The following is a 72,089-nucleotide window of genomic DNA, read 5'->3' as shown; positions in this document are numbered from 1 at the left end:
ATTAACTGCTGCTTGCTCCTAGACAGAAGAGGTTGTGATAAGCTTAGTACTCCTTCCAATCGACAAGATGATCTTCATACATTTATAACCAAAGTTGCAAGTGCACTTATATTTCCTGGAAAGACCCCAAATAAAAAAGAAGCCAGTCCTCAATCAAATAGAAATCTGGAAATTCAATTTACAAATCGAAAAAAACGACTTGGTTACGTTAGAAAAGCTCAGAATAAATATTCAAAGCTAAATTGCTGCAGTTTCAGCTAATTCAGAGGTTGGACCAGGGGAAAGCCTTGAAGACAAGCTTCGAAGTAGGAGACCTGTCTTAAAGACCACCAAGGCTACTAAGAAGAAGATCAGGGCTTAGATCAAGATAAACCCTCTTCTGAGCATCAGAACAATTTCCAAGAAGAACAGCATGGGTAAGACTACTGCTGCCAACATTGTCAAGGACATTGGGGGCAAGTCCTTGGTCTGCACCACCCGTCCCATTTTGTCCACGGTCAATATGGAGGCCAGAAACATCCGATGCAAGAAAATTTTGAAAAACATGAATAGCAATGGGGACAGAATTCTCATTTTTTCCAATGAGAAAACTTTTAAAGTGGATCCAGTCTTCAACTGCAAAAATGATCGCTACATTAGCCTTAATGGTTATGTCGGATCTGAGAAATATGTGTCCATGACCAAGCACCCAGCCAGCATCATGATGCTTGGAGTTGTTGGCTCAGATGGTAAAGCCATGCCTCCAGTCTTCTTCCAAGAGGGCTACAGGCTCACCTCGGAGAACTACATCAAGGTGCTCAAGACCACGGTGGTCCCATGTATGAGGAAGGAGTATCCTGGCAAGAGGGTGTGTTTCCAGCAGGATGGGGCACCAGCAAACACAGCCAAGAACACCCAGAAGTCATCCTCCTACCTGAACCCCTTGGATTTCAACATCTGGGCGCACATTGAGAGGCAGGCTTGCGAAAAACGCCACAGCAGTACCAAAGCTCTCAAAGCCAGTATCACAAAGGCCTGGGCCAAGATGGACCCCACCTACATCAAGAACACCTACTCCTCCTTCCGTCCCCGGGTTAGGCCTGTTATGGAAGCTAAAGGCCAAATTGTTAAAAACATATGTTATTTTATAACCAAGCGATGTTTTTTTATTAAAAAACATTTCTCTGTATCTGTTATGTATTTCATATTTCCTTTCTTGTTCTTATTTTCTTGTATGTTCTTTAATGTATTAAAGTACTGTTTTTTACGTAGTATAAATAGTCTCGTATTGTGTAAATAAAATAAAGTATGGTTTTGTATTATAAAGAATACATATGATCTTATAAACAGTGTAGTCTTATTCCTCCACGCCATTTCTTCTTCTCATTTGTCTCTCGGTCATCCTGGATCTCTCCTTTTATAAATAAGTTTGTGTCTCTACTCTCGTCAAGACGCAACAGTATCTCTACTTTTAGTCCTTGTAGATCTTAATGAAATTGGAAGTTAGAAATCAGTCAGGACTTTCCGGACACCCGGTATATATGTATTGTGTGAATAGTAGAGTGTGTGCTATGAAAACAATTTAAAATATCTATTAATGAAATTTTACATGATGCATCCAACGCAATCTGTGAGGCTCTTGACGTAATTTTTATTTGTATGGATGAATATGTTAAAGCTCCTTCTAGCAAAGATGATTGCCTATAAATTAGTAAACAATGTATTGAGCAGTTGAACTTTCCTAATGGTACTAATAAGGTGCAAAACATGGAAAGCATACACGGATACAAGCGCCCATTAATTGTGGATCCAAATATTTTAATTTTAAGGGGTTTCATTCCATTGTGTTATTGGGCATTGGTGATGCAAACTATAGATATTGCAATAACTATTTATAAATTTTTAAATATTAAAACAATTAACAGTTTTTTCAAATCATAATTGGAAAGAAGTCATACTACATATCAATCTTTTCTGTGTCCTTCCCGTTTGAATGGGATAATTAATATTTATTATAGTTGACGTAAGAGAAAAATATTATCTCGGTCCATGACTCGTTTTTGGACAATAGTTACTCAAAAGGAAAGATACTTTATGATTTTAAAATGATTTTATGGATAGAATAACCACAACCAGTTTAGCTGTTGAAATAATTGTGTAATTATAAGCACAAAAACACTCGTATATAATATACTCATAATGTCCTTCCACAACGATTATCTCAATATAATTGATTTAGTACCTCTTCCTTCACAATATCGTGACCCTCCTCTCCTAGAAGACCCCACAGCTCTTGTTCTTCATGATACTATACGCCTATAGAATTCACGACTGGGAAGAAAAGATCCATGAACGTATGAAATAAATATATTTATTTACTTCAGAATTTGTATTGTGTTACTATTTCATTTAATATATATATACATAATCCGTATTAATAAAAAGGTAGCATTTAAAAATCCGGGTTAAGTAAATCAACTTTAACAAGAAAAAATCAACTTATTACTCACGGGGAAACCTTGTGGACACCTGAGGATATGGGAAGGTCCCTTTTAGGACAAGTACAAAATGATTTGATTGGTTCTCCCATATAGTCCACTCAGGGACTTAATGAAGAAAGTGATTTGATTGGTTGTCTCCATAAAGTCAGGCTACCACTATCGACTAGTCGTTTTGTAGTGTATGTTAAAAGATTCTCCTTCCCAATTAATATCTCTCTTATTCATATTATTAAGATATTATATAATTTACTTATATCTACTACCTTATAGATATTCTGCTTGAAGATCTACAAGAGAAAATAAAATCAGTTCTTCACCAACACTCAAACAGAGCACAGTGTTTTAATTCTCCTTGCCCTATTCCATCACCCTATAATATTGATGGCTCCAAAGCAAAGTACATTCCATGCAAGACCAAAATTTTATAAAGAGTCGGTTCAACCACCAACCTCCACAGGCTCCTCAGAACTGATCCAACCAACAGTTCCACTGGAGAAGCAACCTGTTGAACTTGGAATTAATGAAGGCACCAGTGTACATTACGTAATTGTTGTGCCCCTCCTCCTGCGGTGCAGTGTCAACAGCATTATTCAGCAGCACACACCCACCCCTGTTTAAAACATCATCCCAGAGCTCAATTAAACAATTTTTTGAGTAGTCTTTGACCCTCCAAGACACAAAAAAAAAGCAGGAAAAGCTGGATAAAATGATTGCAACAGATTTTCAGCCATTTACAGTTGAAGATGACAATGGTTTCAGAAAGTTTATACATGCACACAATCAATTGTTTGCCATTTTAAAGAGGAAAACACTCTCTCAAAAAATGACCGCACATCTGCATCACAGAGAACTTGCTTCACTATTCACTATAAGGGATGTTTAATAAGCCCACAGCAGTATTTCTATCAACAGACAGCTGAGCACCCAAAGCAAATACATCCTTCTTGTCAGTTACATCTCACTTTATTGAAGACTACAAAATGGTATCATGTCTTCTGGATTGTTTTGAGTTCAGTGACAGATATACATCAAAGACCTTAACAGAGGACCTCCTAAGAGTAACAAAAGAGTGGAATGAGGAAAACAAAGTAATTGGTTGTGTTACTTACAATACAATACACATAACCAAAGAAGTTAAAACCCTGAAAGGATCCACTACACACACAATTAACCTTATTGTAAGAGACACTCCGAACTTGTTGTAGACAAAGTCAAGGCAATAATGGAATTTTTTTGCAGGAGCAAAACAGCCACACACAGGCTCAAATCAACACAAGAACAAATGTGCTTGTCTGAGCTGAAGATACAAACAAGATTGTGTGATATGATGGCATTCCACCTTTCATATACTTAAACGGATTCTTGAGTTCAAGGACGCAGTCAGTTATACCCTCCCTGTTAATGAAAGGAATATAATACTGTTTTGTCGGAAACTACCATTCTTGATCCACAATTCAAAAAGATATTCCTTAATGACACTTAAGTATTTGGAGCGAAAAAAAGATATTCGTCGTAGAGCTGACCTATAACAGCCACAACGACCGGGTTCTGGGGCGGAGCTTCGAGGACATTCTCGATATGATCTTCATTCATGAGGATCTGTAGGTCAAACAACTCATTTATCTAGACTTGTTACAGTCTTAAGTGCTTCCTTGATCCAGAAATAGCACGGTCTTACTGCATCCTGCAGGACGAAGTACTTTCACATACTGCAAAGTATGTGCAAGAGTGCACTTTTGAAACAAAGACATGTGGATTCTTCTTCCACAGATCACAACGTAATGGAGCGAGGTTAGTGTGACTTCCTACCACAGCGTCGACCACTTCTTCAAGAGCGTCATAGTCTCTACATGAGACAAATTTTCGTTACAGCATGTCTGAGAACTGTAGTTGCCGCCAATGCTGGCCTAATCGAATTAACTGTCACTCATTTTGCTGGAAATTTCAAACTATTGGAATGGTGTATAAAGATGTTTCGAGAAATAATATTTGTTTACTTTCTTGGCTGTTGAAGTCGTCCAAATATTTATGGGTCACCCTGCATGTAGTTATTTATATGGAAGTTATATATTGTGCAACAAGAGCCAAGAAAGATTGTGTGGACAGAGTTGTTTCCAATTTGTTCATATTTTTTTATTTATAATTTGTCTCTTGCTCCACAATCTCATACGGACTCATATTTGAACCTTAAATAGGTAAACTAAACTTTTGTATTGTTGTGACTGTTCTTCATCATTATTGGCTGTAATAGGTTAATTAAAATTATATTAAACCTTGTCTAGATCGCCTAAATAAAAAAAGTTAAATGCGTGAACAATTGGTCATCTGAGGAGCTAAAGAAGTTCGCCAAATTAGAGGTCCGCTTTACAGTGACACAAAGTACAATATTTTGACCTGCGTTGAAATTCTGATATATCTAATTTATAGTCATTTGGAAGGAGCTTTCGTACAAAGCATTGAATATATGCATACTTTGCGTTCCTAGGAATTCATATTGCATTTGGATATCCAATACGTCTTTTGATCCTCTCTACAACTTCCTATTGAAGGTATCTCGCTTCTTTCTTCGCCTAAATAAAAAAAGTTAAATGCATGAACAATTGGTCATCTGAGGAGCTAAAGAAGTTCGCCAAATTAGAGGTACGCTTTACAGTGACTTCTCTCATAATATTCGAATCCATGGATTTAATCTCACAAAATCTCTTGGATGCAATTAAAACAATAAAAAAATCCCTTAAACCATAACTCCCATCAGCTGAGGCTAATCTAGCTGAATTTAGGACATGGCTCTCCAATTTTAAACTCTATTGATCCACCAACCCCATAGTAAGTTCACATTTAAGAGAAATAAGATCATTTACAGACATGTCTTGGTATAAAATGCTAACATCACATACAACAAGCAAAATTTAATTTGTTTGTGTTAAAGAACGAACCCACATTTTTCAAAGTATCACTATATTATGAACAAGGCAGTCCAATTTCTTTAGATACAACTAATAATAAAGAGAGATTCAGCGATTGTATCGTCGGATATACAACTATTCGATGAATTTTCCAGACAAGACCACCCAACTCGGGATAGACTTTTTAAGATAGGAATGACATTGGAATTTACTATTGTAGTTTAAGCTTCATTCGATTCTAAATTTGCATCAGTATCTTCAATATAAAAAAAAAAGACCTCAATTAAATTCTTATCAATATCAAAGACAAGCAATAAGCACCAAAATCACCTTAAGAATAAGTGCTGGGCATCCAAAAAGTCAAAAAAGGCGCATACACGAGATAATTGTGCAGCAAAAGATAAGGACCGTGTCTCGTGCCATGAAAGATGACATTGTACTTAAAAATAAATGTGTCGAAAAATTCGATGTTTAGCTAATAAAATTCACAAGCATCTAAGGCATCAATCATTTACATGATTTTTTTTTCTTCTAATCATGAGACTAATCTAGTCCATTTATGCATATTTTCACAAATTTAGAGCTTGTAGAATCCGTGAATTGTCCAATATAGAAGCTATGGAAACAGACATTTCATAGAATCTTTTTTACATTATACAATATCCCTTATGTCTATAATTCACAGCCAAAAATACAAGTAGTAATCAATTCAGCAGGTGTAAAGCATACAGTCGTAAAACTATACAAGAAGGCAGTTCATTGCACAGATCACAAATTTTTCACAATGTGTAATTTATTTGTAATTTATATGATATTATATATAAATCAAATCAATAATCATGTTAATAAAGATAATAATTAATTAAATTATAAGATGAATAAATATTTAATCATAGTTATTTACTTGATAGTTTCAGTTCAATTTTAGTTAATTTATGAAAAATGTCCATTGATCTCACCTTCCTAACTCAAACTTGTGTTATTCATTAATATAAATACTTAAGTATCAGTTTGAAATACACATAAAGTAGCGATGATAGTTGATAATAATGTTCTTCTTGACTGAATTGGAACTACTGTAATCTTCATCCAGATCCATAATGTGGATATTCGGGGTTAAATCATACTAATATAAAAGGTTGTGTGAACAATACACTATAACTTCCACCTCAATTGTTTCGACAACAAACAATAGTCATCATGGAATAAGCAAGGAGAGACGCCATCCTCGAATTGGCTCGCGCGGGACACAAGCCCTCTGCTATCTACAAGCTTCTTAACTACCCCAAAACCACGGTGTACTGGGTCTTCAATGCCTAAGAGTTTGAGGGGAAGGTCTACCACAAGGCCCACAACATGAGAAGTGACCGAATCCTCACTCCCCGCTTCCTTGGAGGCCTTTGAAAGTCCATCAAGGCTTCGCCGGGAACTTCCTTGTCCAGGTTGGCCAAGAACCGTGGAGTGAGCAAGCAGATGGTATCCAAGGCTGTGAATGAGGACCTCGGATACAAGTCATACCGAAGGGCCAAACAACACATCCTCACGGCATCCATGAAGGCCACCAGGCTCACCAACGCTATGCGTCTCCTCAATGACCTGAAGAGCCATGGAGGAAGAATCATCTTCGACGAGAAGAACTGGACTGTCCACAGAAGCTACAACGTCCAGAATGACAGGTGGCGTGCTAAGGAGAGAGAAGAGGTCCCTGCGGTCTTCACCACAAAGTTCCCGACCTCCGTGATGACCCTGTGTGTCATCTGCAGCACCGGTGAGGTGATGTCTCCTTTTTTCTTCAATCCCAAGGAAAGAGTTAACGCAATAAGGTACTGCAAAGTCATGGAGGAGTTCGTCATCCCCTAGATGAAGGATACGGCCACTGGGAGGGAGTTCATATTCAAACAAGACTCAGCGCCCGCACACATCGCCATGAGGACCACTAACCTCTTCAACTCCCACGACATCACTTTCTGGGATCGCAACACCTGGCCCTCCAACTCACCCGACCTCAATCCGTGTGATTACTACTGGTAGGGGAAGTTGGAGAGGGAGGTGTGCAAGGTGAGCCACAAGAGTATCGCGGCCCTGAAGGGCTCCATTACGAGGGAGTGGAATGCTGTCGATTCTGCGGAAGTCATCAGGGCATACAAATCCTTTAGGGGCAGGATTGAGAAGATGGTGGCTGCTGAGGGAAGACATGTTGAATAAATTTATTGTTTAATATCATGTCTAACTTTTTCATATTAACAAATACACTCCAAATTCCATTTCTATCAAGCAGGTTGAATTTTAAGATAGTTCCAATTTATCGTAGACACCCTGTACACACAAATCCTTAGATTACCCAATCACTTATAACTGAATATTCTTTTGAATATAACATCCTTTACTGTAGTCGAGTCCACCTTTTCAGAGTTCAAGTTATATTTAGGAACTCCGAGACTACTCATAGTGATCATGCCTCCATGACATCATGCTATCTTGTCCGAGTTTAGTCTGATTCATCATGCTCAGAGTTCAAGTATATGATACAATTATTCGAGTACCACAACTCTGGCACTAACCAACTTGATCGCAAATTATCAATACATCCAAGGTTAATAGAAATAAGTACTTTTTCGTCGACGATGACAATCACCACGTTAATGTGAATAAAAATTGTTACCATGCCATGATAACCAATTTTTTTGCCTTTAATTGGAAGATATGGACTTGGACGATATGTGGTTTCAACAAGACACTTCACACACAGCAAATGTTAAACTCGATTTATTGAAGAGTAAGTTTGGTGAGTGTCTTATCTCCAGAGATGGACCAGTCAATTGCCCACATCGCTCGTGCGATTTAACGCCTCTAAACTATTTTATTTGGGGTCAAGTGAAAGCCTTGGTCTACACTAATAATCCGTCGACGTTAGAAGAGCTCAGAACAAATATTCAAAGCGAAATTGCTCCAGTTTCAGCCAATTTATGCGGAAAAGTAGTCGAAAAATTGGGTTCAACGATTGGACTTCGTAAAACGTGCTCGTGGTGGTCATTCAAACGACATTGAATTTCATTCATAAATTAACTTGAATGTATTTTAACGGCAAATAAAGAAATCGTCGATATCTCAAACCGTTTTCGTTTCATTTAAAAAAAAATGTGAGCGCTGTTAATGAAACCCCCATTACAAGGTGCGGAAACAACATTTTCCTGTCGATTAAATCGCATTTTAAAGAAATAAACCTTTGTTTAGATGCAGTTTTGGTTTTAATCGGCAATCAATTGACTGAAGAGGAGGCAAAAAGGCTTGATGTATCTGACATGCTTGACGCATATACAGCCCAAAAGACATCCTTGTCATCGTTTGAGTCAATGTGAGGACTGTCATCAATATCCAGCATGGCAAAAAAGTTTGTAAAGGGCCGTCCAGAGCTCCAGGAAATGGAGCTTTGCAGTAAAAACTTTGCTGATGTTCGGACAAGTGGCCTTGGTCATCCCCCAGCTTGAACCCCTTTGATTACTTTTGGTGGGTGCCATCGAAGGCATCACAAATGCAATCTCACAACGAACTGTAAATGTCCTGAAGTCTATCATCTCCAAGGTCTGGGCCAACTATCATGATAAAAAATTATCAAAGCCTGTACACGCTTCAAGCACCGTATTGAGGCTGTGATCCCTTCTAATGGATGCAGCCTCTGGGATTTTCCAAGAATGTTTGTAAATATATTTTTTTAAATCAGTTCATAAAGTTTTGAGTTGTTTTTTTTTCAAAATGTTTAATTTTTGTGCACTGTAAAAATTAGATTTCGCACATTGTATGTAGAAATATATATACATTATACAAGATAAAACAACGAAATTCGGTGCTTTTGAGCTTTCTGCCTTAAATGAATATAAAATCATCAATTTTTAAGACTGATTATAAAACCAAAATTGAACAACGGATACAATCATGCCAAATACATTTATCTCACTCAATAACAGCCTCAATTAAGTCTGGAACCGCGTACAAGCCCTTTCAACATGATCTCAATCTAAATTATTGCATTTATCGACGATAGCGTCGATCAGGGACTTTTTGGTCGTGTGATGACCCCTTCTGACTTTTGACTCAAGGTAGCTCTAGACCGAATAAGCCATCTGATTCAAACCAGTGCATTTAGTAGGCCATTATGATTGGACACCCAGTTATAGCAGTAATCCTTAAAACAATCCCGAGTCCTTGGTCTCCAAAAGGCCCATCCTCACCTCATTGAGAACGGCGCGTAAGAGACAAATTTGGGTCATCTTGAATTTATGCGCTTGCGGCAGCAATATTTTTTACACTTCGTGCATTTCTTTGTCTCGCTGGCACAGGAACATTATGTAGCGTGTATGTGGACTCAAATTTTTTCACCAAACGTTGAATTGTTGATTTTGCAGGTCGATTACGTTGACCATAAATTGGTGTTAACGCATCTTAAAGTTTGGATCAAAGACTCACCACTTATGTAATAAAGTTTAATAATTTACCAGCGTTGCTCGAGTGTGTACTGCTCCATGATGAAACTACAATTACTTCTGAGCACAGCTGTCAAAGAAACAATAACAAATATGACGAACGTTTTCGAAACCTATCAACGTAAAATGTGAGCGTCCCTATTGAAAAACCCTTTACAAGGTTATACCATAACGCGTTTATGATTGATGTTTGACTTCCACTACGCTTTTAATATTGACGTCTTAATAGATGAGTGGTTGCGTGTTTTGTCAAAATCTGTTTTTCTTGCTAAGCCTTCCGTACGATACATTAAATTCAAAATTATAGCAATAGTGGCGTTATAGACTATGAGTGGTTGCGTTTTTTGACAAAATCTGCCTGTCTCACCCAGCAGTCGGTACAATACATCAGATTGAAAATTCTACCAAGCCCGATAACATGATGGTCTAACCTTGGATTTATATTAACCTTGAATACATCGAGATGATATCTACCACTTTGCACAAAAAAATATATCACATCATTTTTACCATCGGAGTCGCACAGACATCATTAGATGACCATGGCAACTACTTATTCTGTGTCAAGTACCCATGCCTCTGAGTCCTAATGCTCCGAGTTCAAGTCCTCATGCTCAGAGACAATTAAAAAAATGAATTTAGAGACAAATAAAGTGATGAAGGTGGTCATAACTTTAAACCATCAACGGAATGACTACGTCATGGTCCTCCCATCATACAAACAAATGACTCATTGTTTTATTTATAGAGGAAGAGCATAATGATTAACGACTCAATTCACTTCAGATTATGGATCCATCATAATAGTGATAAAACAATGAGAAAAATACAAGGATCAAGAGATTTTTACAAGTTAACATTAAACAGTAAAAGCTAAAATATTAATTAAAAATAGTAAATAATAATAGCTATAACGTATAAGAATCAAGAGCTGACTTTCTTCTAGACACTTGTTTGTGGACAGCTGAAATGTATTTCAAGATATTTCCCGGATTGTCGCCTCTATATATTTCTTTCTCTATGAGTTCGCCCACAACTAGCAAATCAGAATTTATCACTCAAATTCACCACAACCAGCAATCAACATCAGATGATCCGGCAATGCTACAAGAAGCTGTGATGGAGAAGAAATTGGGTAGGTTCAGCAATAACTCCTATACCATTCGTGAGGATGTAAGGGTGGGAACCGTTGATTGGGTCAAGCTAACTGATATTGAAATGAGAACGCTGAGGTCCATGTGGTTGGATAACTGCTGGGAAGGGTTGATATCCCTTGCTACTCAGTGATTCTCTGTGATTTCTTGGGAGTACTCCCCACTGGGTGGAGAGCAATTGACAAGGTATTGTCTTTGAACCTACTGGCAGCCAAAGTGGACACTGCTGATTTATTCAATACAACATCAACAATGCTAATGGACTTGGTTGAAACTCAGCCTCTTGTATACAATGTATTTCCGAAATAGACAACAGCTTTGCTGACTACAATGGCATCAGCCAAAAAAAAAACATGCGCTTCTATATCGGCAAAAGAAAAGCCAAGCCTTGGATATAAGGTTGCAAAAGATCGTCTGACACTTTTATTGGGTGGAAATGTGGGAGGGGATTTTGAATTAAAACCGATGCTAGAGTACTGCACAGAAAATCCTCGTGCTCTCAAAGGACATTCAAAAATATTATCCCGCTATTATGGCATGGAAATAACAAAATATTGGGTCACATAAGTTGTATTTGAAGATTGGTTCACCAACTATTTTTCTCCTCTAATAGAGAAATATTGCGCAGATAATGGTCTAGATTTTATGATTTAGTTACAATAAGATAATGCAGCAAGTCCTCCTATAAGCGTTTCAGATTTAAATGAATATGCAAAAAGTTATTTTTCTCCACCAAATACAACATCATTAATTCAGCCAATGAACCAAGGCGTCATTGCAACTTTTAATGCTATTCATTATGCCGAATATTCACACAAGCTATAAACCCTACAGCGGGAGAAAATGCACCATCCATTAACTGAATTTTGTAAGACTTATAACACGTCATTAACTTTATTGTATCACGCAATCTTTCATCCGAAAAGATGAAAACTGAAGAAAAGAAAGCCCCAAAATCATCTGATAGTTAGCCAAATAAGTCAATCATACCAACTGTCATTTGTACTGTACTCCCAGACTATCACTGTCCTATTAATTCTTCACCATTATTAAAATGAATTGCATATCATTATGTAATGTATTCGGGTCTCCTTCCCTCTGATTCTCTTTTATTGTATTTTCTTGTATGTATATATATTTTTAAAGTACTGTTTTTACCATTCTTATAAGTATAAATAATTGGTACCTCGCCACCTTCGTCAAGACACAACAAAAAATATTCTTATAGACCAATTGACGAATTTTATATGTATTAAATGCTCTCCAACAACGCGGATTCACACAGCACGGCATGTCCGTGAGAACCAATTACCCCCGTTATGTAATTCATTGATGTATATATAAAATAAACCTATTTATATAAAAAATTATATAACAGTGTTGATAATTTTTTTGTCTAAGCCCCCTCCCCGAATGATGACAACAACAACGCCCCTGTTGTTCACTATAGTTAAGGTGGTGTGCTGTCAAATTTAGTGAACATCTTATGCCACTTTTCTGGAACAAATCTTCCCGAGAAAGTCGTGCTTTTTCAATTACAGATAAAATAAAGCAAGAAGGGTGATTGAAAACGCTTTTAGCATATAGGTAGTGAGGTATGTGTTTATTATCAGTGTACTTTCGTCTGAATACCCTTTGATTATATTACAGAAGATGGAAAATAACTAATAGCCCTATAATTGGTGTTATGACTTTGAGTTAAGTTACAAGGTATTTCACGTTCAATAACTATTTTAAGACTGTATGTATTTAGTATTTACCGGGTGTCCCGAAAGTCTTGACCGGTACCTTCGATAGCTTTTTTCGAGGTTTCAGATACTTTTTACGTAAATGTTGCGTAAATAAAAGTTAAAGACCGTTTTCAGATTAACAAGTTTTTTTTTCAATAACATTTCGAAATTCATAATTGTTTTTTACATGGAGGCTAAGAGACATGAAGTAGATGCTCTGCTTCGTGCAGGAATCAGCCACAAGGATATCTCTGAGGCCACCAGCATGTCCGCCAGCACCATTGGCAGGATCAAGAGGAGGTTGGACAAGGGAGAAGGCCTTGAAGAAAAGCCTCGAAGTAGGAGACCAGTCTTAAAGGCCAATATGGAGGCCAGATACATCCGATACAAGAAGATTTTGAACAACATGCAAAGCAATGGGGACAGAATTCTCATTTTTTCCGATGAGAAAACTTTTACAGTGGATCCAGTCTTCAACCACAAAAATGATCACTACATTAGCCTTAATGGTTATGTGGGATCTGAGAAATATGTGTCCATGACCAAGCACCCAGCCAGCATCATGATGCTTGGAGTTGTTAGCTCAGATGGTAAAGCCATGCCTCCAGTCTTCTTCCGAGAGGGCTACAGGCTCACCTCAGAGGACTACATCAAGGTGCTCAAGACCAAGGTGGTCCCATGGATCAGGAAGGAGTATCCTGGCAAGAGGGTGTGTTTCCAGCAGGATGGGGCTCCTGCAAACACAGCCAAGAACACCCAGAAGTGGTTGAAGGAGAATGTGGAATTCTGGCCTAAGTACTTTTGCGACCTGAACCCCTTGGATTTCAGCATCTCCACATTGAGAGGCAGGCTTCAAAAACGCCACAGCAGTACCAATGCTCTCAAGGCCAGAGGCCTGGGCCAAGATGGACCCCACCTACATCAAGAACACCTGCTCCTCCTTCAATCCCCGTGTTGTGGCTGTTATGGAAGCTAAAGGCCAAATTGTTAAAAACATATTATAGATTATAACCCAGCGAAGTTTTTTTTATTAAAAACAGTTCTCTGTATCTCTACTTTTAGTCCTTGTAGATCTTAATGAAGTTGGAAGTTAGAAATCAGTCAGGACTTTCCGGACACCCGGTATATACAAATAATATGAAGGGAAGAGGGAAGGTTTCGTTGATGTCAATATGTTCCGCTCTAAGCGTGTATATAATAATTAATATGTATATACAACAATTGATACTCCAGATAGATTAGTATCTTAATTAAAAGTAGCCAAAACTATGGGCAATTACCTTTTTTCAACAGATGTTAGGAATATAGGCCGGAATAATGGGGTTTTCCATAATTATTGCTATAAATATTACGATGTACCTCATTTCAGATACTCCAGATCTGCTATAAGTATTCCCAACACTTTTCAAACTATCGGCTGAGGCTAATCTAGCTGAATTTTGGACATGTCTCTTCACTTTTAAACTAAATGTATCCACCAACCCAATGGCTAGGTTTCTGATCAAAGAGCAAGAAAGTCATTTACGCACATGTCTTGGTATAAAATACCTTCAACATGTGTTGATGAACTAAGCAACATTTTCAACAGAGTATTACTATATTAACAAGGTGGTTCAATTTCTTTACATACAAATATAATAATGAAGAGAAGTTCAGCGATTGGTATCGTTTGATATAGTCAAAAAGTCAAGAGGCTGAACTACACAGTTTGTCGAAAAACCACTTGTAAACTCTACGTATGGTAACTAGAGTCAATGTCAGACGACTGCAAGAGGAATTTCTAAGACAAGATCAACCAACTTGCAATAGCCTTATAAGGATAGAAATGGCATGGGAAATTTCTTATGCGTTTTAAGCTTAATCTGATCCCAACATTGCTTCAGTATCTCTAATAAAATAATACAGACGTCAATTAAATCCTTTTTCAGATTATTTCGCCGAACAATGTGGATTATCTTGTAAGCTTTCTCTTTAATCAAAAGTGGAGGGATCATAATTGAGAATCACATTGTGTATCTAAATAAAACATCCACATTTTTACCATATACTAAAGGCTCTTTTGCTTCACACTCTTTCAAAAATTATTGAGCTAACGACGATTGTCATTACCTCGGAGTAAGAAAAAGGGATGTGGTTCATTTAGTGCATCGTTTCCCAAAGTGGGGCGGTGCTTTGATCTAGGGGGGCGGTAATGGGAAAAGGGGTGATTGGGGGCGGTAGAGCAAAAAAAACCGGTGATTACATATTATTACATAAAACAAACAAATTGATCTACAAAAATAAAGAAATATGACTACAAAATAGCAGGAATTAATATCTTGAATATTATCCGGTTAATACCATAAAAATATGGTATATCGAGATTGTACAAATGTACTTCATTATTGGCGCCTATATATTTTGCGCTAAACTCAGTTTACTCTTACTCTCAAATGCAAACAGACTACTTAGAATAAATACTTATAATTTTGTTAAAAACGTGAAACTACGGAAAAGTAAGATCCAAAAACTACAACCCAAATTCCACATTCTAAAACTTCAAGCAAGGACGTCAAGTAATTATAAAACTGTATTAAGAATTTTTTTTTTTTTGCATCAATTAGCCTTTATTTCTTTAACTATTTGGACCATAGACAAATCTTGATCTACATTTCTGCTGTTAAGCACATGCTTGTAGTTGAGAATAGTTAGACAAGAAAATACAGTTATAGTATTTACCAGCCCCCCTAGACAACCCAGTAGGGAGGTTGTTTTTTTTTCTTCCTTTTTGGATATTGTTTTGCTCAATACTAAACTGCCATCAAAAATAACTTGCCTCTATATATTTATTTCTCAATTATTTGGACCATAAGACCTTGAGATTAATCCATCTTCTTACTGCAGCAACATTTCAAACTCACATAACTTACTCATTTGAAAATTCCCAAAGCGATGTTTCCGTAAAAACTTTCTAAATTTTTTCACCCATTTCCAACCCTAAATGACAATAGTTATAGTCACATCTTATATATTTTTCCAAAATAAAGAATGACAACCCATCAACAAGCAAAAAAGAAGTGTAGGCAGTATAGCGTAGAATATTTGAAATATGGATTTGTATCAGCACGACTGAATCAACATCAACCTATGTGTCTGCTCTGTGAGAAAGTGTTTTCAAACGAAGCCATGGAACCCTCCAGACTTTCGGAACATTTGAGAACAATGCACTCTGATAAAACAGAAAAAAATATAGCATATTTCCAGTCGCTTCGAGAAAAATTCAAGGCACAAAAAACAATTAAAAATATGTTTTCGAGCACTTCAGAACAATCCACTGACGGTTTGCGTGCTTCAGACAACATATCTTTGATGATTTATAGATCAGGTAAGCCTCACACAATTGGGGAGGAGCTTATTCTGCCTGCAGTAAGAGAGGTTATGCACACTGTTGTACATAAGTCACCGGACCAAATTATGAAATCTATATCTCTCAGTAATAATTCAGTTCAAAGAAGAATAGATGAAATGGCTGAAAACGTAGAAGATAAATTGTGCAACATTCTGCCGCACCCGAATTTAGTTTGCAATTAGATGAGTCCACTTTACCAGGAAATGAATCCTTGCTTCTTGCTTATGTTCGTTTCGTCAAAGATGAAAAATTGGTAAAAGAACTGTTATTTGCTAGACAACTTATAACAAACACTAAAGGAGAGTCGGTATTTGATATCGTTGATAATTTTTTCAAAGAGAAAAAAATCCCACTTACTAATATTCTGGCGTGTGCAACAGATGGTGCACCATCCATGATAGGTCGTTATTGTGGCTTCATCAGTTCCTTGAAGAAAGCTGTACCTGGTGTACTTACAGTGCACTGTGTAATTCACAGGCAGCATCTGGTAGCAAAACACCTTAGTGGTCGTCTTCACAAATCAATTAATTCTGTTATGACATCAGTAAATAAGATCAAGGCACATTCCCTCAATTCCAGACTGTTTCGACAGCTTTGCATTGATAATGATAAAGAGTTTGATCGTTTATTGCAACACACAGAAGTTAGATGGCTATCAAAGGGAAACTGCATCAAACGATTCTATTCTTTGTTTGATACAGTTGTTGAATTTTTCCAAGAATCTAATATTGGCCTATGTCATGATTTAAAAAAAAATCAAGAATGATATTGCCTATTTGTCAGATATATTCCTAAAATTCAATGAAATTAATTTGCAATAGCAAGGAAATGATGCCAATCTTATAAAAGTCAAATCTGTTATCTCCACTTTCCTGTCTAAGTGTAAATTATTCAAACGAAATTTAGCACGTCATGAACTTTACCAATTTCCAAGCTTTTGTGAATTGGATAAGGAAAAGAAAATATCTGATGATGACCTTCAAGTGTATTGTGCTCATATAGAAGAGTTGCAAAGAGACATGACTGAAAGATATCAGGATATATTAGGGCTAAAAATACCAGACTGGGTTATCAACCCATTACTAGAAGTCAGTAGTGAGGAATCAAGAGAGGTAGAAGAAGAATTAGTTTCAATCAAAAACGACATTGAGCTAAGTCCAAAGTTCAAGATATCCTATCAAGATTTTTGGCTACAAAAAAAATATCTTACCTATATCCAGTATTATGGAACAAGGTCAAGATATATTTGATTGTTTTTCCAACGTCATATCTGGTAGAACAGGCCTTCAGTGTAGTTACTATGCTTCTTTCCAAACAAAGGAACAAACTTAGAATTACCGAGCGTGGGGATCTACGTCTTCTTCTTAGTGAGTTTCAACCTGATGTGGATAAACTAATATCCTTACACCAAGTACACCCATCCCATTAGAAGGAATTGTGAAAAACTAAAGTTAATTTTTTTTTATAATATATTTGGTGCTTAATTCATAAATTTGTTATATTAATTTTTGAAGAAAAGGTTATATGTGCAGAGGCGTCCGCAGGGGGGTAGCTGAAGTGGAAAATCGGGGAATTTAAAAAAAAAAAACAGTAATAAGAAATGAAAATTCAATGGATTTAAAAAAAAAAAGAATAATATATAATTAAGAGAAATTTTTATAGTAAAAAAGGTTTATAGGAATAATCAAGCCCCCAAAAAAAAAAAAAAAAAAAAATGTATAGGGAGGGGGTGCTACAAGTTTATTTGGAACCCAAGGGGGTGCCAGCATGAAAAAGTTTGGGAAACCCTGATTTAGTGTTTTAGATTGTAAAGTCTACTAACATTTCAGGAATTGTTGTAGACGGAGATTTGCTAGAGAAAATTGATTGTTATTATGATATATCTGTTGTGGATGAAATTCCCTCCTATTTTGATAAGATTTCAGGTGATGAACTCTTAGAATGGATTTTTATTGAGAAAGATGTTTCGAAGATTTCTCGGTTGGAGTTCGCTAATGCTCCAATCGATATAGCTTTACGATTGGTCAGTTTAATGAGAGAACTTAGAATGGTTATAATGGATGATAAGAAGGTAGTCAGTAACGGCTTCACCTGCTTGCAGTTGTCTGCTACTGGATTTTCTGAATTCATGGTGCAGTCGTTGGAAAATAAGAACAGGATTATGGATGCTTTGTATTCTGACAGAGTAATAAATTCGACGCGACGAACGTCGAGGAAAACGTTAGTTACGGCTTCGCGCATTGTGAGTTTCATATTGAATGAAAACTTCCGTGCGCTAGCTAATTATAATGGATTTGATGAACGCTTGGAGAGGCTAGTACGATACGGTTCTCCAAACGTGGATGTTTACGCAAGGAAGCATGAGAGAGGAGTGGCGTTCTATCCGTTCGCCAATCCTCTTAATCTAACTGAGCTGCTCAGTGACGTAGGTCCATTGATCAGTCTCAGGTTGGAAGGTTTAGTTAAATGTGTCATACCGCGTATTAGATATACGCCGTGGGCCAGGGCTAAGTGAAGGAGTTTGAACAAGCTATCTCCAACCCCCCTTGTGAAAAGAGAAGAACAGGGGCGACTTGGTCACAAATAATTCTCGTTAACATGGCAGCATGGTCATGTGTAGTGCTGTGAATTGAAAAAATCGGTCAGCCACCGACACAAAATCAGATAAGATTATCTTTGGTGAGAATGTTAAGTTTCCCTAAGGAGACAAAGATGAATAATTTATGGATCAATGCTGGTAAACGGGGACATTGGACTCCCACGCCTAAATCAAGGCTTTGTAAAGTAAGTTATAATTATTAGATTAGCGTAGCCAGGTCTTTCAATTAGAGAGTGACTAATATATTAAATATAAAGGGATGCTATTATGTACATCTGCATTAGGGGCTCAATACGTGGGATCTATGACACCATTCGGGGCCGAGGGAGTTAAAATCGCTAAAGGACTTTTTCGACCAGAGACACGTTTCGATGGGAGGTGGATTGTGTAGTGTATATGTTCCGACACTGGATTCTGTCACGGCCTCTGCGCTGATAGGAGAAGAGGTGAGCGAGGCAGACATAGTGCAGACAAAAAGGTCGGTAAGTGAAAGACTAACCTTCAAGGAGCTTGTTGACGTACTACACGCTGACGGGATACAGGTGGTCAAGGGACACAAAAAACTCAATGAGGTAGGAGGAAAAGTGAGACCAATATACGGTTCACTCTATATCCACTATATATTAAGTGAGTATATCGCAAAGGACGTCGATGGGCGAAGCGGTGACCACTACATCAACACAAACAAGAAGGGAAGTGAGGTAATCAGATCACAGAGCGAAAGGGCACATTGGGCGAAAAGTGGCTATGCTATAAACTCATACGACTTTCCCGATTTCAACGCCTTGCACCAAAGTAAACATATGACCATGATCTAAGAACAGATGGAACAGTGGTACATTGATAACTATAGGGGATAGAAAGCTTTGAAGTTCAAGATATGTCCACTGCAATGGCAGAGTTGCTCGTCAGTTGGACAAAGATAAAAAAGAGGGGTCTTGATTAGGACAAGGTGCCTTAGCTTGCAGAGATGTTGCAGCTAACTGAGCAATAGAAGGCTGGTGGTTGGTGCTTACCAGACCCAAACCGAGTAAATTGGGCAAAGTTGCAGTGTGGTGAATCAACCTTGCTGAGGCCAACTGGAAACAATGATCAACAGGCGTGCCCAAAACCCAGGGGCGCGGGGTACCTCGGATGTGCTGGAGAACTGCCGCGCTGTGTATTGAATATGGTAATGTGGAGCACAAAGGACAAGCTATGGGCTGAGTTGATTGTGCTAGAGAGGAATCAGGTAATACACAAACAAGTATTACGTTTCTGGCACATGTCACTTATTCCAGGAAAACAGGCACCAAGTGCGCGACGGCAGGAGCTAACACATGGATCTGAGGCAGGCGATGCAGCAGATTATCCTTGTAGAGAGTCCAGCTCAGTGTGAGGAACCTGTCAAGATAATATACAGCTACTACCCTTTTTTGGAAGTACCTGAGGCTAGGAGGCACATGACGATCTGGAATGTACTAGCGGCAGTCGTGGAATCTGAGTGGCTATGCTATAAGCAGTGGGCTTGCCTGGGTACGTTGGCTGTAAGACGGATAGGACAACCCAACGGCCTTCTCGATCTTTATGGGTTACCGAAATGAAGCGCATATACGTTGTCCCCAATTCCATAAGTTGAGACACTATCTGGATTCAACTTTGTAACCTCTCTACATTGTTGGCCTTGTGCTTTGTGTGCTGGAGAGGGAAGAAATGCATCAATTCTTGTTCTTATCTGTCTAGAATTCAACAATTCACTCGAAGACAAACCACTCGAATTCGGTGTTCGTCTAAATTACAATAAAAACTCCTTAAGAGCTTTGCTCGTAGGGAGATGAGATTTTCTAAGAGTTTGCTTGAAAGTATGTACTAAACATTCTGCAGATCCATTAGGAGCAGGATGATAAGGTGCTCCTGTTAGGTGTACAATGCCACGTCCCTTACACCAAATTTTGAAATTTTCCGATATGAACGAAGCAGCATTATCGGTTATCTAGGTGTGAGGATAACCAAATCGAGCAAAGTCTTGTTCGAAAAGATCAATGTTTGATTGAGTTGTAATTGATGAAGTAGAATGTATGCAAGGATACTTTGAATAAACATCTGTAAGAAGTAACCAATTATTAACCATAAAGTGTATAGCATGTAGTCGGCTCCATAGTTTTTCTGATAGCATTCAAGGTTGTACTGGGGGTTTAGAAGCTTTATTCTGATGCTCTCCACAAGGAACACATCAGCGACACACAGATTCAATTTTTTTATCAATTTTTGGCCCATAAAGTGATGGGCGAGCTAATTGCTTCATCCACTTCATTCCAAAATGTCCTCCCAGTGATGCTTTGAAAGGAAATTGCCTGTAGTGGCTGTATACAACTCTATCTCGAATTTGTGTCCTTGGATATTTAGAGTTATCTCCAGTCTTGCCGATACTTCTCCGTTATAAACAGAATTCCCATTTTGAATCAAATGCACAGTAACCATGACCTTCTTCTTACATGATTTTTCCAAATGGCCGGCAAGGCCACAATAATTGCACTTCAATCCTTGTGATCGGTTTTTATTTGCTTTATGTCCAAGACCTCCACATCTAAAATACGAATAAGAAGATTTACTTGTATATTCTTATTTACAATGTACAATAGGTCCTTCTTTTTTCGTCTTGTAGATGATCTTGTTAACCGGGTTGGATTTAGCCCCGTATACCGTATCCTTGGCAACCCTTGCCGCATCTTCAGTTTCTACTGCTATTTTAATTGCCAGTGCAAAATCCAACTCGAATTTTACTCGAAGATTGCGTTCAGGGTCGCTTCATCATTTAGAGAGCACACAAACTTAGATCGAAGGGTTTTATCAAGAGGTTCCTTTATTGATGTGAAGTAGCACGTGACTTCCTCTTGGCGGCGAGCGCTGCCAACTCCTGAATTGTCTCTCCGAGTTTCTCTTCATATTTTTAGAATACTTGAAACGCTCATGAACAGTACAAAATTTTGTGTCAAATTGAGTACTCATGAAAGCTGTAATTTCTTCCAGAGTAAGAGCAATAATATCTTTCAGGGAGGGTTCTGCTGCTTCGCTAAACCCTATAAACATCCCTCAATTGATTAGTTGAAAATAGAGACGGCATTTTATCTTTAAGGGCTGCATAAACAACTTGATCTTCTCCATCTCAGTCATAGTTCTTGAGGAAATTTTCTTCAATCCGACCCGTGTAACTCCGTAAAATACAAAAAAAAAAAAAAAAAATAGTGAGGACTTTCGAGTTCTGAAGAAGATCCTACAAAAATTATCAGACAAATTGAAACTTTGTTTGTGCAAATTATGGAATTTATTTCAATGCTGAACGAGGCACTAAAATAATAATATTACATATTACGACCCCTCAGAGAAGATTGGAAGATGGTATTGAGAAAGAGATCGGATCTTCCGAGGAAAATGTGTCCCAATATAAAGTCTGGAAAGAATCCTAAAAGAGTATTTGAGAGTTCCGAAGAAGAACAAAAGAAGAGAAATAGGGTACTCAGTTCTTCAGAACCGTGATGGAACCTCCAGACGATTATAAGATAAGCTGTTCATACATCAACACACAGCACTCAAAAGCAGCAAATGCTGAACTCAAACTGAGAACATCTCATATGATAACTGAACCTTATATCATCAAAGGGTCAACAAAAAGTCTTAACTTAAGTGGATACACAATTCACAGTAAACCTGGAATATATCCAAGGGCATGCATAAGAACATCCGATAAATTGAATGTGTGGTTTGTCCCCGAATTTTCTAACAAAGATGTTTGTACCGTATGTCTAAATATTGAGGATTCAATTACGTATATATGTGTGGCCTATCTTGTTGTCTAATGAGGAAGAAACATTGTTAACTCTCATTAATCATTGTGAATGTAACCAAAAGCCACTTCTCCTAACCACGGACTCTAACGCACTTAACCATCTGTGGTGTAGTAAATATACCGACACAAGGGGAGAAACTCTTGAGAATACTATAGATGAAAATAATCTTGTTGTCATAAATGAGGGAAATGAAACAACATTTGTTACTCAAGAAGCCAGTTAGACCATAGACATCACTTTAGTGAATCATTATGCCTTCAAAAAATTTGAGGTCACAGGTCGTAGATCTTAGGCCTTCAATGTCGAACCATCGGTACTTGATTTTTAATTTTGGGGGGGTGTAAACCAATTACTGATCGATCAAGAAATCTCAAGAGAGCCTGCTGGGATACCTTTAGGTTGCACTAAGAAAAAGATTCGTTACCTGAAATACTCCCTAACGTGAATACAATTGACCAATGTACAGCATCACTGATCAAAATAATAGAAAAAGCGCTTGATTTTGCTTGTCCTGTATGGAGAACAATGAAAACAAATTCGGTACCATGGTGGATAAAACATCTTGCCCCCTAAGGTACAAACTTAACAAACTCGAGCCAAAGCGTAATTATAGCTCACGTAGAGAAGAATACCTTTCCATAAGAAATGAATATCGAGCAGCCCTCAGGAAGGAGCAAAAAGAATCGTGGAGAAATTTCTGCACCAAAGTGTAAAATCCCAAAGACATCGCTAAGCTCATCCGAAGTCAAAACTCTATTTTAAATTCTATTGGTCTCCTTAGAAAGGATTGGGGTTATACACAGTCACCCAATGAATCATTGAAATGACTGATGGAGACTCACTTCCCTGACTGTTCAATAGATAGTGTCCTTGAGGCACCGTTGCGGGTCACAAACTTTGATATTGACTTTGTAGACACTAATAGGGTGAGTCATTTGACTCCTTTGACCCTTACAAAAGTTCGGGACCAAATGGTTTAAAACCAATCGTACTACAACAGCTTGGGGGCAATATAGTCGAGTATATCTCAAAGCTGTATCAAGTTGTTCTCAGTACTGGATACACCCCAAAAATTTGGCGAGAAATGAAAGTAATATTTTTACCAAAACCTGGAAAGGATGACTACAGTTCAGCAAAGTCCTTTAGACCAATTATATTATCAAATTTCTTCCTCAAAGGACTTGAACGAATCGTGCAGTGGAATATTGAAGAAACAATCCTAGTGCTTCAATCTCAGCTTGTGTACACAAGAGGCCTTTCAACTGAGACAGCTTTGTCACAGCTGACTGACGTAGTTGAAAAATCAATATATCAACGACAGTGTACACTTGCTGTCAGTTTTGATTGCACGGGTGCATTCGACTATCTGCGATTTCAATCAGCAAATTCAGCAATGAACGAACTTGGTCTTCCCGAGTGTCCGATCCTGGTATAAAGCCCTTGTCAGTACTCGAACAGTTACAGCTGAGTTGAAAGGTGAAATAGTTCGTATCACTCCAAAGCGTGGAAGTTCCCAAGGGGGAGTTCTTTCACCATTGATATGGAACATCGTCATGGACTCCTTGCTGACGAAATTCCTTAGTGGACCGGTTAGGGGAGAGGGTTATGCCGACGATGTTGTTTTGTTGATAAGTGGAAAACATCCTCTCTCCCTTGTCAACAAAATGCAAGAAGCAATAAAAGAGGTTCTGAGGTGGGGCGAAATGAATGGTCTGATTTTTAACCCAGCAAAGTCTAGTGCAATCGTCTTCTCAAAAGCATATAAATTAAGATCAAAATACTTTCCACGATTAGAAATGGGTGGAAAGTATTTGAATTTTCAACAACAATGAAATACTTGGTGGTTGTTTTTGATCAAGGTCTTACTTGGATGGAACACCTTAAAGAAAAAGCTGCCAAGGTGTCTCGTATATGGAACATGGTAAAGGCAGTCATAGGACAAAATGGGGCTTAACCACCGAAAAAGCTCTCTGGCTGTACGAAGCAATGGTCAGGCCAATTATCTCCTATGGATGCATCATATGGGGACATTCAATTACCACAAAGAAAAGCGCCATTAAGATACTGAACAAAATTCAATGAAAAGTACTTCTGGCAATGACCCCCGACACTTCGATCAACGCCGACAGCAGGAATGGAATCCGTCTTACGTATAATTCCCCTAGACCTGTTTCTTCAATCTCAAGCAACGAAGTCCAGATGGAAAACAAGACACTTCCTTGTAGATACATGGGATGGAATTGGTAACCTTCCTACATGTCGTGGACATCGCTTCTCCAGTGATAAAATAATCACTAACTACAATTAAATCAATCCAGTGATTACATCAAAGGCAGTCGTACATGGATAAAGAACCAAGAAGTAAACGGGCCTGACCTACCGGATGTGCAATTACTCGAGGTGATACGTCACTTCATCAATCCAATGTATCATTAAATAAAGAAGCCACTGTCTTCCAAGCAGAGGTCTTTGCTATTGCACGATCAGTAGAAGCGCTTAATCGAATGGAAAAACCATCAGGAGATGTTGTAATACGATCTGATTCCCAATCAGTTATTACTGCCATCCTTACCCCATTTACCAAGAGTGGCGAAGTCCAAAAGTGTCAAAAAATTCTATATGAAGGAAAGAAAACGAAAAATATTTACTTAGATTGGTGTAAGGGCCATTGTGATATCACAGGAAACGAATTCGCAGATTATCTGTTATGTATTTAATATTTCCTTACATGTTCTTAACTTCTTGCATATTCGTCTGTGTATTAAAGTACTATGTTTTACGTATTATAAATAGTCTTGTATTGTGTAAATAAATTAGAGTATAGTTAGAATACACATGATCTTATAAACGGTGTTACATTATTCCTCCACGTGAATTCTTCTCCTCGTGTCTCTCGGTCATCCTGGATCTCTCCATCTTATAAATAAGATTGTGTCTCTCCCTCGTCAAGACACAACATTGGCGACGAGGATGGGATCAGGATCACGTGACCTCCCTGCTGTGGGATCATCGGCGAAGCTAGCCCTGTTGGAGTTGGGTAGCCCTTTTTCGTCGATGGGGAGAACGCTCGTTCGTCTGCAGAAGGCGGAGCAATATGGACTGTGCCTCAGTTTGGGCCTCGTGGAGGAAGGAAGAGAACCTTGGTCACTTACAAGAAGTGAAGTGTGTGTCCGGGTCAGGGACCACATAATTAAAAATGGATTTAGTCCTACGCAATTTTGGTTCTCTGTTGTTCCTACTCTCCCGTTCACATCATTGGTTAATGGATGTGGAACGGTCTCTCCTCTGGATCATCCCGAGTTGGATGAGGGTACATCGAGCAAGATCGATATGTCTCCCAGGGACGAGCAGGGTGCTTGTGTCCCTAAAACCTCAATAAGGGTGAACAGTATGTCTCCCAGGGACGAGCAGGGTGCTCGGATCCTTAAAACCTCAATAAGGGTGAACGGTTTGTCTCCCAGGGACGAGCAGGGTGCTCGGGTCCTTAAAACCTTTAAGAGGAGCATTGTCCTCCTTTCTCTGGTGCGCGTGCTGAGAGCACAGCACGTCTATGGAGATAAAAATTTTATATGCAAGAACAAACGGTTTGTCCGCGCCTGGACATGGATAGAGCGGATCTATAGGCTGCTGTTCATGGAGAGGAACCTGTGTAAGCACCGCCATGGATTTGGTGCTTGGGGGGTGATGTTATGTATTTAATATTTCCTTACATGTTCTTAACTTCTTGTATATTCGTCTATGTATTAAAGTACTATGTTTTACGTATTATAAATAGTCTTGTATTGTGTAAATAAATTAGAGTATAGTTAGAATACACATGATCTTATAAACAGTGTTACATTATTCATCCACGTGAATTCTTCTCCTCGTGTCTCTCGGTCATCCTGGATCTCTCCACCTTATAAATAAGATTGTGTCTCTCCCTCGTCAAGGCACAACATTATCTAGCAAAGAGAGGCGTGAAGAGTCAAAATAAGAAATCACTAAGTTACATAAAGAAAAAAATAAACGACTTCTTCTATGTTGCCTGGTGTAAAGAATACAGAAGAGACCAAAGTATGAAACACACCCACTTGATGTTAGCAATGCCCCAAGATAAGAGTCTCAAATATGAACGTGGAAACATGAAACTTAATAGTTCAAGCGTACACCGGCCTTGGGCCCTTTCTTGCACATTTAAGTAAATGGAAATCAACAAGTGTAACGTGCAATGTCTGCATGGAAGAACTACAGACTGCTGATCACCGTATCAATAGATGCCCATCACTATCGTACGAAAGATATGAAGCCTCTCAAGAAAAGGATGAAGTACTTCGTTTTTTAAGATTAATGAAATGTAAAAAAATGAAATCAATTTTTGAAGAAAATTATAATTTAAAATAATTATGTATATAGGAACTAACATTTACTGTTATAACGCATATACCCGATTGTGTGGTCGCGCTCTTTATCTTATGCATTTATTGTACAATTCTATTATATTGATATAATATTATATGTGGGTGTATGTATACGGTATACAGTAATAAACTCTTAACTTACTTACTAATAAAATATGCAGTAAAAAATATTCTAAAAATCAATCGACAAATTTTATATGTATTAAATGCTCTCGAACAACGTGGATTCACACAGCACGGGATGTCTGCGGAACCAATTACCCCCGTTGTGTGAGGCATTGCTGTATATATAAAATAAAACTATTTAAATAAATAGGTTTATACAACAGGGTTGATAATTTTTTAGTCTAAACCCCCTCCCCGAATGATGAAAACTAGCCACGCCCCTGTTGTTCACTATAGTTAAGGATTTATAGTATAGAATTAAGAAGGGATATACCCTAAATACTGTAAAATGAATAATCATGTATAAATCTTTAATTTATATTATTAGAAAGATCCTGGATATCATCTCAATAGTCGACAAAAAAAATTATAAGACATTCTCTGTGGACAAACACGTGAATAAGCGCAATGAAAGGTACATTAGCACCTCTTCAAGGATGCTGACCCCTCTGTGAGGTTCGTGCCCTAGTCCAAGCACCTCTACAACTCTACAATGTTTGGCTTTGTAGCTCAAATGGCAAAGAATTCACTTTTTGTATTGCTGAAGAAAGTGTTAGTGCAGATAAAGTGGCCGCTACAAAATATCCTCTAGAATTAAATGATATTAAGGAGAATGGCGGATAAAGATGAACAAATATTCAATGTCTACAAACAGTTTGAAATAAAAAAATACCAACATGCACTTTTATATCGACAAAAGAAAAGTCAAGCCCTGGATATAAGGTTGCAAAAAATCGTCTGACACTTATTGGGTAGAAATGTGGGAGGGTATTTTATATTAAAAGCGATGCTTCGAGTACTGCGCAGAAAATCCTCCTGCCCTCAAAGGTTATTCAAAAATATTCTCCTGGTATTATGAAATAGAAATAAAAAAATAGTGGGGCATAAAAGTTGTATTTGAAGATTGGTATGATGGATGTTTCAAAAAATCAACTATGGTTCCTTTTTGTGACTGTTTGGAAAGGGAAAGAACATCAACAGAGGAGCATATAACTGCATCAAAGTAATAAAAAATAAATGTTTGACATCTTTTGAAAGATGGTTCAAATATCCATTACTCTCAGGAACGTTGGGAGTGTGGGGCAAAATTCTTTAACGACCAGAGGAGTATTTGCCCATTTTGTAAATGGAGCAAAAGAGACTACTGACCATCTCTTGTGGAGCTGCAGGCTTTTAAGTATAACATATGAGCGGATCTCATATGGACTGCTAGATAATTTTGGAGCAACAACTGGTAAAGATGAATTTTTAAGACACTATTGTGGGAAGGAGGAAGGGTAGGTCAACGCCATTATTACAAAAACACAACAATTAATATATGCAAAAAGGACTAAGAAGGACTTAAACCTTACAGACGTCATCCCCATTATTAAGTTACATATCAAAGTAATTAAAGATATGGACTAGTTCTTCATGTAAATGAAGACTATGCCACTAACGTTATTTTAATTTTTAATTGTTCTTCTGTTTGTTTTTTATCTTTATTTTTAGTTTGATAATTTTCTTGCTTTTACATTGTTTGTTTTTTTGTTTTAAGTTTAAAATTAAATGTTTAATGCGATGTGCTAAGCCTTTAGTTTATTTCGTTTCTGAATAAAGTTGCACCATGTGGCCAAAAAAAAAAGCAGCTCAATAAATCCAAAGGGAGAAACACCGATGATACTTTGTTTCATTTGATGCTCATTGGGACCACAAAAATTGACATTGACATCCAATCCATTGTGAGCCAGCAGGCCAAACCATAGGTTTTTCCTTAGGTTTAATTAATGTTGCCATTATTGAATGTGAGCTATTTGAACTAAATTTCTTAAGAAACTTCTTTTTTATATGAAGGAGATAAAATTCCTTTTTTGCACTTTTTTTAAGCAAATCTTTTGTCTTTGTTGCTTATTAAGGGCATGTAAAAATGTATTTATATGCAAAAAATAGTTGTATGTTGCTGCAACGAACCTACAGATATAAACACATAAATAATGTGATGTTATTGAAAATCATTTGTAGCGTCTGTCATATCAAGTTATTTGAAGTGCATGGCCATGTGACCCACCAATGATTTTGTTAAAAAAATGGCCCTCTTTATCAAAGATGTTGTACATCCCTGTATTAAAGAAATGAGGTAAAATACTTGGGATGAGGATAACGCAATTATTGAATATTCCATGAATGATCAGTATATTAAAGGTGTAATTTTGTACTATTTTAATAGAAATAACTAAAATATAAATATTGTGTGGCACATTATAAAGTTCAAATGCCCAGAGTTATATTACTCATAAATATATAATAGCCATGCAATTTTAATAGATATAAATGAAATGATCGTATCCATTAATAATTGGTAATTAGAATAACCAATGTTGTAATTAAATAATGTATTTTAAGACGAAAAAATTTCAACTTGTACAATTTAATAAAACAATTTGCAACTTTTACAATTTAATAGTACAATTTGCAACTTGTACAGGCACTGTAACTTCTGTAGGAACAACGGAGACATATTGTACTGCGCAATGGCGCCAGAACCAAGAAGCAATTTTACTTAAATTGGTGTTGTCACAAAAACTTGATTTTTAATTGAGGATCTTTTATATAAATATTATTATATCAAGCATCAAAGTATATTTTTTTTAATTTAATATACTCTGACTTCATTTAATACTTAAATATATACACTTATTTCGTAAACAGTTTCTGCATATAATTTGGTCCATTAACACACACAAAAAAGGATCAGGAAGATATTTCTCAAAATTGAGTCAGGAATACATTAGATTTCTTCGATAAATTACAATATAATCACCAATACTCTTACAGCAGGTAATATATTTGGAAGATCTCCGAAGGATAGAGCCTATGCTTCTTCTGCTTATAATTGAATGAAATATTTACATCACATATTATGATGATTTTTAAGAAAATAATCTACTCTTATAGATTTTTTTTGGTGTTAAATTGCCACATATACCAATTATAATAAAAACACTCTTTTGGACCAGCAAATAATTAGTATCAGATATCCCTCTTGAGTACTGGATCATGTTATATCAAAATAGTATTGAAAAACTTAAAAGTTTATTAATGAAAAGCCCTGATATTTCAAAAATATAATACATGGTAAAAAAACCTTCTTGAAGAACCTAAAAATAAATACCTTCATATTATCAAAAATATTTAGATAAGTAATAAATACATAAATATAATATTTATATATAAAATATTAATACTAATTAAATGCAAGTCCTATTTAATATATTTTAAGAAGTACATACCTAAAAATGTACGAAAGTGATTCACTTGGAGGGTCTCTATGCATGTGAATCATTCCTTTATTGATGAACATCTAACTATCTAGGGATTTCAATCAGAATTTCCTGATGAACAATTTTAACAAGTGGGGCCTCCTGAATTACCAAGTACAAGTACTGATTTTTGTCGAGCTACTGATGAGACGACAACTGTTGTAGTAACAATATTTTATAAAGTAATGGGTGAACCTAACGAATCCTTCAGGTCTAACTTCAGAGAAATTCCCTAATGAAAGTGACATTTGTAAATTAGTTGGAGCAACATATTAATATTATACATAATTACCAAGAGGAAGAAGAGGATTTCATACGTACATTGAACAATTTTGTGCATACGTCATAGTGACTCTTTCCATTATATTTTTGTAGACAGTCCTCAGTTTCCGAAATAGAAAATTGAAGTCCAAACAATCTGTAAGAAAGGATTATGTCATTATTCATGAAAAGAGACAAAGGTCGTAATGCGTCATTGTCATTACATAAGGATTAAAAGTTAATGAGAGATCAACCACTTCCGGACTTAGCCCACGAATCAACTTCGAGTCCGCCGCCGGATGCTTCATCAGGGACAAATTCACAAATTCACAACATCCTCAAGATAATGAGAATGCTTTATCTATTTTTACAAACCTCCCCCATGGGTTAAATAATAACTATTATTTGGAGAATTACTGGTATTACAAACAAGTAATACTAAATGGACAATTGAGTTCTCATATTCCTCAATTATGATTATTGTGTTAACTTGTTTAGCTTCTTCTATTTATTCTTTCTTTATTCAAATAGAGATGGACGATGGTTTAATTTCAATTTTACTTTTTAGTGCGGCCGCGAGCAGGGTATCTAAGTATTATCTGTTAGTGATTGGTCAATTAATCGGAATCGGAGAATTAGGTGTTTTTTGTGGAATCGGTATCGGGAAAATAATGTTTAATTTGCGATTCCGATTCTTATGTATTATTATTCATTACTGGTATTTCAATATTTATCACTTTTCTAAGTTATTAAAAAATATATTAAATATATCCGTCAATATATAATAAAAACCGACCATGTGAAATTGTTACGTGAGTCTTATAAGTTTATAAATATTGTAATATAATAATTTATATGTTTTTTCTCAGTTTTCGACCCTAATAAATGCTCAAAACTGAGAAGAAACAAATTGAATACAAACTAAACGTTAAGAAATGTGTTCTAAACACATGCAGTCGATACAGATATTGTTATTATAGGGGAATACGTTGTGTAAAGGGATGTAGGAAAGCTCGCCTTTGCAAAATCTGACAAAAGCTCGGAACCCGTCGTCAAAACCTCGGAACTGCTCAAAACTTGATATTCTCTATTTTTCTTTTTCGAGCCCATGTTTATAACATGTAAATCTTCCAATACTGACTTCCTTACTCTGTGAAATTTAGAATTTATTTTTCTCTCAGCCAACACTAAGTAGAAACTTGTTGACTTTTCTGCAATGTGTACTTTTAATCCCAGTTCGTAAAAAAAAAGTAATCTTTGTTTGACTTTTTTATGACAAAGGGGAATAATCAATATTGCTTGGGAATTAAGCACACATTAAAAAGTACTCCTCAGACCAGTAGACATACGACAACCTTGTTTGCATTAATATAGATGAATGATAATTAATAAATGATTTTTTCTAGATATTTGAGGGAGGTACCGCTTTTAAACATAAATTTGAATGGTAAAATTTAATTTTCAATCTACTAATTCATTTGGTATATCTCTTCAGATTGAAGCTTAAACAAAATCACTTTCAGTACTAGTGGATCATCTAAATAATTTACATTAACTTCTTTGTTTAAATAGTTGTTATAATTTTAAGTGAATTTACTGGTTAAAATTTTGATATGTATTCGTATTCAACAAATATATTTATTTTTTAAATCAATTTTCTCTCTGTAAGGATGAATATGTAAAAAAACAAATCTTACCCGTCTACAAACTTTTGTTTCTACATATTATCATATGAATTCATATTAATTAGCATCAATATCACTAAAAACATATTGTTTATAACCAGATTATAGTAAAATATTGATGTATAGACTATATAAACTGTTGAATTACGCTTATGAACATGATTCAAATAAGTTAAATTAAAATTTAAGTTAATCTTGGAAAATAAATGACGAAAACAATTTTTAAATTATAAATTTCAATAGTTCTTTAAAAATATGATTTTTTTTTTTGTCTGACGAGTAATTTAGCGTGCAAAAGTTTTAGGGTGAGTAACGATTAAAGCTAGAAATTTGTCGAGTGTTTCTTTTTTTTAGAAATTCGAAAATACTCATGCGGAAAGATTTAGTTCGCAGCACATCCCTATAAATATTATTTATATTAGTAAATAGAATGCGATTTAATCTTAGAAATTTATAGCAAAATGATGTTTTTTAAATATTATTTAAAATATCTAAGAATCGGAATAGCATCAGCATTTCTTACTACAATCGCATCGGAAATTTATTTTGGAATCGTCCCATAACTACAATAAATATCTTATAAAAATAAGATAAAATTACCACAGCTAGAAGACTCTAGTCCTTAGAAAGAAGTAAAGGTTTTAATAGAAATATATTTAAGAGAAAACACCAGCACCAAATTCTATTAAAATTCATAAACATCGATTGCATAGTTTATAGTTAAATTAGGCATTAGAATATTTGTTTACTGTTTTATAATACTAATGTTGAGTCATCCGGAATTAGATATTTTTTTGTAGCCGATGTCCCATCAAAAATAGAAGTTAATTGGTATTTTCAAAAAATATTGCAGTTAATGCAAAGCGAGGGGTGATACTAGATTAATGTGATGCATTAAATTTATCTGCATGAGATGTTAAGAGAAAAAATAAAATCCATAAGTAAACCTAGTTATTAGTAGTTCCGAGAGATTTTACCATCAATTTAACTCCACACCCTCTCGGGAAGAAATGAGGCAGTCCCTACATTCCTCCTAACGAAATTTTGCAAGCATTGGTCAAAAATCTAGATGGAAAAAGCCTAATTTACTCAAGCAAGTTTTCATAATTCAGCACTTAGTTGCTTCAATTTTTAACACAAAAATATTTGAAGAGTTGTGCATCTTCTACTTTTAGTCATAATCGATATAGGCTCAAATAGTAAGAATAGACTACATTTCAACATAAGGAAAGTACTTGGGAGAGAGGGGTAGCTACCAAATTTAGAATCACGATACCTATACAAATATAATATACATTCAAAAAATAACTCAGAAATACAAAGGCATGGTTTTATTGAGACAAGAAATACAATTATAGCCCAGCGAGTTCAGCTTGGACTTTACACCATCTAGCAAGAGGTCCATGCTCAGGAAGGTATTTGACGTTAGATCCGTCTTGTCGGAGACGACCACTTGCTCGCATACTTTCGTATTCAGAACGATCCCATTTGGTAAATCCCCAGTTCTTGGATACATAAATCTGAAACAGTAATTATGATAATAAATCTCATGATCTGAAAATAAAGAGGCTGCATGAAGCAACTGTCCAAATGTAAAAATCAGACAAGTAATGTTTCATTCATGTTCTCGTGAAGGAACAATTGGAATATATGCGACATCATGCTCTATATAAATGTATTAGGAGTGGAAAGACAATTAAAGTACCTTTTGGCGACCAGGGAACTTAAACTTGGTACGACGAAGTGCCTCAATGACAGAATCCTTGTGTTTGTCGTGAGTGCGGACGCTCATAAGGGGCTGTCCAATCCTCACACGGGCCACAGTTCCTTGAGGTTTGCCAAATGCACCTCTCATTCCAGTTTGGAGCCTATCAGCTCCAGCGCACGACAACATTTTATTGATGCGAAGAACATGGAAGGGATGAACACGGATCCGGATGTGAAATTGATCCTTGGCCGTGTGTTTCACCATGTACTACAATCAAATAAACAAGGTAACGGCATTGATACGTGTCTCTACCCACTCACCTTATTACAACAGATCCGTCCAGCCTCAAGGGCCTCAGCGGACAGCTGCTCATATTCGTCGGACACGAGATGGACACAGAGTGGGAATTCATCTACTCCGGCCTTCTTACGGCCCAAATCGAAGATTCTGATCTTGGGGTCGGGGACACCACGACAGAACCGAGACTTGGGGTAAGGCTTGTTCTTACAGTAACGATAACAACGAGCTGGGCGACGACCCATCTTCAAAATGTAGAGGGATAGATGTTCACTCACAGCCCGCAAAGGGAGAAAGGAAGAGGATCACGTTATTAGCAGGAAAGAGAATTAGAAAGAGAAAGAGAGCAACGGAGCATGGCCACGGTTCGAACTTATCATTCTAAAAACGTAGTATGTAGTGTACAAGTTGCAACTTCTATAATACTATTGTACAAGTTGAAACCAAAAAATGAGATGAATAATTTTAATTAAGAATTTACAGGTCTTGGGATGAGACTCATGCAGAAGTTGAATATTCTATGGATGATGGATATAATAAAGATGCCATTTTTGACTTTTTTGATACAAATTCTATGGATGATCAGTATATTAAAGGTGTAATTTTGTACTATTTTAATAGAAATAACTGAAATATAAATATTCTGTGGCACATTATAAAGTTCAAATGCCTAGAGTTATATTACTGTTATAACTTGTATAAGCAAATTGGACAAATTTCAATTTATTTTTCTAAAAATTCATTATTTAATTAAAACATTGATAATTCTACACTTCGTTATCTTTACTGTATCACGCATCCCTTCCTCCAAAAGCAACAGAAAAAAGGCCCGAACTCATCTGGTAGTTAGCCAAATAAGTCAATCATACCACCGCTATTTATATCTTATATTCTCGCAGACTGTCATATTATTTCTTCAACATTTTAAAAATAAATTACATATTATTAAAATCTACATAGTATTTTATTCTATACTGTATTATAATATTACTTAGTAATATTTGATGAAAGAAATGAAAAAAATTTCAAAAATCCGTAACTATTCACACAAAATTTCAAAAATGATATTTGAAATATTAATTTTTTTCGAAAAAGTTTACAAAATCCTATTAACAAAAAAATCGTAATTATTCACAAAAGGTTACATTTTTTTGAAAAAAGTTCATATATTAAATTTTGTAGTAAAAACTAAAAAATTCCCTCTACGGACGCCCCTCGGTAACGACAAGACATACCAACGGTCACTCGATCAATCTAGCTCTCTGTTCAAATAAATTAAAGTAAAAATGAATATATACCCAATATGACAAAATAAATAGAGCACATTTTTTATACAATGAGTTCTTCAAAAAATAATAATTATGTTATCTTTTTAAACTTTCCTTTTTATTGATGTCAAATACATTAATATAAAAAAACTGTAAGATAGAGGTTAAAATCTTTTTATAATGTTGTATGTTATATTTGTTATTTATATGTTCTTAACACATGATACTGGGTACAGAATAGTTAACCTATGATACTTAATCATTATAGATTCGGTAGTTATGATAGTTAAGATCAAGTCGCCAATCGGTCATACTTTCGTTATATATTGAAAAGGTTGCGTGAGTTTCAATATTTTGATTATGATTATAAATGTATTTAATTTCAATACATGAGCTACATTATATGGGCCTTCATCTATTCACAGAATTTTTGTTATAGTTTGATTAAGTAATTTAATCAACACTATAAATGTACCACAGTCTCCCATCAAAGCGTATTCCTTTGGTACATAAAACTTTTCCGTGCTTACTACTTTAAGTTAATTGTACAAACAAGGATTCATTTTATTTAATACATTGATAATAATCTTTAATTTATTTTAAAATAAATATTTTAAATTACGTTGAAACATTATCCCTCAGGAAAATAGAAGATATTATTAAAGTTTATTGTCACAGCATTTGCAATTCTACTAAGTGAATTTATAAGAAAAATTGGTACTTTAACAAGAGTATTTTTTCGAAATGATATACCATAATCAAGATTAATCTTGAATGATAATTTTGTTACCTATGGCCATACGAAATATTTTTACATGGTGATTACTGATCAAAAACGATTCTTTTTTTGTATGTTGTCTGACTAAAATAAATCTTTTATTTTTTTGAAAAAAATAATGACACAACTAAGGCCTCATCCACACAAGGAAAATATCTTATTATTTTCATTGAAATAGTTACATTTTTATCTACAATACTAAAACAAGATTGTATAATATTATGATGTAATAATATATTTTTAATACATTTTAGGGTCAGATATATAATAAAACTAAGCAATTGAGCAATTTTATTAGCAAACAAAAAATTTCATGTCCATCTTTTGGAAATAAGGATATTATTCTTAAACCCGAATTTGGGCATGTGAGCAAATCTACTATATGGAGTTAGGTCAAGAATTGAAATTAGCTCACAAACTTAATCATAAAGTAATTGTTCCTCAACCAATTTAATAGTGTGATGTTGTTCTTTCTGTAAGGTTTTTTCACGAGAAATATAAATGCATTTAACCATTATGTGTCGAGAAATGATCAATTCAGAAGCTTCAAAGACACAATTTATGGATATTCCTAAGCGCTTTTGGAATTGCATAAAAGTGAAATAAAATACTATGTACGGCCAAAAGAAAGATGATTTATTAAAACCAATTTCTGAAAATGAGCAGGAACAAATTGATTTCTTGATTAAGTTTGCAGAATGGATTAAAACATGGGAGACACTCTCAAAGAAACATGGAGGTAGTTTATCCACCGAGAAATTTCATGCCGCCTATCAAACATCCATAGGACTAACCCATTTACTCATATATTGACTGGATAAGAATAAAGTGAAGTTCATTTTTCTACATAAAATTAATTAGAATACTATAGAAAGGCTTTTTTTTTGGGTGGTATAGACAGCTTGCTGGTGGAAATTACTTTATGAGTTGTCGACAGTCTTTTGAGGCTGTAAAAAAATTCGACTTAGCCTACTTTTAAAATCAATATCATCAATTGCATCAATCAATTTTAGTTGATACAAAAGAGTCTAATTATAAAAGTGAAGATGTTTCTATATTTATCAGCCTTATATCTTCCAATTCTGCAATGGAATTAGATTCACTAAAAGGTCTGGAGCCGCGCATTTATTTTGTATGTGGCTATGTTGCCCATTCTATTTTATAACCGTTAAATCGGGAGTATTGCACAAAGTTCTTATTTTCGGATGGATATATTACTTTCTCACTGGTGAATTGGGAAATTATCAAGAATTAGACTTCTTTGTTTATGAAATTAATAAAGGTGGTCTAAAAAAGTCCATTGATGTAATCTATCTTCTTGGAGGACATCTCTATGACATGTTACAACATATTTTTTCAAATAAAGAAAGGCGAATTGTTATTTTATCTATGGCTACTCCAAGAAGTGTTTTCGTAAAAGGTGCACGAAGATTTTTTACTTCTAATCAACTATAGGACGGTTTGAAAATCTTCATGGAGTAATCATCATCTTCTTAGGAGCCCTTTCTTTAATCAAATTGCATCAAAAATGTTTGATATGTTTGCAAAAAAAAACAGCCATCGTTATGTAAATAAAAAAAGGAAAAGTGCTTGCAAAAATTCTTCTGATAGTAAAAAAATTTCAAAGGTGAAATCAGATTGAATAGCTCCTTTTTTTCTTCAATTTCATTTGTATATTGTACATATAATATTTGTTTCATTATAGAATAATGTGTTAAGTTTTCAATAAAAATTAATTTTAGTAGTTTAAAAAGGGTAAGTTATGAGCTGTGAAAGTTTCAATTTACTGCATTTACTTTATTAATATGAATGATATATCCATTTGCACTCTAGTAAAAAAAGCGCACGCCAAAAAAAGATATCGTTTGCAGTTCCATATTCATTTCAGTGTTCCCTGCCAAAGTTATTGTGCCTGCATACAATGAATTCAAGATACACTGACCATTGACCATTTGACAGCTAATTCACTCTTTATAGTTTTAATTCTACGCTAAGCTATGAGGCTACGAATTGCATCAACAATGTTACCTTTATTTGACCTCACAATATTATATACACAAGCTTTGCCACTGGAAGCTTCTTGTGATTTAGATAAGAATAAAAAGTTAGCCCTTGCTCTAAAAATAACCTAAATTGGATATCTAACAAATTACTAAGTTGATTGAAGGAGTGAAACGCGTCTATTTGTTCATTTAATAATTCCAATGATTTCTTGTGTCTTGCTTCAGAAGATACCCCATTCGTGTTTCACCTATAGCAAGATTAAGGAGTGTGTTTCGGGTACAAAGATTGATGGAACTAAATCTCTTTTTTAGTTTGATTCTTTTTATTAGTCCATGAAATGTAAAACAGCAGGATTTGTTATCGGATAGGTTGTCTTCAAAGTCCTTAATCAAAAATGTAATGAGACCACTCTAGAATTCAAGTTAGTTTCTAATCATTTCTACATATATTTTTGACCCAAAGGGTTCTGAATGTTCCAGTTGAGTCGCAAGACTTAGTTATGGATTCCAAGTCAAGTTTTGAGTCTTTGATCATGATATCGTTTTCAAAATATGGACTCAGCTCCAAATCGAGTCGTAAGCCTTGAGTTCAAGTTCCCACCTTTGTCAATAATTGACCATTTTATATTAAATTATACATTTATAACTGTACTATTAATTATTATAATAACATTGAATAAACCATAAGTAAATGTATAATCAATTGGAAACTCCTCTTTGACTTTTGAGAGGTAACTATGTGATACTGTCAAGAGAAGTTCGATACATCACTAATCCTTAAATAATTAAGTTAAGTTAATAATTACGTTTTGTATGGTTGTTAAGAGATTGAATTTTGGTCGTATGTTTGTTATTTATTGTAAGTGAGGGTAAAATGCTGGGGGTAAATTGTTCAGGGGGGTAGATGTATCGATGAGTGAAATGCTAAAGGATAAAAGGAGGTAATTTTTCGGGGGTTAGAGATCCTACAGCCCTATATAATAATATAAGAAATAGCATTCCTTATATTATTATCCAAAGTAAAAAAGTCTAAAGGAGACAACGTGCAAGGCAAAACAGTACAAGGCAAAATGTCACAAGGAACAAACGCCTCAAGGCGAGAATGTCTCAAGCCAAAAACGTACAAGGCAAAAATGTTCAATGCGAATCCTTCTAGAACCCTATAAATATAATATAGTTCATACTTATTATGTTGTGTTCAAGATGCAATTTTGTACAAATTGCTAATTATTTGCATTAAAATGCATTATTTAATTAGGATATTAGTCTTTCTGATTATCCACTATACATTGCGTCTCTCATTTCATTTTAATCTATTAAAACTACATGGTTATAATGTATTTAGGAGTAATATAACTGTTGGCATTCGAACTTTATAATGTACCATAGAATACTTATATTCAAATAATTTGTATTAAAAAAGTCAAAAATTACACCTTTATTTTATCGATCATCCATGGAATATTCAATTATTGTATGATCCTCATCCCACGTACTGTAAACCTTTCATTTAAAATTATTCATCTCATTTTTCTACTGGGACTTGTACAATTTAATTATACAAGTTCCAACTTGTACACGTCACACATATAAGTAAATATAAAAATATTTTATGTTTCGAGGAAGCAGAGTAAATATTATTTTCATTGAAGTTTGACTCGTAGTCATTAATACAATTGGATAATATGAAGGATTCTTATAATGTGTTGTCCAATCAGATGGCTTGAAGTGTATTTTCCTCACTTTGGACTAACAGTTGTTTGTTATGGTCTCTAGATATTTAATAAATAAATTAAATATAATATTAAATTTTTTTTTCATCTTTCCTGTTGGTGTAAGTCTTACTACGAGAAATAAAATATAATAAGGACTTGACTAGCCATTTGGGGATGTTTCATCACTAGAAAGTGGTCGGTAAGAATGAAAAAAATCTTCTATTGCTATTGGATTGAGCTGCTAACTTTTTTGTTGAATTCATGGAGGTTATGAACGAGGAGCTCTTTAGTAAGGCCGTTAAACATCACGGACACCGACTGCTGTCTTTTCTTGAGGGACATCCCATTCTTTCAAGCTTAGGAAATGTGAAGGATATGCCTTTTGAAGCAGGTAGAAGCAAGACGCTCTCGACTGCAGAAATAGGAAGGAACTTGTGTTTGAATGAATTTATTGCTCAAAACACGACTGCTCTTTTCTCGACGCAAAATTCGTGTATTGCCTCCAGCGTGTCCCCTAGGGGATTCTTCAGAGATCCTAACTTGGTTGGAATCACTCCACCCTTAGAAGCCTACCTCGACACTCCTTCAGAGAATCGTCTCAATAAATTTTTTGATAGCGTTGCAAACCACGATCTACTTCTTTGTAGAATTCGATCAAGGAGAAGCACTGAACTCTTGTTATATGTAGAATCCTTTGCCTTGGGGAATAAATCCCGCGTTCTCCATGATTTATTCATCAAAGCCTACTGCCCTGTACAAGAAATACCTTCTGGTTTCAATGACTTTGGATCAGCCTTGCTCCTTGTTTATGTTATAGAAGTAAATCATAAAAATTCTTCCTTAACGGTTGGAATGAATCCACCCCCAGAATTATTTAATGGTATACGCTTTGGCAGTATAGAACCTTCCTCTGATTTAAATATAGTCCACAGAATAACTCTTCAAGATCAAAACGGTCATCCATCTTCCTATAAGTCAATATTAGAGCAAAGCTCTGGATTTAAAAACCCTTCTAATGTAGAATACTTGGCCAATGAACTAGGACTATCATCTAAAACTTCTTCTTTGTTACCTAGTTTAAGACATAAGTACAATGATAATTTTTATGCCAAAGCTTTAAGGGCAAGACAAGCTCATCGTTGGGCCTTTAAAAGCGTTGAATCTGGAATTAGATATCTAAAATCTGGAAATAACATTGAAGCCTTTCAGTGTTTGAATCAAGCCATCAATATTGATCCACAAAATGTAGAAGGATTGGTGGCTCGAGGGGCACTATTTGCGAATCTGGGTAAGTACGAAAAAGCTGTCGTTGATTTTGAAAAAGCTCTCATTGAAGATCCTTTTCATAAAAATGCAAAACAATATATGTGTGAGACTCTCATGGCAATAGGAAAGAATCAAGAGACTAAGAATAAAAGCGAAGAGGCCATTCAAACATATAAAAAAGTCCTTAATTACTATCCAAACCATTCATATGCATCTAACTCCATCAGTTCATTGCAGAATTCTCCTAATACTAGAAAAGATAATCCAGTCCCATCCAGTAGTCAAGTTCCTATGTCCAGTAGTTATCAAACAAAAACAAAATCTGTGTCAGATGAAGAATATGAACGCAAGGTCACGTCATTTCTCGAGCGAACTCAGTGTAAGGATAAAAAGCAAAGCTCTCGATCTAATTCGAAAAAATATTATTCTGAAATAGAGCCTTCACCCATGTCAAAAGTATCATCGAGCTTAAAATCACCAACTAGTACATATTCAATATCTAATAGACATAATGATGATTCAAGTGACTCAAACTCTCCTTCACCTCCACAAAAAAAAGGTCCCTTAATAAAAAGATTCAATTCTATGGGAGACGATAGTTTCAATAGCATCAGAGGTATTATTTCTCTATAAATCAATAGTTATTGAAATTGAAGGTAAATACAACTTTTATTCGATCTTAAGCAGATAGGTATTTGACGGAAGAGCGAATATCTCAAAATGCGGATGCCTCATTTTTGACCAAAGAAAAAACAAGAAACCTCACTGTATATGGTAATTTTATGTGAATCAGTAATTATTATTTTCATTAAATGATTGAATGATTTTCAGAGTCAGATTCATCTAGTTCCAGAGTTCGCTCACGAAGCAGGTCTGGAAGCTCGTCAAGGTACTTTTTTTAACTTGATACATCATAATTGTTTTATTAATTTTGGTCGTTCTTAAAAGGAGCCGTTACTCTACATCCAGAAAAAGAAATCATCGGGGAAGTAGAAGTCGTTCTTCAAGTCGTCAAACGTACAGCTGTGAACGGAAGAGAAAAAAAATAAGTCGTTGTCGATTGGAAGGTAGTCCTTCTAGGTCTAGAGAGGGAAGTCGTCACAGGGAAAGCAGAAGTCGCTCTAGAAAGGAACGTAAACGATGTAGTCAATCCCTTACAAAAAGTACCATAGAAGATGACTTGATGGGTAGGTATTGATTCAGATCCATTTCACACTTGCATCATTTTTGGTTTATCCCTAGGTATAAGAGACGAAACAATGCGGATAGAAAAGGAAAGAGAGGAGATAGAAAATAGAAAAATTCGCTTCATGAAATCCATGAGGAAGGAAGATGGTGGATATCTTAGTCCAAATAGTATAATTCCTGGACAGTCTAACTTAGAAGATGTCGTCGCATTTGTGGATCAAAAGAGAAGAGACAAGATGGATAAATTGAAGAAGAACTACTCGTAGCTTAACTTTATAACGGGGAAATTAGAATTAAATGTGTATTTTATGATAGAAAACACGCAAGAAAATTTTGATTATATATATATCGAAAAGGAAAGGACATTACAAACTTTTTAAAAAAAAATATTTTTCATTAACATAAAATATAATAAAACATGAATTAATTCCAAGTCAGGATTGGCTATACAACACTATTCATCACAATATCATCCTACTTTCTTTTTCTCAATTAATGACAGTTATTCATAAGTGTAGTTCATAAACACTTATTCGAATCAAATAAGTATGAAATGACGTAGAAAAATATGGAAATGCTCTTAGTATTCTTATTAAAATGATTAATTTCGTCTCTAACTGAGCACTTAGGACTTGGACAATTCATTTGACAACCAGTCCAATCCCTCATACAATCCATTTCCTTGAGTAGCGCATGTTGCTTGGATATACCACTTTCTGCTCCTTAAATCATTCAAACCCATCTTATCTGTCAATTCAGCAGCATTCATAGCCTCCGGCAAATCTTGCTTGTTAGCGAATACGAGTAAATGAGCGTCTCTTAACTCATCTTCTTGCAACTAAAAAGGCGATTATACAACATAATATTATTATTTCTATAATATTCTAAGGAAAGTAATGAATAATATTACCATTTTCTGTAGTTCTTCGCGGGCCTCAAAGATGCGCTCTCTATCGTTGGAGTCCACAACGAAGATAATTCCTTGTGTATTTTGAAAATAATGTCTCCAGAGAGGACGGATTTTGTCTTGGCCGCCAACGTCCCAAACAGTGAAGCAAATGTTTTTGTATTCCACAGTCTCAACATTGAAACCTAAAGGAAAAAAAAAAAAAAAAAAAAAGTGTCACTCTAAACTCAAAAAGGGTAGGGTTCACAATTTGGTCCCTTTCGCTTTCCATCTCCAAATTGGAGATGGGCACAGTGGAAAGGGCAAGCAATAACAGCGCAACCTGCTACTAAAAGCAAAAAAACGACGCAAAGAAAGAATTTGTAAATTATTTGAGTAGGAGAGGGATCTCAACTCTTCCCAGATTTCTTGATTTGTAAAAGATAATTAAATAGTAATCAACCACCTATCACCGGATTGACTCAGAGTCGCCATGGATGTTCCATTAAGGCAAACTCTCAACATACTCCACATAGTGAGATCCTCCTAAGTGGTAATTGGGGGAATAAATCGAAAAGCTACTCGGGCTAAAATATATTCTATTCGTTAGGTAGGCGTACGAGGTTGCGATAGTGAAATTTTCACTGGCCGTGTTCGCTGTCTCTAATTTGAAGATAGAAAGAGAAACCATGACGTGCGGCCAAATTGACAACCGTAGCTATCAAAAGTCAGATTGAGACTTAGTCTCAGGACTCACCAATGGTGGGGATCGTCGTTACGATTTCTCCAAGCTTCAATTTGTAAAGAATGGTCGTTTTACCGGCGGCATCCAACCCAACCATTAAAATCCTCATTTGCTTCTTTCCAAAGAGGCGAGAGAATAAACTAGATACTGTCAATCCCATGATGATACTAGAAATAGAACTGAGGAAAAATACATTGGGGCTGCATTTATATGTATCATAAGGTTGATGCAATACTTACGTGGTTCAAATCCTGGAATAGGAAAAAAGGCCTTTAATAATTATACGAAAAATGTCCCGAGCGATCAAACTTGAAAAGAACAATCGGATTTAATAATGACGTTGATAAAAAAAGAAAGAAAGAATAACGAAGAGAGAAAGAGAAAAAAAGGGGAAAGAAGAAGAAGAGAGAAGAAGGAAACGTCATCATATCGCGCGCCGTATGTATACATCGTTCCTGCATTCCCTTATCCCACTACATAATTTAGGCTGCTAGTACTAAGGTACATCTTCTCTTTTTTGCCCTTCTTCTTTCCCTCTTTCCATGTAGCTATGAGTAGGGAAGACTGAGCTAGAAAGAGTGTCACAAACTGGATTAAGGAAATAAACCTTTCAACGTAACGCCACCATTGTCTGTCATTGTGGGGGTCAATTTTATAACAATGAAAAACTTTATTTCATTAATATTAAGGAAAATAGTCAAGTATTAGATGTCAAAATTGGACCAGAATTGGAAAAACTTAAACCTTACTGCCAACCAAAAATCTTTCCCTCTAATGTTTTAATATTATAGGACCCCAAAATGTATTAAAAATATTAAATAATATGTTATTTGATCATGATAATATTTACAATAAAATATTCAACAAAAGAAAAGTTTCAATGTATGATACATTAGACATTCAGATATATGAGTATTATGGACTATGGCGTAGATCAGTAGTACAGCCAATCACTAGCTTGAATTTACTTCTACCGGTCTACCCTACAGTGCTTTTCTATTTAACTCTCTTCTATCAGTATTTATCAATCCTGCCTAAGTGGATAAATTAATCACCTTATAAAACCGCTAAATTATAAAAAGTGACGTAAAATCTGCTAGAGTAAAATCTTTACGATACATACAGAGTCGATTATTATTACATCATTAGTTATTTTAACACTTCTTTAGATCTCGGAAAATGTTTATGTCACGACTCATGAGTAATGACGTACTTTATGAGGGAATCTGCCTGTCTCTTTACTCCTTCATTTCATGAGGGTCAGTAAAATCTATTGTTATATGCTGAGATAGAGCTCTATCTTAAATAAAAATGATATATTCGTATACATTTGACTATAATTTTAACTAATAAGTAATAATGGAACTAAAAATTCAAGGGATACATTCACTCAATTTTCATACCATTCTTATCAATTAGATTGAAAAACACATCTGTTTCCACAATATTACTTATTACATAGAACTCTCATCTATCAGTAACTTGAGTCCATTTGTTCGATTGGGTTAAAATACAAGTGTTATATTAGAAATAAATATTTATCTTTGTTGTTAATAGAAGGTGATATTTAATTAGTATTCTGAGTTTCTATTAATTTTATTTAAATGATGGACTTTCTCTTATACTGTTGTAGATATATAATTTATTCTCATTCAATTTAAATTTATTGAACAAAGCATTTTGAAAACGTGTAAACTGATGTAATTATGATTTTATTTCTGCAACTTTATTAATGACGACTTTTGTATGTAAAATAGATATAACAAAAATATGATGAAATAATTATATAATTGAATGCATGTAATTGTGAAATTAATATATTCGCCAGGCATAAAACCGTAAGATACATCACTAACTTGCAATCTAATTATAATTTTTCAACAGGTAGAAAATGGAATGCGATTCTAATGAATCTCAACATCGAAGGTATAATCCTATGACCGGAGACTGGGTTTTAGTTTGTCCACATCGTATGAAAAGACCATGGAAGGGAAAGATAGAAGACACAATAGTATCTAAAATAAAACTTCCTGAATTTGATCCAAATAATCCTTTGTGTCCAGGAGTGATTCGTCCTAATGGGAAAGCAACTCCAAATTATGAATCAACTTATGTTTTTACGAATGATTTCCCTGCCTTGCTAGAAAATGTTCAAAAATCTTCAGGCGAACAAAACGTAAATATTATAATAATCCTATCTAAAATATGAAAGATTCGCTTACAAAACATACTCTAACTTGCATAATAGGAGCTATTTCAGTCTGCACCAGCATATGGAACGTGTAGAGTGATGTGTTTTTCCCCAAAGTCGAATGTCTCCATACCCATAATGTCGGTTGAAGATATTCGCCGTGTTGTGGATGAATGGGTAAAGGAATCCTTAGAATTAGGGTCAAAATATTCTTGGGTACAAATATTTGAAAACAAGGGTGATATCATGGGTTGTTCAAATCCTCACCCACATTGTCAAATATGGGCTTCTGATTTCCTCCCTAATATTCCGAAAACCATTAATGATAAATTTAAAGAGTATTACGATAAATTAGGAAGGCCTATGCTTTTAGATTATGCACAGCAAGAACTTTCAAAAAGAGAAAGAATCATTGATGAAAATGAAGATTGGATTTGCTTAGTACCATATTGGGCAGTTTGGCCTTATGAAGTAATGATTTTGCCGAAAGAACGACATATTCGACGAATAGACTATTTAACTATGGAAGAAAGACAATCTTTGTCCGATGCCATGAAACGTGTAACCATTCGCTATGACAATTTATTCAAAGTTAGTTTTCCTTATTCTATGGGAGTATATGGAGCTCCTTTTCAAATGCATTCAATTGATCACTGGCAATTTCATTTACTTTATTATCCTCCATTACTCAGATCAGCTACGATTAAAAAATTCATGGTGGGCTACGAAATGTTTGCTAATGCTCAAAGAGACTTAACTGCAGAGCAAGCAGCCCAGACTCTACGAAATTTACCATCACTTCATTATAGTCTTTCTTGATTTCCATTTTTTATTATGTAATTTTGTCAAATTGATAAATATTCTTAATTTTAATCAGTTATAGTTTTTATCTTATAAAGCTATCATCGTTCTCGATCCAAATTAGTAAAAGTGAATAGGACAACCTAGAAAATTTCATATTACTCCGTTATTCTTTTTAAAAAATGAGTTTGTATATTCACGATTCATGTTCTGCTGGACAGGATATTGAAAATCAAGTCAAATGGCGTTCTTTCGATTTCGCATACTTCATAGAAATAGGCAACTATGTATTACGGATGATTGGTCTATTTAAAAATACTCGTGCCACAAAATCGGAATGTAAACGTGTTAAATGCAAAATATCCGATCATGAGCTAGAAGTATGCTACTTGTATGGCAATAAAAGTCAAATTGAGAATTCTGCAATGGAAGAGTAATAAACAAGTTAAAGGCTATTTAGGACAAAATGAATGGATTTTTGAATGAAAAAAGAGACATTGAGAACGTGATCAAAATTATAATATTATTATGAAACATCATCAGTTTAAATAAATGGAAAAATATTTGATACCCTTACGTTTTTAGTATTAATTAATTAATCATTATACAACATATTTATTTCTATATTGATAATTATAAATTATTAGCGAGAGTACCCAGCATTGCCAGAGTTATTTGGCGTCGACGAAGAGACAACCGTTGATTTAATAATATAGAAAATAATTTCCCTTTAAATCTTCAGTGTTACTCCCCGTTTTTCATGAACACTCTCACATATAATTACTCAATACCTAGATGTTTTCTTCTCAAGAATGGTAATACCAGTTTTTTTAATAAATGGCTGATGAGCCGAGGAGCGCTAATTGCCTGATCTTTAGCTACTTACACTCGTTGCTAAGCCTAATCTAAAGTAACATTAATTATTTTATTTAATGTAATTCTTTTCTTTTTTAATATGAGATTTAGCTACAAACGCTCGTTGTTAAAAATAAGTCCTCAACTCATTCTATAGCATAAAATATGAGTTCACCTAAACGCTTGCAAGATTTCATTCATTTTTACATACTAACGGTATACAATATACAATATGAAGTCACATAATGAAATACCCTAATTTCCTTAATGGAACATCCTTTAAGATTGAAGGAAGCACGAGTTGATGTTATTATGAATACCCAACAGTGTACATACATTAGTCCACACGGACAATCTCTGATTTATCGATAAGAAAGAAAAGAATTAAAGTTAATCTTCTTTCAAACATTTCAAGTCTATGTAATCTATTGTAGTGAATATTTCTAAAAAGAACAATTGGGATTAAAAACCCTTATCAAGAGATATACTATACTAGAAAAATTCTGAAGCAAAATGTCATACAATATGTTACCTTCAGATCAATTATTGACATAGACTTAATATACATTTTAATTCTTAAGCGGTGTTATTTATGCAGTTAAATTTTAACTGGGAGAATAAAAAAATATGATAATTTCAATTTACTAATTATATATCATTCTAATACTACGGAATATTATTAATCTTGAAATCTCTCCAAACCTAATGCATATTTTTTAACGTATAATTAATTAATATTTTGTATTTATTTTAATGTTTTAAGATAGGTAGTTTAAAATTCAAATCTTATACTTAACTAGCACATGAAAACACAATTTATTCGTTTCTAATGACTAATATCACTACTAACAGCTTGAATGAAGGATTATTTTTGAAAGAGTTGTATTTTTATAATATAATCTACAGTCATAGAACCATGAAATAAGTATTTTAGAACTCTTTTTACACTAATCCTATAATATGGTTATTTGCAAATCTCATGAGCGACAAATAGTTTGGGGATATGATTCCATCAATATCCCAAAGTATTTAGATTATGTTCTCATGCCAAGCAAAATCCTTTTTGCTTAAAAATTCTTTCAAAGTTTAATATACTCCTATACTACAAAGTTACACAAAAATAAATGATTAATAATATTTATCTTTTATTTTTGTAATAATTTAAAAAAAAATTAAATTTGTTAATTAGTTATTTGACTAAGTTTTGATGATAAATCAATAGTTGATTTAGAATTCATTCTCGATCTAAATTTTAATCAGTGAACATCTCTTGAGAAAATTACAATTCCCATTTGATAACTTCTTCAAATATGTCTCTTGATATTCAACATCACTACGTTCCTGCTCCCAGTGATGCCGAAGATGCTGAGACATCTTCCCTTTGGAATGGAATCAACATAGCATTCTTCACTGATTTGGGAAACAATTTTCTTAGAAGTATTGGACTCCTAGGAAAGAAAAGGGTCCGTGACGATAGTTATAGTATGGATGATAGTACCGAATATTCCGCTGATTGTTGTTTCGGATCAAGCGGAAAGAGACTCCGCGGAGACTATGATGATTATGAAGAATAAATGAATTATAAACACAATTTTTGCGTTATGCGAGACGAACCTTTTTGGAAGATGCAACATAAATCGAGAATAGGTCAATTTTTTAAATGAGGGATAATATTTATACAGTTAATTGCGTATTATTAGACAATAAATAGAGATTTTAATGATTGTCGTTGTTTTTATCGAAAGGGGATTGAGTCAATGGGTTCTAATACTATCTAGGACTTGTCGAGTTTTAAGCTCAATAAATTTATTTAATACTTATTGAGGGAATGGGATATATTGATTATACATTGGATAATTCATAGATTAGTTTAGTTTAACTTTATTGGCGTTTGGTTAATGATCAAAATTTAATCGTCTTAGCATTATCATGAAAACAAGAAGTACAATTGCCTATCCAAATGATGCCGAATATATCGACAATTCGTCATCTCATAATCGAAGAATTAACCTTGATGCTTTATATAAATGGGGTAATAGTATTTTACGAAAAGTGGGATTGTCGGAGAATAACGATGGCAAAGAAGACACTTTTTGTCATAATACAAGCATTGATTTTACACCAGGATGTTGTTTGACATCAGGCGGAAGAAGATCAAACAACTTTTTTCGGGATTAGGATATGGATTCATGAAAGATATATCATAGATAATGTAGAATAAAATTGATTATAAAAATATAATTTAAATACTCCTTTATACGATCTTTGAAATGATATAATAAATCTGTAGTAATTTTAATCAGCATCAGAAATCTTTCATAGAATTAGCGTGGAATTAATGACACAAACTATACAATCTTTTCATATTTTAATATATATGCATTACATTGCAATAAGAACGGTTTTGTTATTTACTGACTAGTGACTATGAATGCCTCATCGTTAATTGGCCGCTAATTATTACTACGGGAAAAATTATTGGGATCCAGGTACCTTGATCCTCCTGTGATTGCGGCCCTATACTACTACAACATGGGGCATTAAGTCAACAAAATTGAAAACTTGGACTCGTTATGAAGGTCGAAATCTTTGTGTATTCATTAGTTTTTGTTGAACTACACAAATCTTTGCTATAAGGAATAAATTTATTCACAAGAAAAGAAAATACTTAATTTTTATAACAATTGGCCAAAAATTCTAAAATATAAAAAATATACACATAAGGTCAATGATAAAGTTTTAGGGATCGGTCTTAAATGAAGCTCTATTAAAATTGTTACTTAATAAATAAATAAAAAAACAGAACTTCTCTTGGTCTCGACTTAATCCCCAAACTAAGTCTTGGGCTTTTCCCAGTCTTGAATAAGGTGGTATTGACCATTGACCAATATTATAAATTATACCTATACATCTACGTAGTACGTACCAGTTTCAACAGTTGTAAGCAAGATATAAGTTGTAGATCTATAGAAGCAAAACAATATCATTCTGTCTTATCAGTATTAAAAAAATAGTTTACACATATTATTTATATTTGTGTTGTACTACAATATTTTTCTATACAATGCTCAAAATGTTAAGAAAAGTCAAATACTAAGACACTAACGTATGGTGTAGTAGTACCTATCTAGTCTATGAATGTCTATGGTGAAGTGATATCATAAATTTTATTTATAACTGGTTTGACTGCGTAGTAGACATAACTCATAAGTCATCAATATGAAGTAAAAACATGTAGTCTTACTCGCAACAGTTATATTAATTTTACAATAATAATCAAATTTTGGATTTATGAACACTATTTAAAATATTTAATATCTTTTGTAAAACACAATTTTTTTATTTAAATTAATAGATGAAATAAGTCTTTGAAATCATTCTTAATTAGAAAGTCCATCTGTGAGGAAGAAAATTGTTTAGAATCATGAGTTATTTCCACTTTACTCCGATACCAACCGATGCTGAAGAACAACATCAATTCCAAATGGAGAATCCCTCCTACTTTGAGGACTTAATGGGAACCTCATACAATAGGAATGCACAAGGAGGAAATTGTGAATTTTCAAGGAATAAGGAGCAAATGAAGAATTATTGCTTGGATATCAGACAAAGTTACTGTCATCCACAGCAATGCCAAATGATGAAGAGGCTATATAGAATAGATGAATAGTAATTATGGATAACAAAACAATTTTATCAATTCGTTGTTAGAGTTCATTATTTTAGACATTTAGTAAAGTTTCGAATAATAAATAGTTTATAATTTATGATGAACGTTTTAAAGATATTAAATTGGCTGTATATGACATTAAATATACTGTTATTAAGGATACATTATGTAATTTTGACGACGTAATTCCAAGTTAAAGGTAAAAAAGTATATTTATTATGCCTACTCCTATTTTGAAGATATAATATTGTGTTCGTCCTGAATAATAACTGCAGGTATTATGCTTCAATGAATGCACATAATACATATTTATTAATACGAAACACTTGTTTTGATGGTATTTGCTAATTAATAGTAAGTACGAAACCATTTTTTTCCTATACATTCTGAACTAATGAAGATTACTATATCGTGGATGCATAAATTAGATATTAGTTAGGTATATAGATAAGTAGGTAACTATTCAATACGAAATTTTTCACCTGTCCTTAAGACAAACGTAGATACATTATCAATTATTCCGTAGGTACCAAGATGGTATTAAAAGGCAGAAAATGTAAGAACTAAAATTACATTAAAAACCTACCTTATACCTTTTCAAGACGTATTTTTTTTACGAGTGATTTAAAAAATGTATAATTTTGACATAGTCTAGGAAAACGGAGCCAAAATAGTATTTTGTCGGTCTTTAAAGAAGTTAAAATCGATTCTTTGTGACGTCATTCAGGGTGCTTTAACTTTTTAAATTATTCTGTTATAATATCTTATAAGTTATAATAGAATGTTTCTAGGCTCCTACCCCCTAGTATTTCACTCCCTATGCCTTCTTTCCCCCAGCATTTCACCCCTATTACAATAAATAGCAATCATACGACCAAACATTCAATCTTTTAACAACTATACGAACGTAATTATTAATTTAACTTAATGACGTAGTTATTAGCGATGAACCGTACTTCTCTTGACGTCATGAAATGTCACCGCTATTAATTTAAACTTTCTATTATTACTTATAGAGTCAGGAACAAGGTTTTGCCTTTATCGGCCTAGCGGTTCAGTGGTTCCGGTTCTTGAACCGCTAGAACTGGAACTGATATAGTCGAACCGAGAATAGAATTAAGATCTCAATGTATTGCTTATCGGTGTCGGTTCTTGTAGATTTGTTCCTATATAGAATATATAAAATATACTAATTATAAAAAAATTAATTACCTAAAATCAATAACTCCATTTTCTGAGTTTATTTTGTGCAATTGTAGCGTTTTCCAATGATTTTTTTTATGTCCCTAAGGCGATAAAGTTGTATCTGAGTTCCAAATAGGTAAGGGCTTCTTATGGATCTGTAAAAGTGGTTGTAGGCACCAGACAGAGGGAAGGGGTGGGGCAGATTATGGATCCAGGTCCACTTCTAAGCTCGACGGGCCCCTATAATATGATAACTTTAGTATTTCTTAAGCCAGGGTTTCCCAAACTTTACTATGTTAAGACCCCCCTACATTAATACATTTTTAGGTTTATACAAAACATGTGTACTCTGTAAGTGTAGACTGAAAGCAATACTCAATTCTCCATCTTCCTGTGCCCCCCCTAGCCTCCCCCACAGTCGCTACTTTAAAAAACATTGTCTTAAGTAATTTTTGGGGCACCTACTGGAACTTGGAGCACCATGCACTCAGCGTATAAGGTAGGTGTGGCCCTGTTCATTTCCTGGGCCCGAAGATTGGAACCGAGACTAAAGCTGAAACTAGACCGACACCGTTCAAAGTAAGAACTTGGACATTTACAACCGCTGAACCTGAACTGAGTACAACCTTGGTCATGAATATAAAAAAAAAATACTTAAATAGATTAATTATATCTAATTTTTAATATATGTTCTATTTCAACATTGAAAATCAAACAGAATTTTCTAAACCTGCGAAGTTCTAAAGTATTGATTAACCAATAAACTCCTTAAATGCCTTGAAATAAAGTCATGGATAGCATCCAAAAGATATTTAATATTTCAATTCCAGTCCTCAGACTTCTTTCTAGCTAACTTCAGACATTTCAAGTCAGTAATTATTATATAGGGTCCATAGTGTTAATGCTTTTTCTTGATTTCAGTTTAAATTAGCTTTACAGTCAAAGTTCCGTCGCAAGTCTTTGATAGTTGGATCAAGTTGAGTAATAAAGTCTTCAGAATAGGAACTAAAGTCCAAATTGAGTCGCAAGTCTCGAATCCTATCCATCACTTCTAGTGGTAATACATTTGGTAAATAATACCTTGGACCTTCTAAGGCTCTAATCGTGGGGGAGGGGAGGGGAGTACACAGTTGGATATTCTACGTTATCCGTCTCTTCCAATACTCGTAATATGAAGACTTTATATATCTCATCAAATATATATGTATCTATGTCAGTATTTTGAAAATTCCCATTACGAATAGGCCATTGATATTACTCGAAAAGATTGGGGATGATTGTATTTGATTTTTTTAAAGTTGAAATAATACACATTTTATTAAAAGTTAGATATAGTTAACATATTTAAATATTTATTTTTGATATTCATGACTCTATTTCAACTTATTGAAGGAGCTATCCAAAAATTCCTTCCCACACATTTATTATGACATAATGTATATAATCCTTCAGAAATATATCCCTAAATTCATTGTACAAAATAGACTACTAAAACTCAATTTTTTGTCATGGGATGAAGTAGAAAATGTTATATATATATATATTTTTTTTTTTTTGGGGGAGGTTTGGTTTTTGCAAATTATATAGCAAAAGGCGGGGGGGATACAGCTTCTTGAGCCCTGTAAAGGATTGGAAAGGAAGGGGCAGATGGCTTGGGGATTGAAATGCTAGGAGGTAAAAGGACGGGGGGGAGGGTAGTTTTTCAGGTGGTAGATGACCTGTTTCCAATAGAATAAACGATATAACTAAGTAAAAATAAATAAATGTTCGTGTATACACTGGCCCAAAAAAGGTCATTAAAAAAAATATATATATTATTTTTTGAAAAATATAATTCCATCAAAAATGAACCAATTTATTTTTTAAGAGGTGTCCATTGTAAAGGCCTATATCCCCTTAGAAAAAAAAGTAACCTCATATTGGAGTAAAAAAAGGAGATGTCAGTGGGAAAATTTGATAAAAATATTCCCCCCAAACCTAAAGAAAATCCTAACACCGCCCCTGATAATTATTATTCATGTCGATACCATTCACTATCGACATGCAATGCATATTATATTATATATATGTACTTAAGTACTTGTTTAACACGAATGAACTGGAAAAAAGTACATGAATGAAATAACTATCCTTAAAATACAATCTTGTTTGAAAAATAGAATGATTCATATTCTTTCTATGGAAACGATTGCATATATTCGTTTCCAAGGAAAATCATCCATGAGTTGTATGCAGGTAAACGAGATAGTAACACAAAGCAGCTAAATTTGGGCTTTCATCTTTTGCTAAATGATAATTTGAAATTTAATTGTATTGCGTTTGAAAATTCTGTTCAAAGTCCGAGAGATGGCACTACTGGCGGGGATCAAGGGTATGTTTAGTTAGTAGCATCTTTTGGAAGAACACACGCTAACTTTCAGACAGATCGGTTTATTTGTTTCTGTTTCGTATTTGTCTGAATCGAGGAATCGGCCGGAAAGATTATGGCGACTGTCTTTTGGATTCGCAAGGAACAATCCTCATCGACTCTCTGGAGGGGCTTGGTTTTTGTATTTTTTTTTGAAAAAAAAATTAAAATTAAAAATTTGTTACAAAAAAATTGGAAAAATTAAATTTTCTCAAAAATAAATTTAAAAAATCCTCAACTATTAACAAAAAGGGATTTTTTTTGGAAAAAACCTTCAATAATTTAACTTTTTGAAAAAAAATTTCAAATATTATATTTTTTCATTATTCCAGAACTATTTACAAAAAGATTAAAATATTTAATATTTTGGAAAAAAATTTCAAAACTATTCGGCAAAAAATTAAAGTTTTTGAAAAAAAAATTCATAAATCCCTATTGTTTCCAATAAATTAATTTTTTTGAATAAAATATAAAATAATAATCTCCAAATATTTAATTTTTTCATTATTCCACAACTATTCACAAAAAGATTAAAATATTTAATATTTTGGAAAAAAATTTCAAAACTATTCTGAAAAAATTAAAGTTTTGGAAAAAAATAATCCTAAATCCATATTATTTCCAATAAATTAATGTTTTTGAAAAAAAAATCAAATAATAATTTCCAAATATTTAATTTTTCTGTATATCAAATTTTAGTAACAAGCAAAAATTCCTTAATTTGGCGAGGGGGTACAGCCTTCTAGCCCAAACCCTGCGGACACCCTGGTATTATTGTATAGAACAATATATATAATCCATATATATTATAGTATGTAATTATTATACAAATATAATTCATAAAATTAAAAATCAAATATTTATTCGTTAATAACTTGAATAGTAATTCAAATCAAATTATTCTGGAATTAAATTTTGAAGAGTGAAGAGATAGAAAATTTTGCAATCAAATAATCCATCACAATGACTCGCACTTCCTTACGACGCCCTTACCCAAGTGATGCAGAAGATGCCAATACATCCCCCATTTGGAAACCTCATCAAAAGACTTTTATGAACGAATTCAAGGCTGAATTTCTTAGGAGTATTGACTGCTTTGGGCAAAAAAGAAGCTATGAAGAGGTCAACTCAGATGAAGACGATGATTATAGTTGTTTCTGCTGTTGTCCAAAGAGAATTAAAGCTGCTGCAAGATTGGATAAAAAAGAATTATAGAATCCTTTTTTTGTTGTTGATATCTTTTGTTTAATTTATTAGTAGTATATTAAGTATCTAAATTAATGAATGTTTTATTCAAATATAGTTTCATTTCTATAATTAACCAGTATAGTGTGTCTTTTTAGTAATGGAAAAATCAATCGGAATCGGAGAATTGTTTTTTTTTCTGGAATTTGTATCTGGAAAATAATGCTTAATTTGCTATTCGGATTCTTTTTTATGATTATTTATTACTTTCTATGTTATAAAAAAAAAATTCCACCCCAAGTGGAAGAATATTTGCTTTTTACAAGAAAATTTAATATTTGAAAGTCTTTTTCAAAAAATTATTTTTTTTGAGAACAACATTGGATTTTTGAACTTTATTCAAATTTTTTTATTTTTGTGCACAACTATTGATTATTGAAATTTTTTACACAAAAATTTAATTTTTTGTGAATATCTGTGGATTTTTGAAATTTTTTTGAACAGCTGTGGATTTTTGATTTCCCCAAAAAATTATTATTTGAGAATAGTCATGAGATTTTGAATTTTTTTACGCAATATTTAATTTTTTGTGAATAGTTTTTTGAAAATATTTAGAAAATTTTTGAAAATAAAAAAGAATTCCAAAAACCAATCCTCTGGACGCCCTTGATAGGAAAAATGTATTTTAGAACAATTATTTAGAATATTAAAGAATGGGAATCGACAACTGGAAATTTACTTGAATTACATCAGAATCGGGTCGGATTTTGTTTTGAATCGTACCATCACTAGATTTTTTATCATTTAAAAAAATATAAAACTGCTAAAATATGAAATATAGCTGCATTCCTGGCTATAATTAGTCAATATATATTATCTTTTCATTTTGAACCATCAAGGAACTCAAGGTCAAACTAACTGTTTCTCTGCATATAAATTACTTTTTAAACATTATGATGAATTAATACACAATTTTGAGCCTTGTAAATATACCAATTATGTATGCAATCGTATTTATACATAAATATATAATTATAACTAAAGGGGAAAACATTAAAATATTTTTCTTTCAAGATGAGATATCTTCCATTTTCGGCATGCAATATATGTACGACCCATACCCACATCATTAATAATCTTAATAGATGATGATGAAGAAAAATAATTAAGTTTAAGAAAAAACGAAGGTAGGTACTTTATAAAAATATGTTTTGGTTTTTATGGCTGCGAGATGAGAGGTGGACATTGAATATTTTGAGTTACCTAATTAATTACTCATTCAATGCAAGTACAAATTGTTTATTGTCGGGTGTGGCCACCAGGGGTTTACTGAAGGGGCTGTAGCTCTCTCCAAATATAGGTATTTTTGCTTTTTACTAGAAAATTTAATTTTTTTTTGTGAATAGTTGTGGATTTTTGAAAAACAATTCTAAAAATTTTCTATTAGAAATGTAGTTTTTGAAATTTTTTCGAAAATTTTTTAATATTAAATTTTTTTTTCTAATTTAATATTTTAAATTTTTTTTTTTTTAATTTAATATTTTAAATTTAATCTTTAATATTTTTTGTCATAAACAAATAATTTTTTGTCAATAGCTGTGAATTTTTGATATTTTTTTCTATAAAATTTTCTATTTGAACTTTTATTTTTTATATTTTTTTGAACAAATTTAATATTTAAAATTTTTTCAGAAATTTTCTATTTGAAATTTTGTTTCTGAAACTTTTTCGAAAAAAGTAATACTTAAATTTTTTTTGGTATTTGAAATTAAAATAATTATTTTTTTTCCAAAAATTTACTATTTTAATTTTCATATTTGAAATTTAATTTTTGATATTTTTTTCCATAAAAATTAATTTTTTATGAATAGCTGTGGATTTTTAAATTTTTTTCCAAATTTTTCCAGATTGTTGATAATTTTGTTATAAATATTTATTATGTACAGCAATTAAGTAGTAATAAGGACTAAATCATGTTAAAAATTACCTATAATTATCCATCAGGATTTCTTTAGGGGGTGAACAATAATAATAATAGCAATTATTATGCAGAAAAATATGCTTCGTAACATACTTTTGCAATGCTATGTAAATTAAAACGTGCACCGTCAGAAGAATGCATCTTATTAAATAAAAGATAACTTGTTCTCAGTTAGTTTGTTAGTTCCTGTTGAGGGATTGGAAAGAAACTATGAACACTCAAATCCTACTCTTACTTTTGGTCAGCCAATATTCTTATGGAAAACCCTTGGATGGGAGTAAGTATAGACTCATAATATACCATTCATTCATAGCATATTAGAAAATGTCGAATTAATCATGTTATTGTTTTCACTATTAAAGAGATCTTAGGCCTCATCAATATAGTCCATTTTAGTAATAAACAATGTACAACAGCCTCTTCTACATCCCCGAGTATGAATCGACACGGAACCTGTTTTACAGCAAATGAATGCGAAAGCATGGGAGGATTTGTTGATGGAAACTGTGCTTTTGGATTTGGAGTATGTTGTGTTTTAAGGTAAGACATGTATAGGCTAGTAAATACAAATAAACATGATATAATTGAGAGAAATGACGACTTTTCTTTCTTTCATGTTCAATAATAGAGTTCGAGAATGCGGTGGAAGGATCAATAAAGTAATTATATTGAGGTTATTTATTCATCGAAAATGTATGTATCTTGGCAAATGAATCAGTTTCCATTATAGGAATATTTATTAAGTATAAGGTACATATACTATACATACTTTCAGAGGTAGGAGATGATAACTTTGCAGGGAGACAACTTCAATTTTGAGAGAATATTAATAACTAATTCAATAGAAATTTGGCAATAGGATTTTTTTTATTTTTAAATATGGACTTTTTTATAGAAGACATCTCACGTCGTTAGCTTTGTTCGATATCGAAAACTTTTCACTCATAAAGGGCAAATTGTGTATAAAGTATGTACGCAATGTTTTGGCCTTTTTTTATTTCACAAAGGGGGTACTTTATTATAGTTTGTTTTCGTAGTTTCAACGTACTTTGTATGTACATAGCCCCAAACAGTGGCTTCGCTAGCCTCTTGGGGACGGCAAGAGGCCCCTAAAAGCTTCTGAACGACCCTCTAATTTTTTAAATCATATCTTATATATATTTGTCAATCTGTTTTTGGTGTTATCACACATGGAATCCAAAATGGTCGAACAGATCAGTCTGTAATTTAGTAAGTAGACCTATTGAATAACCAAGCATATTTTTTTTACACCTCTAAGGTAATTCAGAGCCTGTTTTTGACCAAAATAAATCTTCTTTGCCTTCTTTCTTTCTATGTACATATCCCTGTCTCCTTTATAGTATATATAAATAATACCTATTTACATAAGTAATTACGTAACGGTTCCATAATTGTGAGGATTTTTTTGCAGCAATTTAACATGAGCTAATTTTAATGCAACTAATCAGTGTTGTTCAGAACACTGATAAAGGAAAAATAAGCTAGGAAATTGATAGCTGAAAAGCCCCACTAAGTTTCAAATGAATACTTTATTTTGTAAAGTTTTATTTCTGGGTTTTCAAAGTATTATACAAAAAATAATTTTGATACTTTTCCCTAAATTGGGAGGGGACACTCCCTCCAAAGTCCCTACGCTTATCCCAGAGAAAACTAGGAAGTCTTAATAAACAAATAAGAAATGATACAAAAAGATCAGTTCTACATACATCTTACACTAACATAAACATGGGTTGTAAACATGTAACCTTTGAAATCAACCGAAAAGTATTGTACACACATGTCGGCAAAATGTATTGTATTTGATATAGCACGATATACCATGTACATGTACCTCCTACCGTAAATAATTATTTCCATTAAGTTGGTTGCATAAATAAATGCGTGTCGTAATATACATATATATATTTTCTTTTGATTCTAAAAGAAAATATGTAGAAATTGATTTCCTATAACTTGAAGAATTATATTAAGAATCGCTTCCACATTTATTCTTAAATAACACATGGACTTAAAAGTCCGGTGCTTGACAAAGAAAATACGTTTTTTTCTCCTTTATAATTGTCTTTTTTAAAATAATTATTTTATTTGCTTTATGGAGATGAGTCCCCATAACCCTTTTCAAGGCATTGCCTACCTTGAACGGTATTTTTTATCGTCAAAAAGCAGTGTAAAGTTAAAAACGAAAAGTTTTTTGATCCATTGTTTTGAAAATAACAAAAGTAGGTTCACACTTAGCAAAATAACTCATACACTAAAAAACAGATTGTCATAAAATTTCGAAGACCATTTTTTGAAGGTTGGTCCTTACTGAAATGAGGGAATTAAAAAATGAAATAGTGCCTTGAAGCCCGGGATATTTAAGTACATGTGTTACATATGTACATAGATAAAGTGATGGAAATAAGTATTTGATTCCTTGCCGATTTAATAAGTTAGCCTATTGATAAAGACTTTCTATCAGATTGAGGTCCGGAGCACCGTCCCTGAAATATATTTGCAAGCGAGGGGGGAGGGGGGAAGGATTATATAATATATGCATTTGCGTATTGGGGAGGGGACAGTGGCTCCAGAGCTGGATACGCTACTCCTTGACCTTAATGTGTGTCCAAGGGGTCCGCAGGAAGGGAGGGGCTGTAGCTGCAACTCCCCCAAATCAAGGATTTTTTTTCGTGAGGATGAAAATTTTACGCAAAAATTGTGGGGAAAAAATTCCACAAACCAATCCCCCCCAAAATATAATCCTGCAGCCGCCCCTGGCTTCTCCTTGGGCCACTCCTTTAGATGCGGTGAAGCCGTCCTTTTCTTGAGTAAAGAAACATCACTAAAACCTTATGTTTCCATCTCCATGCTTGACCGTGGGGATGGTTTTCTTGGGGTTATACTCTGCATTTTTCTTACTCCAAACAATTTTTTGTCCATATTATTTTTCTCACCGCTCAAATCAACCTAGCTTTAAAATTATCGACTGTTCTTTGTGAGTGGGTAAACTTAGAGTGGTTTAGTTATCAAATTATTCTTAATTTCGTTTTGATGGGCGCGGAAAAGATATCGAGTAACATAACCTATACCCCATTCCGTTGTTCTATATACAATATCATATGTAGGTGGCACAACTTTTGTCGAAGTTTGAAAAAAGATCAAATTTCTTTATTTTGTCAATACGGTTTAGTATAAATCAGTATTCTTATTTTTTTGTAATAAAACCATTGTGATATACATTTTTATAAACTATAAAAAATATTAATTGACTTTTATCTGTAAAGTCACTCTATGGAGCAACAGGAAAAAATAACGTAAGGAAATTTTGAACATAGATACAGGGTGGTCCAGATAATTTTGGAAAATCTGTAAAGGCTTATAACGAACGAATCATCATTTTGTTCTTTTTTGAAACCCACATTTAATAATATTCAATTATTCATAATGAGATCCGTCTCTCTTGATAACTTTGGCCACTCGACCTTATGCGGATCCTGCTTTGCCAATGTACTGGTTCTGGTTTTGCGCTTTTAATGTACATTCCCTGGATGGATGAATGGAGAAGCGCAATGAAGAAATTATACCTTCCAACAAGAGAGTTCACCGACTCACAAGGCCAAAAAGTGAGGGAATTCTTGGCCACAAAATTTCCTCACTTTTGGAGATGGGATTTTAGCCCTACAAACAGCTCTGACCTGCACCGATTCGAATTCTATTCTGGGGGAGGGTCGATCATGATGACTATGATAAACGTCATTCGTTTATGGTGGACCTGAAGAAGTTTATTACGCGTACAATAGCAAAGCTGGATCTGTACGGGGTCGCCCAGGCCGGAATAATACTTTAACATAATCTTTATTGACTAAATAAAGAAATTGTATCCTTTTTCAAACTTTGATCGAGATGTGCCTCTCTAAAGAGAACATCGTAGAGCAATGGCATAGGTGATTTTCGTATCACATGCCATCTTTTCTGCACTAGTTCTAAAAAAAAAAACACTCTAACGCACATCGTTTATGTAAACTATAAATAAACACATATTTGCAATCAAAACTGATTAAAATCAATTTCCTTTTACAAAGAATTGTACATACTTACAAAATCCAGGATTCTCTTCCTCCTTCAGTCAAACAACTGGACCATGCCAATTTAATTTTGAGAGTCCTTCAATAAATGGTAAATAGACTACATAATAAAATAAGATAACAACATATTTGCCCTCAAGAAAAATAATTTTCATTTTATTTTTACAGGTGACAACAATATTTGTCGAATAAGGTGAGTCGAGTTATATAATAATTCATTGAATAATCAAATAAATACAAATATTCAGATTGGATTTTAAAACGTTCGAAATTCAAGATCCTACCTCAACTGGGGACTGTGGAAATGAAAGGCTTGACTTAGTCTCATCGACAGGATCCTTGATTCCTACCTTTTGTGGATCATTAACTGACCAGCACAGTAAATATTAGATATTATGTACATATGCGTACATTCATTATTTGTCCACTATTCTTTCCTAGTGTATATTAGCACAAATCCAACAAGTCCAAATAATTTAGGAAGTCTAACAATCAACTTTAATCCCAATAGTAATATACAAAGAAGATGGGACATAAAGGTGTCTTTTTTCCATTGTCAAGATCCTGAAATGTAAGTTTATCTTAGATATACTGTCGAGTCCCAGAGTTCAACTGCCTCAATACTCAGTCTAATTGTGGATTTCAATTTTTTTTTTTTTTGAAGAAATGTAATATTTCAATTTTTTTCCAAAAAAATCAAAAAACTGAGCAAAAATATTATATATATATAACCATGCAGACGTCTCTGTATAGTTTGTACTTCAGTCACATGCCACAAATTGGCGTTGTTGTTGAACAGATTTTAAACCATTGTATGGATTTCCTCCAAACCTTAGTAGAGTTTTTTTTTTTTTAGAGTTTTATGTACTTTTTAGGCCAAAAATCATAGTGCCCAATAATTATATATACATATATAAGGTAATTTTAGGGTGAAAAATTGATGGTTGGGAATGGATTAGTCCGTTTTTTTTATGGGGAATTCTGATTTAAAACTTGACTGTATCCCCTCTTGATTTCCTGGGTTCTACCACTGTTAATTGAAATAGTATATCATACCAAAACGCTTTTCCAACTGATGTTTGACTTCCGCCACGTTTTTTAATAGTGACGTAAAGAGTAAAACTCTTACCATAAGTAGTTTTATATCAGTTTCCTTGATTGTTACTGTTGTTATACTCTATGACGTCAAACTATGTCTATCTTGCCCATCAGTCGGTACGGTACATCAAATTGAAAATTCAAGCCCGATTACATGATTGCATAATCTTGTATTTCTATTAATCTTGGTTCTACTTTATAAATTATTCATTTATTTGCTTTTAAGCCCACCGGATGGATGTCTACAATACTTTACGGGTACATCCGGGAGTTTTAGGAGCTTCAACTTTGGGCAGCTCATTAGGAATACATTCTATAATACGTGCTTTCGTCAGGAAAGAGGTAATATAATCTACTAATATTCAAAGGTGTTATCTTCAAATTAATATTTTCTAATAATATGAAAGATTTCTGTGGGATCAATTACTCTGTAAGCTCTCTCGTCAATTCCGATCCTTTTAAAATTGGTACTCAGGACACCTCTAAAACATCTGTTGGTGAGTTTGAATATCATTTATTATGTAATCGACTTTTTTCCTTAACCTAAAATTAAAAATTGAATACATTCGTCAGCTGATTGCAGCAATGCTCGACTCACCATTCCATCCCAAATATCAAATACATTTTGTGGGGATTTTCTCAACAATATGAGCAATGAAAAATTAAATGGAGTGATAAGTTGTAAGAAATTGAAAGAAAATACATAGACCCTCAAAATCATTTGCCTATTAATTTATACTTTTCTTTATATTCCAGCCACGACTTTTATGCTACGTCATGAAGTAAATAACATGGATATCACAGGAACAGGATACAATTTAAATTATGTTCAAACTCCTTGCTAAAAATACATACCTAGCATGTAATACCTATACATATTAAATTACATATTTAAAATATCAAAAGCTTCCCTGGACCCTGTTGATTTTAACAACAGTCCATACATATTATATCAAGACTCTTTCAGGCATAAAATTGTTTTAATTTCACATGAAATAATAAACTATAATCAGAATAATATTTCAATCTCAAATACACACAATAAATAACTTCTATGATGAAGACATAATCTCCTCCATGATTTCAATTAAATAAGACTTTAAAAGACGAAAAAACCACATTTAGGAGACACTGAAGGCCAGTGTTGTTTTGAACCTGTTTCATTAACATAATATACTAGGTATGTAGCTAGGATCAAGAACACATAGTAAGACATCTTTTTGACAATGTATACATATAAGCACAACAATATAAAATAAAAATTCATAGCTAGACGTTGAGACGTTGAGTATTTTAGAACTATGAAGTGCAATAAATAAAACTGGATTTATAATAATGAGATATAATGTACAATATATTTTAAGCCATAAAAACGAATCATCAAAGTGTTCTTTAAACGATACATCCTAAGTAATGTTACAAAGATTGATTTTAACTATTAACAGTTTCCAGACTTTATATTATATATAAAAGATTCCTTTCTTTAGGGAAAATAATATGTACATCAATGCGGGGATAATACTTAAAATTTATATAGGTATCATGGTCTTAACTCACTAACAAAAAAAAAAAAATTGACACTCTATTTAGTTGTCAGCTGTCGTCTATTTTAAATGTTTTCTCCTTACTACCTGTTCTGAACGTTGATTATTTAGATTAAAATGAAATCTTGTTAAGGTGCTTTTAACCATTCTGAGTACAATCATTGAACAGTCATTTGATGTCAATATTCCTTTGCTGTAGTGAGGATGTCAGGATGCGGAGTGAGCACTATTTCTTTGCTCAAGCGATGACTTTAGTTTAATTTGTAAAAAAGTGACGGTTAATCATGGCATTTTGACCTTTTGTGTGTCTTTGAGCTTTAATCTTTCCTTGGATTTTTACTGTATGAAGCATATTTATTAAACTTACAAATTGGCATTAATTTGCACTCCGTAACACAATACTATATTCCAAAGATATTATCGATTATGTATTTGTAACGTTTTGAACTACCTGGACCTTTGACCAGTACCTCTTAAAATTTAATGGCCTCTGTTTTTGACCATATATAATCTTCGCACCAAGTTAGATCAAAATTGATCTGTAACTTTTGCCGTAACCCTGTTGGCCAACAGACAAACAAACAGAGGCAAAAACAAAAATTGGTTGGCAGTGGGGGGTATCCCCCCAAATTAAGGGATATTTGCTTTTTACTAGAAAATTTAATATTTGATTTTTTTTTTAAATTTAACATTTGGAATTTAATTTGGAATTTTTTTTTCAAAAAATTTAATTTTCTGTAGATAGCTGTGAATTTGAGAAATTTTTTTTTCCAAAAGTTTAATTTCTTGAGAATAGCTGTAAATTTTTGAAATTTTTTTCACAAATTTTTTTCAAAAAAAAAAAAAGTTTTTGATAATTTTCTTACAGTAATTTTTTTTCCAAAATTTTCAAGCTGTAAATTTATTTTTTTTCCCAAAGTTAATTTTCTGTAGACAGCTGTGAATTTTGGGAATTTTTTTTCCAAAAGTTTAATTTCTTGAGAAAAGCTCTAAATTTTTGAATTTTTTTTCAGCTACAGAGAATTTTCTGTAGATTTGAGTTTGAGTAATTTTTTTTCCAAAAGTTTAATTTTTGAGAAGAGCTGTAAAAGCAAAGTTTAATTTTCTGTAGACAGCTGTGAATTTTGCATTTTTTTCCAAAAGTTTAATTTTTTCAAAATTTTTGAAATTTTTTCAAAAAAAAATAAGTTTTTGATAACTCTTACGGATTTTCAAAAATTTATTCCCAAAAAATTAAATTTTAGATTTTTTTTCCCAAAAAATTAAATTTTCTGTAATCAGCTTTGTATTTTGGAAATATTTTTCTAAAAAAATAAATTTCTTCAGAATAGTTGTAAGTTTTTGAAGTTTTTATAGCAAAAAAAAAAAGTTTTCGATAATTCTTACGGATTTTCAAAAATTATTCTCAAAAAATTTAATTTTTGAACTTTTTTTACAAAAAATATAATTTTCTGTAATCAGCTTTGTATTTATGAAATATTTTTCCAAAAAATTAATATCTTGAGAATAACTGTAAATTTTTGAAATTTTTTTCCAAAAAAAAAAAGTTTTTGATAATTCTTACGGATTTTTAAAAGTTATTCCCAAAAAATGTAATTTTTAGATTAAAAAAAAATAATACAAATCTCTGGACGCCCCTGTTTTACTACTATATTATCTTCGTAAACTCTCAAAAATTGGAGAGGCCATGTTACGCGGCGGCCCCTGTAAGTAAAAGAATTGAGGTCAAAAATATTGATTTTTAACCATACTATTTATGACGTTTTGTGATGAATCTGTAGTAGTACGTCGGTTGGAGTGTTTGAAGCCATAAAATTATAATTATCCACACTTTTCCTCTTCCATAAATGTATTGCTTCATTTTTCTTTGCCTTACAACTCATCCACCTTCCAAACACATATTGTGTTTATGTAGTAGGACTTACTTGGTTTATTTTTGTTATTATTATAGGCTTGGTACTTGGTAGTGTACACTGTACATACATATATAATCAAAACATAAAAGAAATCCTTTAGCCAACCATATTAGATATACCTCAATATTGATTAATAAAAAACCCCTTCCACACTCGATCTAAATGAATTTTTGTCCTTTTATGCCCATAAATTTAGATGTCATATTATCTTTGTTTCAAGTTCAATAGCTCACCCCTATTACGGTCTAAGTTTCTAACATGTGGATTCCAGGTTGACAAGACTATAAATAATCAAATTTTAATTCATTATTTAATATCATCCAACATTCAGGACATGAAGGAAATTATGAATGCATAAACATCCTCTTAGCCGCTTCAGTTAACACTTATTACATGCTTAGAATCATGGCATCATCATTTATCCAAATCCTTCACAGATCAATTTGTGGCATAGATGCTACCTCATATTTGATATTCCTCTCAATAATAATACAGTTATATTTGTCAAAGCATAGAGCAAAAGTTGAAGTGAAGGGATTCAAAGGATTTATTGGGAATATTGAAATATGATAGGAATATGATATTATTTATATTTCAAGTTGAGAGTTGAAGTATACAATATCCAAAAGAACTTCTTAGCTCACTCTTTAACATCGACTATAAATCTCAAATGATATAAAAAAGGAACAGTTCCTTCAAAAAAATATTTTCAAATTAGGTGTCTCATTCAAGATTAGTGTCTCAAATGTTCTTCATTATTCAATCCTATCATCGACTTGTGAAGACAGCATAATAACGGAATCAAAAATTATCATAAATTAAAGTGAAAAAATTAATTGGGATTTTCCCTATATCTTGATTTATGTTCAATATTGCTTGTTTCTTGACGCACCAAAAATGTTAAAAGAAAATTTGTTCAGGGACACCATATGTTTATTTTATTTTATAGTAACTGTACATTTTTGCAATCTTTCAGAATGAATAATGGGCCTATGTAGGGATAATCAAAATAAATTAATAAAATAAATGCAAGATGATTAGTTGTAGAATTCAAATCCATCCTTTTTTAAAAAAAAAAGAAAAAATCCTTCTAGCCTCATTTCTAATTGACTCCCAAGAATTCTCCGTCCACACACCCATGTGTTCAAAACGCTTCTGTATTTCTTTTATTCGGGTTCAAAAAGTTTCGTGTCCAAACGAGGAATAAATTTGCATAACCCGAGTAGGTTAAAAATGGGTCTGTATCTAATGGGGATCCGATTATTACTTATTATAGAAAGTTTTTAGAGAGTAAAAAATGTTAAGGCAAGTATCAAATATTCAGCCAAGTCATGAGTAGATGTCTTGGTTCGTTCCCACACCATTGAATCTAGAAGGATGAAATTTTGCATGGGTCCCTCTTTTAAGGAAGGCCAGCCTAAGGTAGGGGTGTGGATTTTTGGAGATGTCATATTAGGGGGGCTTATGCTATGCCCAAAACTCCGAAATTGTTTTTGCAGCACAAGGAGACTAGAGAGGGGTTTAAGTTATTTATCAATAAGTGATTGGCGCTTTGAAAACAACTATACGAATTACTACGTTTTCTAAATTTATTTAAAATCAAAAAAATTATGGGCTAAAAAATAAATCGCTGAAAATTGCAATTTCGTTTATTTCAGGTGCAAAAAATTGACCTTCCAATAACATATGAAATTAGTAAAGGGTATAAAGTTTGTGGATATTTGTCTGGAAATTCGTTTGCATATTAATTTTTCCAAATAAAAATTGATGTTTAACTGAAATATCTGTCCTTTCTGAATAATTTTTGAACTTTTTCTCTCTTTTTTCGTCCAACGCCAATTTTCAGTTCTTTAAGAAAAAATACCACAAAACAATGCTTTTAGCGTAAAAAAATGCCGACGCGACAACTTAGTTCTATCATTTTCAATTTACGGAACATTTTATTCATAATTTTTGCAATATTTGCAAAAATAAACCAGTTATCGAGTGTTATTTTTTCAACAACATTATTGTTCATAACTTTTTTGTTTTTGCAAGTACGAAAAAAACATTGGTAGGTTTGTGTTTCTTTTACAAATCCAATAAATGCTATTAACTATTTTTTTGTAATTTCCTACGCGAATTTCGATTTGGGAATTTTTTGAAGTAAATAAAAAAAGGACTTCTCATCTAAACAATTTTTAGAAATATTTTAGATATATGTTGTCCTGTTATTTATTTATTTTTTTATTTTTCTTTGTAGATAACTTTACTTAACCGGATTGATATAGTGTGAAGAATCCAAGATAATTTTTATTACATTTTTATCAGGATCTTTTTGGACAACAACGAAACATTCATATAATAATTATTAGTATATGTAGGATATAGAAGTACTTTTTGCAAGATATGTGCTGTAATCTTAATATATATTTCAAATATCCGATTTGTCCGTATAAACCATAGATATTTTTATGAAAAATTCCAAGGACCGACAGTTAAGGACTGTTCCCAAGGACTGATGGTCTTAAGGATGGTCCCAATGATAGACAGTCCTAAGGACCAATAAGACCAGTCTTAAGACTAGACTGGACCGAATAGATAAGGACCGGCACATACTCCTTCAATTAGGTTTGTAACATTATTAATCTATTTAGAAAATGATGTTCCCTACCAAGGAATTAAATAATAATCGCAACTACTAAGGGAAAGAAAAATTCATTTTTCTGATTACCAATTCCTAAAAACGGGCGAGCTAAAAGAGCACACCCGATTTTCATCACTGATCTTTGCTTATTAAAACTCTTGTTTGTTATAAAGTACTACGTATATATAAACGAACATAAAAAGTTGGATAAAAACAAATTAAGACCACTGAAAGAAATATATTTTCAATACTCCGAGTTCTCCATCTACTAGTTTTGATTCACAACGATTGTTCTCCTTGGCACTACAAAGTATTATGACAAGTAGCGAGTATCGCTTGCAATTCCTCGGTTTTTTTGGTTTTTTTAAAACTCGAATATACTCGAGGAGAAAAATTTAGCTTGCAGCATATCGATAGTAAAAAGGGTTTATATATCTTAGCAGAAGAACTAGTATAAATATTGTTTATAAAGAAATCCTTTTGTATCTGCGTTTGCAATATGGAGTAATGTTTTAAAATTATATAGTAAATATTTTATAAAATTTGTTATGTGTTACAGAATACTTATCAATAGGGATGTACAATTTTATGTATAAATTTTCTTGTCCTTAGCTATTGTCTTTACTATTTAACTCTTCAGTAGTGAACTTCCCTTTCTACTACATTCAGTTACATTCAGAACCTAATTGAACATTTGTGTGTTCTCATAAAAGACGGAGGAGGAGAGTATCCCATTGGATTTGTTGTTGCAGAGATATAATTGTAAGTCCTTTATGTACTCAGTGTATAATTGGGGATTAACATTGGAGTAATTTTCCCCAAATTTCTTGTTCATTTCCTTCTCCTTCCTTCTCACAGCTGATTGGCATTACAGCTCTCCTCCAAAACATTCTTCAAGTGATCAGGGTTACCGTATTGATTTCTCTTTTTTTTTATCACTGTTTGTTCAAACATTTGTGTTTGGTCATGAAAAACGAAGAGTATTTCTTTGTAACAGAGTTATAATTCCAAGTCTTTGTCGGACTCAGATTCCAATTGAGGATCGACATTGAAATAATTCCTGACAATGCTCTTGTTCATTTCATTCTCCCTCTCCTCCCTCATCATAGATGATTGTTGCTGATCTAATAAAACGTCATGACAACTAAGCTGTTCTCATCCAAAACATTCTTCAATTTGTCAAGGTTACCATATTGTTTTTCTTTTTTTTTAACATGCCCAAAATACACACGATTTTCATTACTACTAATCAATTAATAATTTTCATTAAAAAAACATCAACTATCAATTGTAATTTACATGAGTGTATGATAGTTATTTATATACTAATAGTAATCTGTGTGTACAGAGTACACGACTTATATATTAGGTATATAGGTAATATAATTGAATATTCAAATCCACTTCTAAAACAATAGTGTTAAGTTTATTTTTAGAAAAAAAACGAACCTTAAGAGAAAAGCTTATGTATGTATACATACATGTAGGTACAACAGGTCAAGGAACATGTAAAACTACACGAATGATTCCCGAATACTACCTTACGTATACATATAACATCCAATAGGTCAAGGTACTTATCAATGTTAATTCCTTTTTTTATTTTTTTATTATTATATATAATTATAGATTAAGAGTTTTAGTAATCAACTTTCTTAATTATATTTTATTTTTCATTTCATAATGATTATGAACCATTCAAGACGATGAATGAATTGGAAGAAATGTGTATAATTGTGTAATTTGAGATTTAATTAATTTAACAATGTTATATTAATTAAATTGCATCTGTATATTATACTTAATGATTCTAGAATTACTTCAATTGATCAAAAATATAGATACATCAAGGATTATCTCTCTACTTACGAGTACAGAAACTTGCAGTAACATTGAATGATAACTTTGTCCTGTCCAGTGCCGAGAAAGTTTGCAGAAATCGTTGGCATCTCCATCCAGACTGCTTACAACATAAAGAAGTCCATTAAACCCAAGAAGAACCAAAAAAAAAATTCAGTAACAATATGGCTGACTTCTGGCCACCCTTCATCTTACCCTCCTCCAGTTCTGTCCTCAGTCCCATGGACTTGACAGTTAGGAGTCATGACAGCGTGGTGCACCACCAACACAAATTTCATTGCCAAGAACTAAAATCTAACTCTAATAGTTAAACTCCGAAATATTCGAGCATAGATTAATATCACTTAGTAACTATCCAGCATTGAAAGATCATTGGTGGTGGAATAGTAAAGGAAAAAGTCATTTTCAAATATGTTTGAGCAAGCAGTTAAATACTTCATTCCGATAAATAGTAAT

The 72,089-nt window shown here is 33.6% G+C and overlaps 5 protein-coding genes and 3 long non-coding RNA genes across 15 annotated transcripts; 5 read left to right on the top strand and 3 right to left on the bottom strand.

Moving 5' to 3' along the window:
- Positions 1 to 33,691: 33,691 nt before the first annotated feature.
- On the bottom strand, positions 33,692 to 34,750 carry RpL10 (ribosomal protein L10). Its single transcript, XM_040723483.2, has 3 exons — positions 34,404 to 34,750; positions 34,081 to 34,350; positions 33,692 to 33,895 (listed from the first exon to the last, which is right to left on the bottom strand). Exons 1-3 carry the CDS (start codon positions 34,623 to 34,625, stop codon positions 33,728 to 33,730), a joined length of 660 nt encoding a protein of 219 aa, XP_040579417.1. The 5' UTR covers positions 34,626 to 34,750; the 3' UTR covers positions 33,692 to 33,727.
- Positions 34,751 to 36,700: 1,950 nt separating this feature from the next.
- Positions 36,701 to 38,170, top strand: LOC139907031 (uncharacterized). Its single transcript, XR_011783340.1, has 2 exons — positions 36,701 to 37,040; positions 37,117 to 38,170. It is a non-coding gene; the product is annotated as an uncharacterized lncRNA (long non-coding RNA).
- A 1,985-nt stretch (positions 38,171 to 40,155) lies between these two features.
- LOC121128687 (tetratricopeptide repeat protein 14) lies at positions 40,156 to 43,031 on the top strand. Of its 4 annotated transcripts, none has more exons than XM_071893121.1 (6): positions 40,156 to 40,343; positions 40,412 to 42,026; positions 42,098 to 42,184; positions 42,242 to 42,299; positions 42,359 to 42,597; positions 42,653 to 43,031. In XM_071893121.1, exons 2-6 carry the CDS (start codon positions 40,415 to 40,417, stop codon positions 42,862 to 42,864), a joined length of 2,208 nt encoding a protein of 735 aa, XP_071749222.1. In that variant the 5' UTR covers positions 40,156 to 40,343; positions 40,412 to 40,414; the 3' UTR covers positions 42,865 to 43,031. The 4 variants fall into 4 exon arrangements, with proteins under 4 accessions (XP_071749222.1, XP_040580209.1, XP_040580208.1 ...); XM_040724275.2 differs by having other exon boundaries at positions 40,181 to 40,343; positions 42,095 to 42,184; XM_040724274.2 differs by having other exon boundaries at positions 40,181 to 42,026.
- On the bottom strand, positions 42,886 to 44,389 carry Arf4 (ADP-ribosylation factor 2). The gene is made up of 3 exons (XM_040724281.2): positions 44,242 to 44,389; positions 43,509 to 43,690; positions 42,886 to 43,436 (listed from the first exon to the last, which is right to left on the bottom strand). Exons 1-3 carry the CDS (start codon positions 44,387 to 44,389, stop codon positions 43,224 to 43,226), a joined length of 543 nt encoding a protein of 180 aa, XP_040580215.1. The 3' UTR covers positions 42,886 to 43,223.
- On the top strand, positions 44,215 to 47,797 carry Galt (Galactose-1-phosphate uridylyltransferase). 5 transcript variants are annotated; one of them, XM_040724279.2, is made up of 3 exons: positions 44,215 to 44,667; positions 46,114 to 46,405; positions 46,478 to 47,797. In XM_040724279.2, exons 2-3 carry the CDS (start codon positions 46,121 to 46,123, stop codon positions 47,237 to 47,239), a joined length of 1,047 nt encoding a protein of 348 aa, XP_040580213.1. In that variant the 5' UTR covers positions 44,215 to 44,667; positions 46,114 to 46,120; the 3' UTR covers positions 47,240 to 47,797. The 5 variants fall into 5 exon arrangements, with proteins under 5 accessions (XP_040580213.1, XP_040580212.1, XP_040580210.1 ...); XM_040724278.1 differs by lacking the exon at positions 44,215 to 44,667 and adding an exon at positions 45,216 to 45,310; XM_040724276.2 differs by lacking the exon at positions 44,215 to 44,667 and adding an exon at positions 45,492 to 45,789.
- Positions 47,501 to 51,179, bottom strand: LOC121128691 (uncharacterized). Its single transcript, XR_011783420.1, has 3 exons — positions 51,096 to 51,179; positions 51,003 to 51,040; positions 47,501 to 47,641 (listed from the first exon to the last, which is right to left on the bottom strand). It is a non-coding gene; the product is annotated as an uncharacterized lncRNA (long non-coding RNA).
- Positions 51,180 to 55,038: 3,859 nt separating this feature from the next.
- Positions 55,039 to 56,659, top strand: LOC121128161 (uncharacterized). Its single transcript, XR_011783219.1, has 2 exons — positions 55,039 to 55,474; positions 56,038 to 56,659. It is a non-coding gene; the product is annotated as an uncharacterized lncRNA (long non-coding RNA).
- A 2,010-nt stretch (positions 56,660 to 58,669) lies between these two features.
- Positions 58,670 to 64,756, top strand: LOC121128589 (uncharacterized). Its single transcript, XM_040724180.2, has 11 exons — positions 58,670 to 58,781; positions 58,867 to 59,044; positions 59,133 to 59,163; positions 62,587 to 62,680; positions 62,758 to 62,782; positions 62,838 to 62,968; positions 63,031 to 63,160; positions 63,914 to 64,029; positions 64,095 to 64,184; positions 64,261 to 64,368; positions 64,444 to 64,756. The coding sequence occupies exons 1-11, from the start codon at positions 58,715 to 58,717 to the stop codon at positions 64,530 to 64,532; spliced, it is 1,059 nt and encodes a 352-aa protein (XP_040580114.1). The 5' UTR covers positions 58,670 to 58,714; the 3' UTR covers positions 64,533 to 64,756.
- Positions 64,757 to 72,089: the final 7,333 nt, after the last annotated feature.

This window comes from Lepeophtheirus salmonis, chromosome 13, assembly GCF_016086655.4.
Source record: "Lepeophtheirus salmonis chromosome 13, UVic_Lsal_1.4, whole genome shotgun sequence".
NCBI classification, from domain to species: Eukaryota; Metazoa; Arthropoda; class Copepoda; order Siphonostomatoida; family Caligidae; genus Lepeophtheirus; species Lepeophtheirus salmonis.
This window is presented reverse-complemented; position numbering and strand designations above follow the sequence as displayed.

Coding starts and splice junctions, on each gene's coding strand:
- RpL10 (XM_040723483.2), bottom strand. CDS start 34,625: ATGGGTCGTCGCCCAGCTCGTTGTTATCGTTACTGTAAGAACAAGCCT. Junction 34,351..34,403: donor GACGGATCTGTTGTAATAAG/GTGAGTGGGTAG, acceptor ATTTGATTGTAG/TACATGGTGAAACACACGGC. Junction 33,896..34,080: donor AGTTCCCTGGTCGCCAAAAG/GTACTTTAATTG, acceptor TTACTGTTTCAG/ATTTATGTATCCAAGAACTG.
- LOC121128687 (XM_040724273.2), top strand. CDS start 40,406: ATGGAGGTTATGAACGAGGAGCTCTTTAGTAAGGCCGTTAAACATCAC. Junction 42,300..42,358: donor AGGTCTGGAAGCTCGTCAAG/GTACTTTTTTTA, acceptor CGTTCTTAAAAG/GAGCCGTTACTCTACATCCA. Junction 42,598..42,652: donor CATAGAAGATGACTTGATGG/GTAGGTATTGAT, acceptor GTTTATCCCTAG/GTATAAGAGACGAAACAATG.
- Arf4 (XM_040724281.2), bottom strand. CDS start 44,389: ATGGGATTGACAGTATCTAGTTTATTCTCTCGCCTCTTTGGAAAGAAG. Junction 43,691..44,241: donor AACGACGATCCCCACCATTG/GTGAGTCCTGAG, acceptor TTTTTCCTTTAG/GTTTCAATGTTGAGACTGTG. Junction 43,437..43,508: donor GCGAAGAACTACAGAAAATG/GTAATATTATTC, acceptor TCGCCTTTTTAG/TTGCAAGAAGATGAGTTAAG.
- Galt (XM_040724279.2), top strand. CDS start 46,121: ATGGAATGCGATTCTAATGAATCTCAACATCGAAGGTATAATCCTATG. Junction 46,406..46,477: donor AATCTTCAGGCGAACAAAAC/GTAAATATTATA, acceptor CTTGCATAATAG/GAGCTATTTCAGTCTGCACC.
- LOC121128589 (XM_040724180.2), top strand. CDS start 58,715: ATGAACACTCAAATCCTACTCTTACTTTTGGTCAGCCAATATTCTTAT. Junction 62,969..63,030: donor ATCATTAACTGACCAGCACA/GTAAATATTAGA, acceptor ATTCTTTCCTAG/TGTATATTAGCACAAATCCA. Junction 64,185..64,260: donor CACCTCTAAAACATCTGTTG/GTGAGTTTGAAT, acceptor TACATTCGTCAG/CTGATTGCAGCAATGCTCGA.